Source organism: Salvelinus sp. IW2-2015, linkage group LG14, assembly GCF_002910315.2.
Source record: "Salvelinus sp. IW2-2015 linkage group LG14, ASM291031v2, whole genome shotgun sequence".
Classification (NCBI taxonomy): domain Eukaryota; kingdom Metazoa; phylum Chordata; class Actinopteri; order Salmoniformes; family Salmonidae; genus Salvelinus; species Salvelinus sp. IW2-2015.
The window spans coordinates 16,436,331-16,508,419 of NC_036854.1; the positions used below are offsets into that span (position 1 = coordinate 16,436,331).

Consider the following 72,089-nt stretch of genomic DNA (forward strand, 5'->3'; position numbering starts at 1 on the left):
TTAACTTGGACCAGCTTTGATGCTTGTTCTCTGCACCCTGTCATGTGACTAGCCCTTTAATTAGTGCAGACAGCCTCCCTTCTCCTGATTGATGTAAGTCCTGGTTTGAGTTTAGAACTGCCTCCAGACACCTCTAGTGTGTGTACCTCTCTGAGGTTCTGCTCTGGCATTTTGTTTTCATATAAACGTGTCAATTACCCTGGGAGGATTTCAGCAGCCATTGATGTGGGTAGATAGATAGATGCAAGCTAAAGTGACATTTGTACAGCTGAAAGCACTTGTAGCTCAGTAATTGGATCTTTTTACACTTTACTGTCGGTTACTTGGCTCCATCGACTATTTGTTTGGAGGTTGAACGAAGACGCTGGCTATTGTGTGTCTCTCTCTCTCTCTCTCTCTCTCTTCAGCTAAACTAGGACAGCAGCAGCAGCTTGCGTGAGCCACCGCTCCTCAAAGAAAACATGACAAAGCCAATAAAATAGATTGAGACGTTCAGTCTCTTGCCTGAGATCTGTAATTATACTGATGTGTTTCTATGATGAGTTGTAACACTGTGACACACACAACCAGACCTCATCATCAGCTCCACCTCATTTAGCCCCCTCTGGCCTTAGGCATTCTGCTGCTATGATTCAGTCAATCACCCAGCAGCCCAAAAAATGTAACTCCTCCATCTCACCGCTCCCTCCCTCCCTCCCTCCCTCCCTCCCTCCCTCAGCCATTGGTGACCTCACTCAGCCATGGGTGACATAGAGACAAACAATTTGCAGATCAGTTCCACAGGAGAGAAAACCCTAATTCCAGGATAGTAATTCCAAAAAGTAAAGGGTAGCATTGGCCTTTAAGAACCTGCTTCTCCCCTGTGGATTACTACTCAGGCAGCACCCTGTGACAGCCATTAACGACATACTTCAAATTATGGAGGCCAGAACCCAGTCAGCCACTCTGAGACTTTTAACATACCTGAGGGGCTTAGTGTACCAGAAAATGGTATAATTGTTATGCCTGTCTCAAAGTGACTGTTTGGGGGAAAGCATTTGTGCAGTCGCTCACTCTGCAATATTAGAGATCTTATTAGTGACCCAGCAACACCTCCCCCTGTAAAGCTAACTGATCCAGAAACCCACTCTCTCTCTCTCCCACGTGCCGCACTTGAAAACCTTCATGAATACATTATGCAGGAACATTTTAATATCCGCTTCTTTCACTCAGCCGGTTGGTTCTGAGTAAGTCTACAGTGGCGGAAGCAGTGTCAGAGGCAGAAGAAAATGGCAGCTCGTTCTAGAAGCTTCTTTCTTTCTGCTCCTCTGCTTGGCTTGTGAACCAAACCAAAGGCTATAAACTACTCGTCTTTTAATTACCAAACTACTAAAGTCACGCTTGAGTGTCTTACACCCATACTATTGATTGAGTATACAAGATGACTTACCGTATACCATCTTAAAAGCCACAGCTACTTGACAGCATTTAAATCCAATACAAGGGGCCCGATTGCTGCGTCTATTCTTCAACAGGCTCTGCACAACAGACAGGAAATCTTCTGACAACAGGGCCATTTTGAAATCAAATGTTTTTGGTCACGTGCCGAATACAACAGGTGTAGACTCTGCGGTGGAATGCTAAACTTACGAGCCCATTCCCAGCAGTGCAGAGTTAAAAAGTAAGCCACATATATGATGAATAAAAAAAGTAAAGAGCAACACAATAAACACGACAAATACAAGAAATAACGAGGCCATATACAAGGAGTGTCAGTACCGAGTCAATGTGCAGGGGTATGAGGTCGTTGAGGTAACGGGGGTAATAAAATATGTACAAGTTGGCAGGGGTGAAAGTGACTAGGCAAAATCAGGACATAATAAACTGAGTAGCAGCAGCTTATGTAAAGTGTGTCTATGTGTGAGTGTGGCGTCAACATGCATGTGTTTGTGTGTGTTTTGTGTGTGTGAGCGTATGTAGTGTGTGCGTGTGTGTGTGTGTGTGTGTGTGTGTGTGTGTGTTAGCGGGTCAGTGTAGTATGCGTGAGTGTGTGGGTTGAGTCTAGTGAGAGTGCATAGAGCCAGCGCAAGAGAGTCAGTGCAAAACAATTAAGATAAATAAAGAAGTAATACAGTGGTCAATGTAAATAGTCTGAGTAGCCATTTGATTAACTGTTCAGCAGTCTTATGGCTCGGGGGTAGAAGTTGTTCAGGAGCCTTTTGGTCACAGACTTGGCACTCCGGTACTGTTTGCCGTGCTGTAGCAAAGACAACAGTCTATGACTTGGGTGGCTGGAGTTTTTGACCATTTTTAGGGCCTTCTTTTGACACCGCCTGGTATAAAGGTCCTGGATGGCAGGGAGTTCTGCACAAGTGACGTACTGGCCGTATACACTACCCTCCGTAGCCCCTTGCGGTCGGCTGCCGAGCATCTGCCATACCAAGTCAAGTTGCTATCAAGGGTGCAGCTGTAGAACCTTTTGAGGATCTGAGAGCCCATGCTAAACTGTTCAGCCTCCTGAAGGGGAAAAGGCATTGTTGTGCGCTGTTCACGACTGTGTTGGTGTGTTCGTACCATGATAGGTTCTTGATGTGGACACCGAGGAACTTGAAGGTCTCGACCCACAATACTACAGCACCGTTGATGTGAACGGGGATATATTTTGCCCTCCTTTTCTTGTAGTCCATGATCATCTCCTTTGTCTTGCCCACGTTGAGGTTGTTGTACTGGCACCACACTGCCAGGTCTCTGACCTCCTCCCTATAGGCCAGTTCTATGACCTCCTCCCTATAAACCAGGTTTTTGACCTGTCTCCTCGTCATCGTGTCTTCAGCAAACTTAATGATGGTGTTGGAGTCGTGCGCGGCCATGCAGTCATGGGTGAACAGGGAGTACAGGAGGAGACAGAGCACAAAACCCTTAGGGGCCCCAATGTTGAGGGTCAGCATGGCATATGTGTTGATGCCTACCCTCACCACCAGCGGGCGGCCTGTCAGGAAGTCCAGGATCCGGTTGCAGAGGGAGGTGTTCAGTCCCAGGGTCCTTAGCTTAGTGATGAGCTTGGAGGGCACTATGGTGTTGAACGCTGAGCTGTTGTCAGTGAGCAGCATTCTTACGTAGGTGTTCCTTTTGTCCAGGAGGGAAAGGGCAGTGTGGAGTGCAATAGAGATTGCATCATCTATGGATCTGTTGGGGCGATATGCTAATTGGAGTGGGTCCAGGGTTTCTGGGATGATGGTGTAGATGTGAGCCATGACCAGCCTTTCAAAGCATTTCATGGCTACAGATGTGAGTGCTACGGTGTGTTAGTCATTTAGACAGGTTACCTTGGTGTTCTTAGGTACAGGGACAATGCCACTTAATATAATGTTTACATACCCCACATTACTCATCTCATATGTATATACTGTACTCTATACCATCTACTGCATCTTGCCTATGCCGTTCTGTACCGTCACTCATTCATATATTTTTATGTACATATTCTTCATCCCGTTACACTTGCGTGTATAAGGTAGTTGTTGTGAAATTGTTAGGTTAGATTACTCGTTGGTTATTACTCCATTGTCGGAACTAGAAGCACAAGCATTTCGCTACACTCRCATTAACATCTGCTAACCATGTGTATGTGACAAATACAATTTGATTTGATTTGCTTGAAATCTGCCCTCCACAATCACCCGACCTCAACCCAATTGAGATGGTTTGGGATGAGTTGGACTGCAGAGTGAAGGAAAAGCAGCCAACAAGTGCACAGCATATGTGGGAACTCCTTCAAGACTGTTGGAAAAGCATTCCAGGTGAAGCTGGCTGACAGAATGCCAAGAGTGTGCAAAGCTGTCATCAAGGCAAAGGGTGGCGACTTTGAAGAATCTCAAATATATTTWGATTTGTTTAACACTTTTTTGGTACCTACATGATTYCATATGTGTTATTTCATAGTTTTGATGTCTTCACTATTATTCTACAATGTAGAATTTAAAAAATAAAGAAAAACCCTTGAATGAGTAGGTRTGTCCAAACTTTTGACTGGTACTGTACGTACGGTCACTGTGGGGACAACGTCTTCGATGCACTTATTAATGAAGTCGGTGACTGTTTCGCTAGTTTAGCATCCGCTTCATTGGACCACTTCCATATTGAGTGCGTCACTGGTTCTTCCTGTTTGAGTTTTTGCTTGTAAGGAGGAATCAGGAGGATAGAGTTATGGTCCGATTTGTCAAATGGAGAGCTTTGTATGTGTCTCTGTGTGTGGAGTAAAGGTGATCTWTAGTTTTTATCCCTTTAGTTGCACAGGTGGTAGAAATGTGGTTAAACCGATTTCAGTTTTCCTGCATTAAAGTCACCGGCCACTAGGAGCGCCACCTCTGGATGAGCATTTTCTTGTTTGCTTACGGCCATATACAGCTCGTGGAGTGCGGTCTTACTGCCAGCATGGGTTTGTGGTGGTAAATAGACAGCTACGAAACATACAGATGAAAACTCTCTTGGTAAATAGTATGGTCTACAGCTTATCATGAGGTATCCATACTCAGGTGAGCAAAACCTTGAGACTTAGAGATCTGTTGTTAATAAAGAGACAAACACCACCACCCTTGGTCTTTCCAGACTCTGCGGTTCTGTCCAGCCGATGCATAAAACCAACTTGATTTATATTATCCATGTCCTTGTTCGGGTCCGGGTTAATCCGGGTTAATCAATATGTCATTCGCCTCATCCTCCTCCTAATCGAGGTTAGTGATAGCTGTTCTGATGTCCAATAGCTATTTTCAGTCATAGGAAAACGATGGCGGAAACCGGTGGAGGATGCTGAGGGGAGGACGGCTCATAATAATGGCTGGAACGGAGCGAATGGAATGACATCAAACCATGTGTTTGATATATTTGATACCATTCCACCTACTCCGCTCCAGCCGTTACCACGAGCCCATCCTCCCCAATTAAGTTGCCACCAACCTCCTGTGGCGGAATCATTATGCACCAAAAACGTTAAGCTCAGCATAAAAAAATACACAAAGTAGCAATTGGTCAGGAGCCCGTAAAACGGCCGCCATTCTTTTTCCAACACCATAAACACCTACAAACAACATAGACCCACATTGGCTTATGATATAAATATTAGACTACGGAAACGGGTGCGATATCACACAGACAGGAACCACCTCAGACCTGTATTACACAGAGTAAGTTGTTTTTCGTCTGTCCAGCGTCCTCTAGATTTCATCCTGCAGAGACCATAATTTTGATATTTATGACCCACTTTGTTAAGGCACTCAACTTTAATAGACTGGGAGCTTTTTTTAGACATCTTTTCCAGAAGTCTATGAAAACATCAAGATCGGCGACAGAATGGTCCCAGGGTTGACGCTAACGAGCTATGACATAATTCTGATGACTTCCCATTTGACATTGTGACKCCCATAAGAGAGAAAAACTCCCTGGTATTAATTGTTGGCGGCGCCCAGGAGAGAGAGGGACGTTGAAGCAGTGGGCCAGGGGAAGTAGAACTGGTGTGTGTGTGTGTGTGTGTGTGTGTATGTGTGCGTGCGTGCGTGCGTGTGTGTGTGTGTTTGTGTGTGTGTAGGTAGTGGTTGAACTCCCTCATTGTTACACCTAGGTTCCCAAAGCTATATAGCTTGATTGGCTGTGAGGCAGTGTAGTGCTGCCTGGGCTGAAACCAGCCGGGGCCTAGTAGCCTAGTAGTGAAAGGTATTCAAATCACTCAGTAGGCTGCACACTGGGAGCAGACATGAAAATGAATAGCGAGGGAAAATTCCCTTTTTGTGTTCAGCGCAGTCAGTAAAGGCTCAGTGAGTTCGAAAATAAAAACCTCAGACAATGATAGGCTCGGCCTTTGATGAATGTGAGTGGAACTATCGGAATTGGCGTGACAAGGTTCTGGCTAGTGGGCCTCCACCCGTGAGTGTCCTCCGCCCGCCCTCTCTCCTGCCTGCCCGCCAAGACGAGCCACACACGGAAATGTGCTTCCCCATCTGCCGCTCACAGCTTTGTCGCCTCCATTTAGAGCCGGGGAGGGAGACAGAGAGAGCGACCACTGCCGATGTAAATCGTTCAGCCAGTTAAGTAACGCTTTCATTTTTTGAGGGCTTCAGCTTTCATGTGGATGACATCGCTGAGTGGAGTTCTTTGTAACTGAGAAATGCCCAAGCTCTGCTCTGCACCTTCAGCTAAACGAGGCCTGTCTCCTATCACTGCCATCACTTGGCAATCTCATTCTCTTTTCAAACCAGACATTACGAACAGATAATAAGGATCTATAAATTGTAGCTAAAGCTATAATGTCATATTATTCATCGGTAGGTTACACTTCATTGATCATCTCTATAGTTTATCTGATTCTAATTCAGTGTGAGTGCTATGTATAAATGAGGATGTGTGAAAATACCCATGTATAAGTACACTTCATGGGGTGTGCTTCAAATTAGAGTTAGAAACAGCTTGAGGACAGACCACTACCTGCATAATGACAATGCTGGAATATAGGACACCTTTGCAAGGGAGGTCACGGGGGCATCTGTTTCAAAGCAATTAGCAAATACTGATTTGGGGAGGCTGGCTCTTTCATGTTCCATTGGAGAACTGACAGTTCCACAACTGAGGGGCCAATGATGAATACATATCTAACACTTCAGTACTGATAGCTAGACGGGGCCTTCAAAATGACATTTCCACATCATTATTTTCCCGCTCAAAGACCTTTTTAGGAAACCTAGTCTCCCTATCGTATATTAATTTGTATTCTCCTGGATCAGTGAGATATCAAATCCAATTGTCTTGGCTTCAGAACTTTTCTGAAAGTGTCACCGTCTATCATGTACTGTATGATACTACTGTTTTTAAATATCATGTGACAATGATATACTATATCTTTTTAAAAAATCGAAGAAAAGCTTTCGGACCGGAATTTGAATCACCAATGAATCATTTCACGATCGCCCAATTTTATGTCTGCAAAGAAATTAGATTGAATGCGTTTCAGTAGGTCTCCTGTGTGTCACCCTCCATAACAACATGAGTAGAGCCTTGTGCCGAGCTGTGAAGCTGTGTGTGTGACTCGTAGCAGAGGGTCAGCGGGGAAAAAATTGCTTCAGACCCCTTTAATGTTCATGCTACACTGACGTGCACACATTATGCGCCATGCACATCATTCCCCCTCCATCGCGTGCTGACAGGGAGTCCGTTCGTTCGTTCGACCCTGCCCCTCGATGGCCGGCYCATGCTGTGTGAACACTGTCCTAATCTCTAAATAGCATTCGGTTGTGTAACAGATGCATAAATCACTGGTTAACTTTGTTACATAATTGTTTAGCCAGCAGGGACCCCACTTATTGAAAATCCACTCCGCTGCTCTGTGTCAGTGGCCAAATTAGGGAACAGGGCTAACCGGGCTGGCAGCCTATCATCAGCCTCTCTGAGACACACCCCGATTCCTCCAAGAGAACAGGAAAGTTGAGGTTTTGTTTTCAAGSCCGGGGGCCAAAAGAATTCTGTCTTCATTAGGACATTTCCCTGCCTATAATAGTCAACTGGGTTAATGTACTATAATGATGGCACAGACAATAATACATGTCTGATCCCAGAAAAAGAAAAAGACACTGTAACATATGGAGTAAACAAAGGTTTGTGTACTACAGTACAAACCTCAACACTACACCGAGACCATGCATTCACCCCTGAAGTCAAATTTGGCCTCTTTACATGCAATAACTTCATCATAAAATGTGCACTTCAACTACGCATTTCTGTCAAATCCTCTGCTGCTCACATTGAGGAGTATACGAGAGCTCAATTTAATGCAATACATTTTACTAGCTGCCAAATGAGGGCTTTTGTTGACTTCCGTTGGCAATCAAAATTTCACTGACTATAAACAGAAGGCCTGGATGTGAGAGGAGAAGAATGTAAACGGCGCTAAACGCAAACGTGTTTCACGGCGGTCGTCAGAAATAAATGACAAGGTCAAAAACAGAGTGAGAGCTCTGCGGCTTTGTAAATAAATCTTGGTTTTGTTTGAGTCCATCTGAACTCACTTAATTAGATTAAATCCCAGTCGGAGAACAGAACAGAACAGCCTTCCTGGAAGATGTACAGTGCCACATCCCGGATCCCGGCTCCTAATTGCAGCATTTCCCCGAGATCAACGGAATTCACCGCCCAATAATGAAGTCATAAAAATATGTCATGCCCATGCTCCTCCAAATCCCTTTTTTCTTGGGAGTCGTATTCTAATGATGATATCTAAGTCCTGCTCAGCACACTGAATGTCACAGGGAATCGTCTGTGAAACAACAGATGCGGCCCAGATGAGAAATGAAAGTAGCGGGACAGGCGGTAATGTACTAACGTAGACGCTTGGTTCTGCTTATCGCCCGCCTCAATGACCTTTCTACTGCAGGCAGCTGCCGGGCATSTCTTTTCAAATATACTAACAGGCCTAAGCAGAGATATGCGTTTGCATACACAGTGGCTTCATTATTTATCTTAATAAAACAAAGGCTCTGGCGTGAAAAGGCGCAGAGGCAGATTACAGCAGTGGCGCACACGGACAAACGTTCCTAAGAGTAGTGACTGTGGATATTTACAGGATCYGCTGCTAACCAGCCACAAGGCCCTCCACCTCCTGCTTGCTTCTATCAAAGGTCAAAGCACAGCCCCAGGCCCCCGGCGCATGCATCTAAATCCTTGATTGGATATCCAAGCCATACAGGGATTGAAACGCAAGATAATTCATAAAATGCAGTGTGCTGGTGACTGATGGGGCCCTGCTTGGGTCAGAATCCAGGCATGGCTATTATATAGGGGTTTGGAGCATTATGGGTACTTATCTATGCCTTCCCACAGAGGCAGCTCTGCCTGCCTTAAACTGCCTTAACCCCACATACTCATTTCCTTATCAGCTGCGAATAAATCTTGTGTTTGGCAATGCCAAATATTAACATTTCAAATTAGACCTCCACACAACCGTTTCGCAGGAATGGGGGGAAAATGTGATCACCGAGGGTTGGCATCATAAACATCCATTCTAGAAATACCTCTGTCATCACCTAGATGATCATATTAATCAGAGTTCTTATGCCCTTAATCACAGTCTTGGACAGCATCCATCGCAGGGAAATCATATCCAGAGCCCCTCCAGCCAAGTCTGTAATTTTGCACTGAGCACTGGTTGGACGCATTGTGCTGATTGCCAACAGATCCAGGCCAAGCCGACAGGCCTCTCCCTGTCTGCCTCTACCTATTTGAAAACACTGAGTCAGGCCCATACCTGTGGATTCCATGCCAAAGGCAGACTATCTCTTCCCCCAGTGTGGAAAATAACCCTGCCTACTTGAAACAATTTGGACAGATGCGGGGGTGCAGTATGTTGGGAAAGAAAGACATCATCATCACCCCTGGTACTGCTGTGGCCAGCGTGCCAGAGTCTGTCAAAAGATAAAGCAGGAGCAGCACAATCATCAAGGCTGTTTTTTCAAACACCACGTATTTGCGGTGAAAGTGTATTTTGTTCTGTTTGGCAAGCAGACAGGAAATGATCAGTGGAAAGAGGGACACATCTGTGTGAGTGGGGACATGGTACCAAAATTGGCATCACGGAATCACAACAGTGAGATGAGAGGCGAGCTGTGTTCTATTCAACAAACACTTGAATGTCGACTAAACAAAAGAAACAGAAAAACAGCTCAGATTATTAGCCCCCCCCCCCCCCCCAAAACAACTACAAATATTTTAGCCAACCCCAGTAGTTTTCACCACAGCTCTGACACCCTCCGATTACTGCCAGCTCTTGATTCAGGTGAACTGTGTTTCCAAAGCCACAGGTCACGCTCTCAGAGGGGAGGTATGCTGCCTCACAGCTCTCTCATGTCGGCCCGTAAATCCCCCCCGCAAATCCAATAAATGCCTCAGCCACAACCCCGCCTAGCAACACCTCATTCTACCTCCTATTTCGCCACGCGATCAATGAAACCTCCGTCGCTACTGCCGCAAACCACAACCCCGGCTTGCGCTGAGGTGATAATGACCGTACATGGAAGTCGGAGGAATAGACCAAGTGGGCGTAGGACGGAGCATAACTCATTCCGCCCGTGACAGGCGAGCGTGCCTGTCCATGTAAAAAACAACATCAGCTTCAGCTGTGCCCCATCCGGGAAACGAAGAGAGAAGAGAAGTGCATTACTGGAGTTAGTGTGCCTAGCGATGAGGGACAGAGCTGGCACGCCCACCCAACTCCAAGCAGCCAGTAATGACGGGGAAGGCCCACATACTAGCAGCAGCGGCCGAGATGACTAAACCCTGCCTCAGACACCCAGACAAACCTAGCCCTCAGCCTGCCCTCCACTGAGCCATATAGACAGCTCAGACATAGATTGCGCAAAACAGTCTGCTTAGTCACGGTATAGTTTTGGAGGTCGGCTTTTTCAGTCTGTCATCGACGGTGAGCTGCACTATCATTCATCTGTCTGATGTGAAGCAAGCTTGATGTCTTCTTTATGTTCAGACAAAAACAAAATGACAGGGCATGACGAAAAACAGACACAGGSACACACACATACATTGACAGGGTGTGGCCCCCTTAGCTCACTTTACACTTCAACATCATGCTTCAAACATAGTTCTTTCAGAGAATACAGTAGAAATACACAGTATTGACGGTTCATCCATCTACAGTATGTAGATGYGTTGATGATTTTAAATGTGACGGTCCAACCAGCCATATCTAGCTATTACTTCTGTCATATTAGCTAAACGGAAACACAAACTGATTGTGATTCATGTCTGCTTAAAATACACAGAGAAACCCAATGACTGTGTCTATGGGGCTTTCCCATATAACATCGCAAAACATTACAACTCCTGCCTTTCGAGAGTCAGTTTGCCACATCTCCCAGTGCAACTTGTAACAATCTGTTTTGATCACAACTGTAACCATGATTAATAATACAGTGTCAGGTAAAAGCTGTTTTTTGACATGCTAAAACTTACGTTGTTTCCACCCCAAAGTTGGGAATTAGTTGAACAGCATCAGAAAGGGCCGCCTTCCCTCCCCCTGGGATTTCAAATGGCTGTGATGTGCTACCTGCTAAAACAATAACCTCACTCAGGTTGCTTAGCCGAACCCAGAGCTGACTAGAGCGGATCTCTCTCTCTCTCTCTCTGCCCTACAAAGACCAGTCAGACAGTGTCCTTTGTCCCTCCTCCGCCCTACACAGTCAGCTTCCAGGACATGTGATTGGCCACAATTCGCTGGGCACAAATCGGCTTCAGTTTGCCGTGAGAAGCGCAACACCACAGTAACACCCAGCAGATAACCAGGTTAGCTCCATTTCCCTAGAAAGCAGCCCCTTAATCCTCTTCAACACCGGGCTGTGTGGGATCAGAATAACAATCAAAACGAGAGTTTTGAAGGTAGCCGTCCCACCTCTCAGCTGGTGGGATATTGGCTAAGCTGTACTGTCCACAACAGTATGACCCTTAACCCAGGAAATAGAGCCACAGGAGGTTCTGTCTGCTGATGTAGAAGGATGTGGTCTGTTTGCTGTTGTTTTGTATTCAGTATCTGAACTGCCTGTGGTTAAACTAATTCCCCCAGACCGCAGCTCTCAGGAAAATAACGGATCTCTCAACACAATAGCTGAAATGATTCTACTGCTACACAAGCCAGGGAAATAATTAATGGGGTATTATAAATGTAGTATTTTTTGGTATTCTAACAATACTAGTAAGTGCATGTGTGAGTGTGTGAATCTGTTCTCATATTTTGACATAGTGCCGGAGCCCAGGGTCCCTATCATAATGAGTTACATTGGCATCATTATTTCATGGTAATTATCCCTCAGAACGTTATTCAGTCACCTGATGAGAGGATATATTTGGTTACTAACTCTTGGACTTTGTAATGACTCTTTCTTCTCCCCTCAATCTCTGGCATAAAGCAATATATCGACACTATCCGTGTGGTAGCCTATGGCACTTTGAATAGAATACAAGGAAGTCTCTAGTATTGAATGACAAACGCTATAAAAGCTACAATTCAAAATTTTACTCAAGGTTGAGAAACGTTTTTGTAGTGGACAGAGCAGCTATATTTATGGAGTCGGATTTTAAAGTAAGCACAGAAAAGCAGGACAACTTTTTTGTAAATGTTCCATTAGCTGCATAGTGTTTTCTGATTTGGGGACCAAAGCGAGACATTTTAATGGCTTTATGATGAAGTTATTGATAGTTGCTTCAAATGACACACCCAAGGAATGGTCCAATAAAACTCAGCAGATGAATCCGTTTCTCTGGTTGTATGAAAGGAGGAACAGGGCCAGAGGAAAGTATTGAAATGTAAGAGGGGAATAGAAAGGCTGGCAAAGGTCTTTGAAGTCTGATTAAAGTTTGGAGCTTGGCTAGATACAAAAAAAAAACAATCTTACTCCAAATTTTCTCTCGGGAATTGTATTTTATTTCTCTCAAAGAGAAGGCAGGTGCAGTATGAACACAAGTTTCTTTCATGGGGGTGGGGGGGGGGGGGACATTCCCTAATCTAGTACAAATGAAATCGCACTCTGGTCAAATAAAATTCTCAGTCCTCCAACTGGAACTAATCAGTAGTCAATGCCTTGAATCACAATCTCATTGTGTTGCTTCTTAGGGCGTTTCCACACATAATTCGGAGCTATAGTTCAAATCAGAGTTTGATTATTTGCTACATTGTATTGTTGGTTGGTTTCACATTGCCACAGTTTAAACAAACTAAACTGCCTAGACAAAACKTTGTGTCCATGCAAGTCCATTTGTTTATTGGAGAAAAATGCTCASGTTAAATCCATCTATTATCGTCATGTAGCATCACTTACGTGTCCTAATCGTCATATTACTTTCGCTTTGGTCTTCCAACAACACAAGGGAGGAAAACAGCGCAATAGACGCTCTAACTGCGTCACGCAGTCAACACGGTATATTCAGTTGCCTTGTATAGCTGTATAGCCCTGGTTTCCTCTAATCTGCAAATGGATGTTTCAGAGATATCAAGTTATGATAAGGTGTGCATTTTATCAAACGCTCGCAGTCAAACAACAAATAATACTGTTCGAATCGAGTTATTTTCCGTGTGTTTGGTCCGCACCAAGGTAGGAATGGAAAAGGACCCGAGACCATCTTTTTTTAGCGAACCCCAGTGCGTTGTTTGATGCGCTCCTGATTCTGGACAGAGTGTTCGCACCAGTCCAAACGAACCGAACTAAGGGGGCAAACGCATTCGTATCCATATCCCACGCACTCTCCATTTTGCTTCGATGTGGATTTAGGACAGGCGATGAGGGGTAAGGGGGTGTTTGTAATGCAGATAGATATTCTACACCGAGTAGGACCACCAGCAATGCAGAAAGCACAAACAAACCACTTTTACACAGATAGTAGATTTTTTCCTAACAATGGGCCCAAGGGATAACAAAATTATCTGAAATTGGACTAAGGCGACTAAATGCTGTGCATATAGGGGGAGTTAGTGACCGAGGATCCCTCAATTGAGAGATCAAGTAAACCTTGTTGATGAAGATGAGCCAGGTGTCACTTCTATCAGCCATTGTGTATTACAGGGAAGGATTTGCCATTACAGTAATTGGTCATTTCTGTGCGTTGTGAGACAGTAAGGAATAGGCTTAGGCCTAAGTGGGAGGGCTGGACAATCGTTTGCTTTCAGGCCGTTGAGCTTGTCTCGAACCCCGTTCCCAATTACCCCCACAGCACAGTGACAGACAGAGGCTTTCACCTCTCTTTGTGTCACACCGTATGTTTTTCTTTAGCAAATCCAAATCCACTTTGTCACCAGTTAATTGGAGGATGTTGTCGTGTTATTATGTAAATATCAGGAATGTTCACACAATTTAACATGAGCTACCTTTCAGTTATCTGGAGGTAACAAACGAACACAACTACCAGTCTGGGAGATCAGCCTCCTCTCACCTGCAAGCAGCAAGCTTAGTAAAGCCATCGTGGAGCAGTATACCTTTACAGTATCAGCCCATGTGCCAGTTACCTGTAATGTCGTATCCACAGTGAAACAAGAAGGTCTTGCCAAAGTGTATTAGTCTAGCCACTATGCGACAGTATTTATTTTTTGGCCACGGCTACTCAGTGGTGCGACAGCGAGGCAATTTAAGAGGAATTCAACACATTTCATTATGTCGGTCTCTGAGGACATCAGCTCCTCCAAGTTTCATTTAAATTGAATTTTTCCTCCGAGAATACTTTTCAGAAAACAATCCCAAAAAACACAATCCTGGCTCTCTTCAAAGAAAAAGATATTGATAACTCCAGTAAGAAATATGGTCATTTTATATGCATGAGGAACTGTGTGACCTAGAAAGCACTTTTTTTTTGCCTAAGCTTTAGGCACATCCACACAATCACAACAAACAACAAACACAAAGAATATCCAAAAGACTGAATCTGGTCATGCAAGAATAATGCATCCCCAACACAGACTATTGTCTAATGTACTACCTGAAGAAATATCCTGAGACACCATAGAGGGTAATTAAGGCATTTATCAAGCAGTGTTAAGTTGTGAAACCATGTTTATGGCAYCTGAGTATAAAATTATTACATTTCACTGATGCTCAAGGTTAACTAGGCAATTAAATTCCCTACTACATGACTCCCTAGTTAATATAGGACACCGAAGGAACCCTTCGTAAAAGGCTTTCTCTAGATCGTCTTACAGAACTGTCGAAGGATTTCGTTTAAGACAACCAAAGATGACCACAGAGATGACTCCACTCTCTCCTCTGGGCATGAATACTGAGGAAAGGAGGCAGGGAGGAACGTTGGTTTCAAAGCCCACAGAAGGTCACTTCTCGACAGTTAGTCTCTCCAGCCCAGATGTGTCCCATCTGCTCCACAACCAGTAACCAACTCTGCGAACTCTGCGGACGCTATAATCTTTTTACTGTTGTTTTTATATCAAATCATCCAAAGCAGCCTAGCAGATGGCTGTCATATATTCCCCGTGCTTTGATAAAAGACAATGTGTTGTTGGTACGGAGCTGCTGGTGTAGCTACATTGGGGAGGTGAGGGGCTCAGTTAGCACAGCTGAGGAGACTAGCAGCTAGTGAGATGAAACCGAGTCATAGTCGCTGTAAGGCTTTTGAGGCGACAGCTTTGGGGTCAAGAGGTCGACCATAATTACCAGCGGGCCTTTTCCGAGGTGGCAACCGCTGTTTGAAGGTTTTCTGGATTTTTGTTCTTTTAAATTTTTCCTCCCGTTCTGAGCCAAAGTATTCTTCTGACTCAAACTCATTATTATTTCCAAGTGTGATGATCTGAATAAAGGGGAAAGGGTGAAGCATGGGGTTGAAGACATAATTAGTTCCTCTCACTGCAGGAGACAGTATGCTGATGAGACAATGAAAGAGTGAAACAACAGACCTGTCAATCTGCCTCTATTCTTTTCGTGAGTAATGCTCACAGACACAGAGAAAAATCTCTCTCTCTCACTGCTATCAAACTACATTGTTGTGTTATGCAACATGCAAGTTCTGCCAAATCCCTTCCCATAAGACAATCTGTGGTTCTCCCGAAGCCGAACAGAAAAGAAGAAGAAAAGCAAGTAGGTAGCTGTTTGCTTGTTGCAGACATGTGGCAGCTCCTGTTCTGCCGCACAGAGTTGTTTGAATAGAACGGTTCCGTCTGTATAAAAGTCATGGTGACAAGTTGAAATAGACTGCAAATGGATATCAAATGTCCTTTAACCTCAGGCTGACCGAGCTGTTTTCCAGTGTGTGTCAGACTAGCAGACAGAGTTAAACCTGTCACCTTGAGTTAAACTGTCTGGGTCGTATGAAAGGTATCCCCCTAGTCTACACCCACAGCAGAGCTGGGAAAATGCCCTCTGTAAACGGAACAAACCATCAAGGTCTTGAGATTGGGGAATGGCTTCGTGGGAGTGTGTCTTTTTTTCTCTCAAGTCTATGGGGATTTGGCAACTGTCAGGCACCTATGACATGCATCACTATTTAGGTTTTATTACCAAACTCCTTTAAGTTCTTCGGCAGGAAATGAAACACTTGAATGCCTATTCTGCAAAGTGCTGGAGCCCTTTCCAGCCAGGGTATCTAGCATGGACGAGCATGTGTTCCATATAAACACAGTGCCTGGGAGTCACAGGTGCATGCTGGGTTTGTGTGTGTATGTGTGTGCGTGTGTGTGCGTGTCAGAGAAAGAGAGAGAGTATATGAGTGTTTACTGGGGCCTCCCAGTCACCCCCATGGGCATTAAAGGGAGTAGAGCATCTGCATAGCATCACAAGCCAGCCCCAGCTTGCTCTACAAATACAAACTTCTATTATTTGATCCATTTGTCGCCATTAATGTGTACTGTATGTATACTTGTATATTGTATATATACTGTATGTATACTTGTATGTATATTTGTATTTATTAGGGATCCCCATTAGCTCTTGCCAAGGGAGCAGCTACACTTCCTGGGGTCCAAACACATCAAGACAGTTACATTACACATAAAACAAAACATAAAACAGTACATCATATAACATCGCTAAACCAACACATATCCACAACAGAAAATGCACAATACCACCATAAAATAAAACCACAATGTACGTGTGTGTAGCGTGTGTGTGCGAATGCCTGTGTTGCTACCTGTGTGTGTGTCTCTTCACAGTCCCCGCTGTTCCATAAGGTGTATTTTGATCTGTTTTTAAAGATCTGATTCTACTGCTTGCATCAGTTACCTGATGTGGAATAGAGTTCCATGTAGTCATGGCTCTATGTAGTACTGTTAGCCTCCCATAGTATGTCGTGAAGAGACCTCTGGTGGCATGAAGAGACCTCTGGTGGCATGTCTTGTGGGGTATGTCTTGTGGGGTATGCATGGGTGTCCGAGCTGTGTGCTAGTAGTTTAAACAGACACCTCGGTGCATTCAGCTTGTCAACACTTCTTACATCTTGAAGGCACCGGAGGTAATTATGCACAAGAGTTGCATACTAATGCTGAATACATTCTCAACAACTCAAGAGATATACAAAAAGTGTGACGTCATTGAAAAGAAAGGGTTATGCATTGCAAAATCCATTCCTCTGCATACGAATGAAGGCATTGTCTCTGAACCTGTGTTATGAGTAATTTTATCGGTGCTAAATACATTTCCATTATTTTCCATTCGCGTTTCATTGTTCGCAGGTCATGCTATTATTTATCCCAGCCCTCATCCGCTATTTCCACCCAGYCATGGACTGCTTCATTTAGGAGCTGTCAGTCAATGAAACTCGTTAATAATAAGAGCAATCAAATTTTAAATTAACTATATTAGAGTTCCATTTTTGTGCTAAATGATATTTCTCAAGTAGACATTTACTTTGTAAGGGCATTCATTTCACTGAGCTCATAATCTGTACTACATGGAATTTTCCTATATGCCAGTATCTTCTATATGCCAGTGGACTTAAACTAATGAGCCATAGAGGAACATTTGAGATTCCTTGTCCTAGACATAAAAACTGAAAATTTGAATTGTTGGAACAGTTGAAAACTAGCTAGCTGGCTTAATCTGGCATATTTACAGAAATGTTGATTGATGTGCATTGTCCCTGTCAGAGGGTGTAAATGTTCTGGGACAGTGAAAAGTTCATTTGCTGTTGCTAAGGTAAACAATAGGTAGCCTGGGAAAAACTTTGTAGCCTCAAACTTGTTTGCAGTTTCACAGGCTTCTAAATAATGAAACTGGTTGCAATCCTGAATTCTGTGGGAAACACCGGCTAGAAGATAAAACTGAATAAGAATCAGCGCCGTAGCCTTTTAACTTTGACAAGATTCCCAGCTGGGCAAAACAACACCATAATCACAAAAGAATTGCAGTTCCCGGCAGTGTTTTCAATCCAGATATCAAGTAACATTCTTTTCTACGCATCACTGCAAACGCAACACGCTTAGACACACACACAAACACAAAGAAAGTATAGAATGAGAGATTGATAGATATTGCTTTCATCAACATTATCCTAGCTACGAACGGGTAAGGAACAAAAAGTAATTTTTTCAAATGCTATTTAGTGGACGGTAACAAATGTGTTTTTCACAGCTCCTCAACACAGTCTGCCTGTAACCGTGTCTGTAAATGTGTCCTTTCCGAGGCAGAGAGAGAGAGAGAGAGAGAAACGGGGCTGTAATTCTGACAGAGTGCATGGAACGCTTAAACTCGGTGTGTTCTCAGAGAAAGGCCCTTCTGCCACTGGGATGTCCACTGGTGGTGATAGGCACCAAGTCAAGGGGAAAGAGGGAACACTGTGGGGCTACTGTGAGAGAGAGCTCAGTCATGCACGCCAGATTCAGAGGGATTTAGGTAGCTCGTCTGCCAGCAATAAAAGACTGAAACAGGATACTTGGGGAGATTAATTACCTAGATAGGCCACGATAATGCCATTTAAATAGGAAAGTAATTAAAGTGCACCTTCCATGAAAATTATTCATTGCTGACGGATTGGGTGACAGGCAAATCAGGAGGCATTTACAGAAAGCTACAGGTTAAGTGCCGGAGCGCTTGTGCTTCGGGGAGACCACCGCTGTTTTATTGCAGCTGTTGAATCGGACTGCTTTGCCCAGCTCTCATCAAATTACTGCATGTGGAAGGACAGAGAAAAAAGAGGGGGGGGGCTCCCAGGTAACATAAAACCACTGACAAATGCAACAAAGGAGGATCCGCTTAACTTTAAAATGACACCGGCCACGATGGCGGTGGTCAGTGGGGAATCCTCCGAATCAATCCACTCTGTCTAAAGCCACCATGACAGATTAGGACATTAAAAAGAATCAATCAATGGGCCTTTGTTTCCATAAGTGTTACTCTCACCAATACATTGAGAAATATCAATTTCTGCAGTGAAAAAGTGTAGACAAAGTGACCATATACAGTATATTACCGTTCGAGAACCACAGAGTATCAGCTTGCATGGTTGCCTGTTTAAACACTTCTCACTCCCAACATTTACCTAACTAATTTCACTGTGTTAAAGGGGCAATCAGCAGTTGCTACATCCYTTTTTGGACTTGTATTTAATGATATGTACCCATTGATTCTTGAAGAATATAACTTRTAAATGCCTCACGATCAACTGTCRTACCTCATCAGAACCCCAGATAAAAGCTTGTTTTACTCCAATGTTTGTAAACAAAGAACATGTAAACAAACACTATATAGCCTCAAAAACATTTAAAACTATCATTTCGATATCATGGATGGTCAATCCTTGCATCTATAGCTCGGKCAATTAATTTTTGAGAGTGATTACATTTCTCCAGCCCCTTCCCTCAGCTTCGTTAATGTTTCTCCTGCTGATTGCCGCTTTGAGGGAGATGAATCATCCAATGATAGCACTAATACTTGTTGCGGTAGACCTTCATACAAATGACTGACATCAAACAATAAAGTAGTCCTGACAATACCAGCAGCCCAACAACTTGTGTTGAAAGGGGGATATTTGCTTCTCACGCAAGGCTAGAGCATAGAGGCTTTTCAGATCAAAGTGAAATGCTTAGCTGACACTCATGCGTGCCACAATGCATTTTCTCACTGAGTAAAATGGTGGCAAAGGGAATAGTCTGTTGTTCCCTTTGAATGTTTAAATAGGTTTGCACTTGAGGACACTCTGATCTCATTTGAAGTAAATATGAAGTTACACAACAATAGTCCTGAAGGAGATGATCTAAAAATAAACCAGGAAAGCAACATTGTTTTATCTGAATCCATTCATCTGCAAAAATGTATAATTTTTTWWAAAAGGCTATCAACGTGCGACCTGTTACAGTTCCACCGTGAAGGAGGATGAAATGAAGAATAAAAGACGACCCCAATCTTCGTCGAGGTGTAAATAAAACATATCGCTAAGTTATATCCCAATCCCACGCTGACTCATACTAGAGGGCTCGGAACACAAATAGCGACAGTAGAAGTTTCTATCGGTATGTAACCTGTTCGCTGCTCCTGGCTAATATGAGCTGTCAGCATTAAAATCAATTTCCACAGTTTCCCCCGTTCCCTCTTCAAAGGTGCAATGTGCAGAAATCGCTTCGCCATTTCCTGGTTGCTAAAATTCTAACAGTTTGCCTATTTTCTGTTCATATGACAAAACAAGCAATGTATAGTGTAGAGCAGTGTTTCCCAAACTCGGTCCTGGGGACCCCAAGGGGTGCAGGTTTTGTTTTTTTGGACCTAGCACTACACAATTGATTAAAATAATAAACTCATCGTTAAGCTTTGATTATTTGAATCAGCTGTGTAGTGCTATAGCAAAAAACAAAACGTGCACCCCATTGGATCCCCAGGACTGAGTTTGAGAAACACTGGTGTAGAGAATCATTATACCATATAAACCGCTGTGAAATATCTTTTCAATAACCAAAAATATAGCATTTTCAGCTGTTTGAAGCTGTTATACAAAACCGAAAGTTAAATACTCAAAAACTAAACTTGACAACGGGAAGCATAGAAATAGCGCACATAGAACAGATCTACCGCTTCTTAGACTTCAATTAGATTCATCTATAACTCACATTTCTATGTGAATTTGGTTGGTCGCCAAAAAAGTTACATATTGCAGCTGTAATAGATTGTTTACGCCACTTTATGCTCACACCTTAACAGCATCATCCACTGGTCTGTGGCTGAGTGTCCCGTCACACATAGTGCTCCTATAGCCATTCCCCTTAACCAATTCCAATCATATTTCTACCGTGGTTCTCCACAGGGAATTTTCGGGTTGAGATGTGCACACACACTCTCTTGAATAAATACGAATGGTTATTCCATCAGCAGTTCTCACTCACAGGCTTCTGAAAGAACAAAAGTCCTTCTCTACAAGTGTAGCGGCATGAAAGCATCCGGAGTATGGAGGATCTTCGAGGGCAGCTCTCTAGAGTTATCAAGCGACAATAGTGCCCTGATTGAAATGCACTCTCCGTCTAGCTAGCCTAACGTTTTCCGGAAAAACTCCACCTCATCAAGATGTGATGACAAATTCATATTAATTCACCTGCGTAGGAGGACGTGGTGAGGATGCGAGGGGGAGAGTCGAAGACAAAACAAGATGATGAACTTGCATGCGCCGCATCTCCAACAGTAGTTATTTAAACACACTTATAGACAGAGCTGGGAGGTAATTTGGTTTCCCTGGGAACAATAAGCACCCGGCACCTTGTGCAGATCATCAACTCATCCACGGCTGCAGACTGCCTCACAGCCTTACTCCTCACACGTCCTTTGGTATAATTAGGGGAGGTGTGAATTCCTAATCAGATAAATCACCATCTGCATTTTCGCAGTCGCCCTGCTCCTCTACTTCTCTCCTCCTCTCCCCTCTGTTCCGCTCCTCCTCTCCTCTTCACAAGTTGATTATCCTTCAGCAGGAGAGAGAGGCACTACCTGCTAGATGGTCTCTACTCTCCTCTCTTCAAGGCTTGTTCAGGACCACGGCTCACTCTCTCGCTACCTCCAACCCGAGGAAAGGTTCATCAATTCTGGATGGTGAGGCGTAAAAGGGTTTATTATTGCCGTCATTCATTAACAATGTGGCCCGACTGTACATGCTTGCTCGGGAAGGGGGCCATTGTTTTAGGAAGCGCCGACGTTCCAATTAAAAAGCGCTGGAGCGTTCCCTAATGGCCCGGGCACAGCATCCGGACACGATGAAGACCCAGTGGCCAGTGCTGAAAAGCGCCGCAGGACAGGGTTAACGTCTAGGCTGCAACCTGTGCAGCAACACTGATTCTGCTTGCTCTCTCACATGAGGATCTCACTAACAATATGTGTTGGCACATCATCAAACTGAAGCCAAGCAGTCTGCTACATCCCCAATTGTTGAAATGTGTCAGTGTATCTAGGCTATAGGGTAACAAAACATCTATAAACACATTTAATTACACTAAATAGTAGTGAACATCTCAAACTATGTAATTCTTGCTTCAAATAGTAGCCTAATGCTAGCTTTAAGACGTAAACATAATTTCTTCCTCATCAAATGCTTCCCTCTATTTCCCACTATTTCTGATGGCTAAATATACCCCAGGGTTAACAGAGTAATTGTCTGTTGTCAACATGCCACGTGTAATTATAAGAGGCTCTGAGGGAGCCATGTGTTAATTGTTTCCCCCCCATCTTTTCCTGCAGGTCTCCCTCCTTGCAGTGTCCTTGTGTCCTTGGCAAGGCAACCCCTAGAACCATCCAGCGTGTGTCTCTGTCACGAACCGTGTCACGGAACATACATCATTCCCTACAGTTTAACCCACATTCATTCTGCTGCCTGGCCACAGTTATCCATTCTGTTTCTCTCTCTCCTCTCTCCCCATTTGACAGTGTTAGAATGGGGGTTGTTGCGATATTTCTTATTCTATTTTGTCTATTTGATATATATATATTTCTCAGTACATGCAAACAAATAACACAGTACAGTATTCTAAACGAGTGCACTCAAAAATGTCTGAAATAAAACAGGTACTGTATGCAGATTCATCTTCCTGGGAGAGCATCGCAGGACATGGCTGCATGTTCAGGATTGCCCCAATTCGTTCGAGGAAAAAAACTCGAAAGAGTTGCAGCTCTTCTGCATTCATGTATATGGCTGGGTTGGGGTGAAGTTAAGTCTAAAAAGACAACAGCCCAAGTCTAATTTAAGGTCATCTGACAGGTGGTTCAAAGTCAAACTTAAACATATACCACAAGAGACTCGGCGTGCGCCACACAAGTCCCAGAATTCTCGTAGCGACTGGTTAGCAACGTGGTTATGATGATAATATTCCCCAAACACTCTTTACAAGCTACAATGGCTGTACAACCCTCTTTTAATGGCCCTAGTTAGTATTCCCTTTTGACTCCAACTGAGCTTCATGGATGCTTGAGCATGAAAGACAAATCTTGTTTGGTGGATCCATAGAAATAATGAATTAAAAAAAGGTGTAGTGCTGCCTTCAGTTGGGAGTGTGTCACCAAGAAAATACAGCATTTTAATTATGCTAGGTTCCCAGGGGAGTTAGCGACACGCACTGTTTCCTATGCTACAACTCGCAGCAAGCCTTGCTATGCTACTAATGTTTTCCACCATAGCTCTGACACACATATTAAATTAATCTGGGTAATATGCCAACTGTAAATGCTGTGTATCAGCCTATGATCATTAATGCCAATGAGGTATGATTAAGGTTCTCAGTTGAACGGCAGACCTCAGCGCAAAATAGCCATTTGTTTGTATGTAAAATATGCCGAAAGTTTGCATAGTGCATGGCCTAAGTGCAAACGTTTACCATTATTCTGTATCCTAAAAGGGCCATATCTGCCTCGCTTATCCTGAACATCTAGGAGACCGTGAAGTGCTGCATATGAAAATGTGTGTTTCTTTGTAACTTAATCATGAAGGCAATTCTAGATCACACCAGCGGAATATGAAAGTGCAAGGAATTTAGCAATAGTTATTAATTAAAGTGTACAGGGAAGGGTGGATGTTAGGATGTAGGACCTTGTTCTGGATTCGAGCCAAACCGCAGAATTGATTTGATCTCTATGAGCCAATCAGACTCCTTACTTGCTTGACTGGTGGCGATGCTGACTGCGGCGAACAGCCTCTGGGTGCGGCTGAGGTCAGATACCCCGTTGACTGCCTCGACCTCGAAGGTGTAGTTGGCGTGGGCCAGCAGGTCCACCACGCTCACGTAGGTGTCCACTAATCCCGCCTGTTGGGGGGAGTATCCCACGTTACCCCCGCACGGCACGCACTCCTCGGGCTCCCAGCTGCAGCGACGGCACATAATCCTATAGGTGACGTCGTTGCGGCCGCCCGTGTCGGCCGGCGGGCTCCACTCCAGGCTGACCGTGGTCTGGTTGATGTTGTAGACCAGGTTCTGTGGCGCCGAGGGAGGTCCTGTCAGGGCGGGAGGCAGACAAAGAGGGAGAGGAGGGAAGGAAGGAAGGAGGAAGAGGAGGGAGAGTTAAATAACAGAGTGCCAGGGAGGGAAAGTGACAGCAGACTGGGTGTGTGCACTGACTGGATATGCGGTTCACTGTTCTGCTCTGTTCTCTCAGACTGACTGGCACGGGACATGCCAGCTCTGACCCTTTGAGCCACACTGACACACACTTATAATAGAGCTCAAATCTAAAAAGAAAAACTAGTGCAGGTAGGTAGAGAGGAAGTCAAACACCAGCAAAGCCAAGGTCAGTGAGGAGTAGGCTGCGAAACTGAGACAACTCATGGGGACTATTATAATGCATAATGACTGCATTCCTACCACTCTGATTTGATGCGGTACATGCTAAATATGAATGTGAACGTGTTAAGTATCGGTCATTTGTCATGTCAATTGTGTGATAGTATTGCCTTTCGAGTGTGATTTGCACTGTTAAAGAACAGGTAGCTGTTTAAAGGAGTGAATGGTTCATGCAAGGTGAAGGTAGGTCCTTTTTGGATACCCGTTCTGTTCATCAATAACCATGCATTCACAAGTCACGAATTGTCGTTAACATTCAAACATGGAATATATCAGAAATGTAACATTGGCAGGAATATCCAGTTGAAATGATTGAGATGTCATTCCATTGTAGAACTATTTATCCTGAACAGGGGATCAGAGGGAAGCAGATACGAGGCATTATTAGCTCTCCCTCAGTCCTCCCCAATATACAATTATCCCAGTGTGAGACAAAGGGTTTCCTTTCCAATGAATCGCAGAGACAAGACACTTAAAGTTGATGTTTTTGAAAAATAGCCACCGGAATCTACAAGTGAGATTACATCTGAGTTATCGCCCCACAAAAGCCTCTATATAGAATATCACTGGAAGCACACTAACCACGAGTTCAATAAATTATCCATACTTCACTAGAACATAAACCATTGTCATCTGAACAATAGCAAAGAATTACACTCTTCTCTGAAAAACAATGATTTACAAATTGCTGCTTTTATCACTCAAATTCAAGCCCTCGTTTTTATGACCCAGATGTTTATATACTGTAGGCCTGCAATTAAGTGATCGTTTTATGTCCCTTTTAATGCACTATAGATTATGACTTGTATTCTTTGTTCATGGGCGTTTTCAAAAGTATCTTTAATTTTCTCGGTGAAATACTAAACGACTCCATTTTCATCCAAATCCAAAGAGCTTCTCATCACATTTATTTAGATAAAAGTCTTTACAAATTGGTAATACTTATGCATAGAGCGAAAACTATAAACGTCTGAGTCATTATTTATTTTATTTATTTAACCTTTATTTAACTAGGCAAGTCAGTTAAGAACAAATTCTTATTTTACAATGTCGGTCTACCCCGGCCAAACCCTCCCCTAACCCGGATGATGCTGGGCCAATTGTGCACCGCCCTATGGGACTCCGGATCACACCAGTTGTGAAAGAGCCCAGGATCGAACAAGGGTCTGTAGTGAAGCCTCTAGCACTGAGATGCAGTGCCTTAGTGCCACTCAGGAGCCCAATATTGCAAATTGGGTTATTTTCCTAATTCCTCCCATTAAGAAGAATGAGGCAGGCATAACAGAGCCATCCATATTCACGGCTACAGAGGGAAATGATGAGACGGAGCCAGTGATACTCTGGGCTCTGGAGATGAAAGAGACACATGTGGCAGCTGAAGAGGAGAGGCGGCACGACTCTCTAGCTAGAGCCAAGGCACGACTTCAGCACTGTCACCTACACTGGACCTGGGCTCATAAAGGACTAGTTCACTATTTTACAACTTGATGTTAGACAGTTCCTCACCCTGGAAGTAGTCTATGGGCCAGGAGTAATGTAATCCAGGGTTCAGTCTTCTTTAAACAGCCATTACAAATTTCTGCTAACCTTAGCCACCACAAGCTAACAATCAATGGAAGCGACGGGGGCATGTGTTACTTAAAGGTGATTTGGCAACAACAACAAAAATGTACATGCTCACATGCCACCATCACTCCCACTCGTTATTAGCTTGTGGTGGCTAAAGTTAGTAGTGGCTGTTTAAAGAGAACAGAACCATGGATTACAGTTTCTCCTGGCCCATAGCCTACTTCCAGGGTGAGGAACCAGCTAACATCAAGTTGTAAAATAGTGAACTAGTTCTTTAATCCTCTTCAAATCAAATCAAATCAAATGTTATTTGTCACATACACATGGTTAGCAGATGTTAATGCGAGTGTAGCGAAATGCTTGTGCTCTAGTTCCGACAATGCAGTAATAACCAACAAGTAATCTAACCTAACAATTCACAACTACTACCTTATACACACACACAAGTGTAAAGGATAAAGAATATGTACATAAAGATATATGAATGAGTGGTGGTACAGACGGCATAGGCAAGATGCAGTAGATGGTATAGAGTACGGTATATACATATGAGATGAGTACTGTAGGGTATGTAAACATAAAGTGGCATAGTTTAAAGTGGCTAGTGGTACATGTATTACATAAAGATGGCAAGATGCAGTAGATGATATAGAGTACAGTATATACATATGAGATGGGTAATGTAGGGTATGTAAACATTATATTAAGTGGCATTGTTTAAAGTGGCTAGTGGTACATTTTTACATAATTTCCATCAATTCCCATTTTTAAAGTGGCTGGAGTTGAGTCAGTATGTTGGCAGCGGCCGCTAAATGTAGTGGTGCTGTTTAACAGTCTGATGGCCTTAAAATAGAAGCTGTTTTTCAGTCTCTCGGTCCTGCTTTGATGCACCTGTACTGACCTCGCCTTCTGGATGATAGCGGGGTGAACAGGCAGTGGCTTGGGTGGTTGTTGTCCTTGATGATCTTTATGGCCTTCCTGTGACATCGGTGGTGTAGGTGTCCTGGAGGGCAGGTATTGCCCCCGGTGATGCGTTCTGCAGACCTCACTACCCTCTGGAGAGCCTTACGGTTGTGGCGGAGCAGTTGCGTACCAGGCGGTGATACGCCCGACAGGATGCTCTCGATTGTGCATCTGTAGAAGTTTGTGAGTGCTTTTGGTGACAAGCCGAATTTCTTCAGCCTCCTGAGGTTGAAGAGGCGCTGCTGCGCTCTTTCACAACGCTGTCTGTGTGGTGGACCAATTCAGTTTGTCCGTGATGTGTACACCGAGGAACTTAAAACTTTCCACCTTCTCCACTACTGACCCGTCGATGTGGATAGGGGGGCTCCATCTGCTGTTTCCTGAAGTCCACAATCATCTCCTTTGTTTTGTTGACGTTGAGTGTGAGGTTATTTTCCTGACACCACACTCCGAGGGCCCTCACCTCCTCCCTGTAGGCCGTCTCGTCGTTGTTGGTAATCAAGCCTACCACTGTAGTGTCATCCGCAAACTTGATGATTGAGTTGGAGGCGTGCATGGCCACGCAGTCGTGGGTGAACAGGGAGTACAGGAGAGGGCTCAGAACGCACCCTTGTGGCCCCAGTGTTGAGGATCAGCGGGGGGAGATGTTGTTACCTACCCTCACCACCTGGGGCGGCCCGTCAGGAAGTCCAGGACCCAGTTGCACAGGGCGGGGTCGAGACCCAGGGTCTCGAGCTTGATGACGAGTTTGGAGGGTACTATGGTGTTAAATGCTGAGCTGTAATCGATGAACAGCATTCTCACATGGGTATTCCTCTTGTCCAGATGGGTTGGGCAGGTGGCAGTGTGGTTGCGATTGCGTCGTCTGTGGACCTATTGGGTCGGTAAGCAAATTGGAGTGGGTCTAGGGTGTCCGGTAGGGTGGAGGTGATATGGTCCTTGACTAGTCTCTCAAAGCACTTCATGATGACGGAAGTGAGTGCTACGGGGCGGTAGTCGTTTAGTCTAGTTACCTTAGCTTTCTTGGAAAAGGAACAATGGTGGCCCTCTTGAAGCATGTGGGAACAGCAGACTGGGATAAGGATTGATTGAATATGTCCGTAAACACACCAGCCAGCTGGTCTGCGCATGCTCTGAGGACGCGGCTGGGAATGCCGTCTGGGCCTGCAGCCTTGCGAGGGTTAACACGTTTAAATGTTTTACTCACCTCGGCTGCAGTGAAGGAGAGCCCGCAGGTTTTGGTAGGGCCGTGTCAGTGGCACTGTTTGTCCTCAAAGCGGGCAAAAAAGTTGTTTAGCCTGTCTGGGGCAAGACATCCCGGTCCGCGACGGGGCTGGTTTTTCTTTTTGTAATCCGTGATTGACTGTAGACCCTGCCACATACCTCTTGTGTCTGAGCTGTTGAATTGCGACTCGATTTTGTCTCTGTACTGGGACTTAGCCTGTTTGATTGCCTTGCGGAGAGAATAGCTACACTGTTTGTATTCGGTCATGCTTCCGGTCACCTTGCCCTGGTTAAAAGCAGTGGTTCGCGCTTTCAGTTTCACGCGAATGCTGCCGTCAATCACGGTTTCTGGTTTGGGAATGTTTTAATCGTTGCTGTGGGTACGACATCGTCATAGCACTTCCTAATGAACTCGCTCACCGAATCAGCATATTCGTCAATATTGTTGTTGGACGCAATGCGGAACATATTCCAATCCGCGTGATCGAAGCAGTCTTGAAGCGTGGATTCAGATTGGTCGGACCAGCGTTGAACAGACCTGAGCGCGGGAGCTTGTGTTTTTAGTTTCTGTTTGTAGGCTGGAATCAACAAAATGGAGTCGTGGTCAGCTTTTCCGAAAGGGGGGGGGGGAGGGCCTTATATGCGTCGCGGAAATTAGTATAACAATGATCTAGGGTTTTCCAGCCCTGGTAGCACATCGATATGCTGATAGAATTTAGGGAGTTTGTTTTTAGATTAGCCTTGTTAAAATCCCCAGCTACAATGAATGCAGCCTCAGGGTGTGTGGTTTCCAGTTTACAAAGAGTCAATAAAGTTCGTTCAGGGCCATCGATGTGTCTGCTTGGGGGGGAATATATACGGCTGTGATTATGATCGAAGAGAATTCCCTTGGTAGATAATGCGGTCGAATTTGATGTGAGGAGTTCTAGATCAGGTGAACAGAATGACTTGAGTTCCTGTGTGTGTTATGATGATCACACCACGTCTCGTTAATCATAAGGCATACCCCCCGCCCTCTTTCTTACCAGAAAGATGTTTGTTTCTGTCGGCGCGATGCATGAAGAAACCAGCTGGCTGCACCGACTCCGTTAGCGTCTCTTGAGTTAGCCATGTTTCCGTGAAGCAGAGCACGTTGCAATCCCTGATTGTCTCTCTGGAATGCTACCCGTGCTCGGATTTCATCAACCTTATTGTCAAGAGACTGGACATTGGCGAGTAGTATGCTAGGGAGTGGAGCGCGATGTGCCCGTCTCCGAAGCCTGACCGGAGACCGCCTCGTTTTCCCTTTTACGGCGTCGCACAGGGTCGCCGGCTGGGATGAATCCATTGTATTGGGTGGAAGGCAAAACACTGGATCCGTATCGGGAAAGTCATATTCCTGTAGGAACGATGATGAAGTTGCACGTAATCCGTATATTCAGTAGTTCCTCCCGACTGTATGTAATGAAACCTAAGATTACCTGGGGTACCGATGTAAGAAATAACACATAAAAAAACAAAATACTGCATATTTTCCAAGGAACRCGAAGCGAGGCGGCCATCTCTTTTTCGGCGCCGGAAGTATTCAGGGACAAAGAGCGAGAGTCACACACATACACACACGTGCACGCACAAACACACACATGCACACACACACACTCATCTCTCAGGCATTTGTTTGTACTGCATTACCATGGTCACGGTTACCAAAAGACAATAGCTTGTTTTATTTACTCAGCTACTCTCATTGAGTCTCAGGTGACAAAGGTCAGGGCAATGATTTCAGAGATAACAGCTGGAGGAGGATATTGAATTAGAATGAATTTGAGTGGCCTGTGTTTTGTTCTTGTTTTGCGGACATGGAATACAGTGAGTGCAAGCTTCCCTTCGCTGTCCTAGACTAGACATAGTGCTTCCTGTTCCCTGGGTTGGCTTTGTTCCCCCGCCACCACACAGTTCTCTCTGTAAGGTGAGGTGACACTGTCCTCCCCGTCTTACCTGCAGCTAGGAGAGGCGACATCCTGAGCCTCTGCCGTCTGTCTGCTGATCCTCGTAGCTCAAGGGCTTGCCGCCCTCGCTCCCTCTCTCTCTATCTTTCTCTTTTTCCGTCTCTCACTCCTCTCCTCTCTCTGTCTTATCTCTTTACGTTTTCCCCTCTCACCCCCTCCTCCCGGTGAAGTTTCATTTCACGGATTAGCCTTCCATAGCCCTCACAGTCTGAGACGTCTCAATCACATGCTAGCTTCTTCCTTCCAACGCCGCATTGTGTGTGTGTGCGTGTGTGTGTRTGGGTGGGTGGGTGAATGTGTCCTGTCACCTCCTTCTTATAGCGTAATACAGCTGATTCTCCAGACACTGGGTGAACCTGTGATATTGCTGATGAATAACCGCCTCTAACAGCACATTCACTCGTCAACCAAATCGAATGGACCTTTTTAACTGAATGATATTGCATAAACCAAGATGGCTGACTCTTTTTGGATAATAGCAATAGTTACTAGATAATTAGGTCATCTTGCTGAGCCTGTCTCTCTGTGTAGAGCTGAGAGACCTGAGTTAGTCAGGGGGCTTAGGAGAAAAGACTAATGTCCTGATCTGCTGTGAGAGAGAGCAGAGCTAAAAGAGAGAGGTGCTCTTGGCCGCCTCAGCCCTCCACTGCCCTATTAGGGGGCTACACACTAATTGGAGGGATGGAGGGAAAGAGGGGAGGCTGGGGGTGAATGGTATTCAAATCAGCCTAGCACTCATCCTTCATCTGCAAACATGTGTCGTGACCTTTGACCTGGGTGGTTTAAAACCTGGCTGAGTGAAGCCATGTGGAAGAGAGGGAGGCCGTGATAGGAGGAAGAAAGGAGGAAAGGGACTCCTACGTTCCACTGGCCCTCATCCGTCCCCTAGCAACTACAGGCTCCAATCAGGATGGAATCTCTCTCTCTCTCTCTCTCTCCCTCGCTCTCCCTCTCTCTCCCTCTCCCTCTCCGTGAGATGTCAACTTGTTGAGGTTGCAAATTTGAGTGGGACGACGGGGGCGAGATGGGGGAGAGGGGAGGAAGGGGGAGATGGCTGCTCACAACTGCCCTTTTCAGACCCTGCTAGCGCCAGCACTGCTCACAGCTGTCACATGATTGATGCCCACTCCCCAACCTGTCAGCAGCTTCAAGGCTTTGCTCCGCTTCTGGAAAAATGCTCCCAGCCTTCCTGCAGTGCCATCCCCATACATTTCTCATTATCTCCTGGCTTTGCATAAGAATGGAGTGAGCAAATATTGGAAAAACAATATCATACAATGTGTTTTCCCTTCTCTCTCAACACGCAATATTTGCAACAATGATAACGGAAAATATATTGTCCGACGGACCTTTCAAAACTAGTGTCTTCATTTCCGTTTTTGCCTGTTGCAGTGAATTACCTCTCCCAATATATCCACGTTTCATCTTTATCTTCCTCTTCGTCCAATCTTAGTCTCATAAAGACATTCCTAATCCATGTGCTGCAGAGATCTGTCTCTCTGTTTGTACAGAGCCTAAGATAAGGGAGGTTTACAAGCGCCCATTTAAAAATCTGTCAATCAAGCTGTTTGCTCAAGAAATGTAAATTCACTTTCAATTACTATTGAATTCTACCCCAGACCAGACCAGACCCCACAAAGGCTGGCCCACGTCGGGGAAAATGTAGGGAAAATGGCGCAGCACACCTTCTACAAAAATATTTGCATTCAAACTAGGGATTTTGTGGCTAATTAAGGTAAGCAGGTAATTCTGTTAATAGATTATGCATGTATGAACGACATATTGAAACATCCAGCTCAAAGCGGGAGGGTTAAAAAGAAATGTAGTCGTCAAAGTTCCAGAGCACGTCTTTATGTAGATAAACAGTGGAATCTATTAAAAAGACAACTTGGCCATTGCCATTTCACATGTCTGTTTCCACCAAAGTGATTCTTCACAGCAGAACAGGCAGAGGGCATCGGGAAATAACAAAATAATATAAAAAACGTCTTCATGGTCAATTGCGTAGCAGTAAAGTTATTGTTTTCATCTTCCGACAGTAAACCCACAAGACGGGCTTGGTGGAGAGAAAGAAATGGATCAGTCTTTCATAAAAATCATCTGAGTGGTTACCGTGGAAATGTGGGCTTTTTGTTTACTACCGCTTTCTGATTGGAGAAGGTAGGGGGTGGGAAGGGGGAGGGGTAGGTAGAGTCGGTCCTGTCCTTGTTTCAAGTCAAGGACTGAATTAAGACTGGCCAGAACAAATAAGGACAGAGAGAGAGAGATGCTGGGATAAATCAGACTTACAGAGGGAGTCCACTTTTCCACCTCTCCTTATTAGCCCAGTCCTTGCACCACCCTGCCCGCTCTACTGTTCCTTTAAATTAGGACTAATTTCATTGTCCCTGTGTCCTCCCTCCCTCCCCCCCTCTCCATCTCTGTGGAGTCAGTCATTGGTTTGAGGTGGTGGTGGTGCGGAGGGGGGGGGGGGGGGGGGGGGTAGCCCTGTAAAATCCCCCCATGAATCTACCTGTTTGGGAGCAACAGATGTGGATTTGGGAGCAAATGAGCCCCACCCTCTAAAATGAATCCCCTGGCCTGTGTAAACAGTCATCAATGCCTGGCACATAATTGCAACATTGGCCAGGACAAATGGAGATACAGGGTGCTGCCAGGGCTACTGCTGCTGACTGTAATTGCAATCTTTTAGACGGGAAATGGCAAATTGCTCCTCTGATCATTAACTACCAGCCGGGAGGGGGTGGGGGGGTACAGAAAAAAAACACACTCAGGCCCATGAACATAATTATAAAGACATATTGGGAAGCAGAGGCAGGGGACTGGTATGGGCTCTGGAGTAGATTAGATGGTGAACAGATCTGGGCTTTTCACAATCCTCCAGATTGAACATTCTCAGTGTGGCCAGTGGGGGTCTGGAAGAGAGACTTGCATGTGCACGTGCAAGCATGTGTTCATGAGTGCATAAATGCAGACTCTAAGACAGGTCCTTCCTGTATTTACCTAGCAACGCTCCAGTACTTACTTGTGCAGGCCACAGAGGGTGGGTCTGAGTGCGCCCGGTAGTAGCCGTCCTCACAGTCGCAGCGCCACGAGCCCTCCCGATCATTGTAGCTGTGTGCTGGGCAGCGCGAACACTGCAGGTCCTGGGACGAGGACTTGTAGAACCCACGGCCACATGCTATAATTAGAGGAAGAAGGGAAGGGAAGGGGGGGGGGTTAGTTCACATTTGAATTCCCAGAAAAGAGAAAGGGCATGATGGAACAGAGCATTACACTTTTGTTCACATCACAGAACAGCTGGTGTTCGGATCAACCTGCCCCTCTGGCTTCATCAACCAGCTTAACAAACCCCACTTAAAAACGCATCCCAAATATCACCATGTCAAAGCCTGCACTGAATGAGGAAAAATGACTGCTTATTAACCTGAGAGGGAAAATAGGGCTATTTTTGTTTTGTTTTTTTATCCCCTGGTCAGTAAATAAATACGTGTTTTGTTTATCAAAGCCCAGTCTGAGCGGGTGTGTTGTCCTAGTCAGGCATACAGTGCTAAGTGAGGTGTGACTAGAGAAAACAGACCAGGTTGTAGAAACCATGAATGGATTATTTGTATGCCAGGGATAAGAGACAGTGTATGAATTATTCCCTACTGGTCACATGGCTGTTTGTGTGATGGGTAGAGCCCTGTTTTTTGGTTGATCRTGTCACATGACCTGGATTTGAAACTTTAAGCCTTTTCCAGAAATGAGAATTACGCCACAAAAGGAAAGCGTTTGTCTGAGGATGGCGCTGGACCATCTGACATGAAAAGAAAAGAAGAAAGTTTGATGAAAGTAAAGTTTCAAATCCAGGTCACGCGACATGATCAACCAAACAACGGGCCCTAGCGATGAGTTAACTCAGCCACTTGTGAGTTATTAGGGATCATTGTTTCATGCAACAAGCCAAACACTAAATCTGGAGGGGGAAAAAACAGGGACAGTAACTGACAAAATCCAGCAATAATGCAACAACAAAAAAAACAGAACAATTCCTGTATAACAAATGAAACGATTCATACAGAGGGCTTTGTGAATCACATGCATGATCCAAATTCACTTTTAAGCATGAGTGAATAGGGAAATGTCTATTTTGGGTTTGGCTTTTTTAGTCTCAACACTTCAAGACAAGTAAGCCACAGTGACCCGCTGTTAGTGGAAAATCCAACGCTAAGCCTTATGGAGAAGAAAAAACTCAATCTAGGCCACATGATTTCTGTTCCAATCTGCAAAGGAATCTATATGCCTGTAAATAGCTCTGCATACAAACTATCAAATTATACAAAACATTTATTTTACATGAGCCGCTGGGGAAATGGGCAAAGGTTTTTTATACCGAGGTCCCCCGTTTCACATCTCCGTTACACTCTTTTTTCAGAGGTTCAAAATCATTGGCCGTACTTCTGTGACAGGTCTAAAATAGAGAGGATAAAGGAACCTGGTTTCCCCTCATTCTAACACCTCCACAGCGCAAGGAGGAGACCGAGGGACGGGGTATCCCCATTTCAGCAACATGAAAGCCCTGTCACTCTCTATTTATCTCACCGCACCAGCCTCGTGAAACAAGACCTTTTTCGGAGAGGGGAAAAAATAGATGATTTTATCTCTAATACTTCCTTACCTGAGAACGGCAGTAATTGAAAACAGGGTTTTAAAGCTGTGAGAGAGGTGCCTTGTGATGGGAGCTGTGTGCTGCCTACCGAAACATATTAATCACACACATTCTCATGTACCAATCCACCATAACGTTAGACATTAAGTGCAAACAATGTACCTACACATAATCCCACACCTAATGCACCACACAATTCTCTGATAAGACTACGTAAATATTCACATATGTTAGCTTGTGCCTGTGATAACACAGAGCAGTCCATTTGCAGAATGTTCAAGATTGGTCAGCGGTGCTGTTTGAAAGGCTGCTCTCTCTCCTCTCCCACCACGCATGGCTGTTTAAACACTCTGATAAGCCAGCGTGTCTGTTTGCCTTTGGGTTTGGGTAGTGGTGCTCCGCTGGGTGGCCAGCAGTGTTGAGGGGAGGCCCAGCTCTCTCCCATTGCTACTGCCACTCTGCCTGCCTGGCTCTCAGGCATCCAGACTGAGTCTCCAAATTAGTGCTATCTCAGCCACTGGAACAACAGGGCTTTCAAAAGTAAACAGTACTCCAAGTTAAAGTTCCCATGCAAAAATATYGTTTATTTCCCATTTCTTTTTTTTCTTCATGATGGCCCCTGTGTTTTTCAATGTGTCTGACTGGCTGTTTACAGAAGCAACGAGGCGGCAAAGTAGGGCATCAAATCAAACAGCTGTGTGACATGGGTAACCATTTTTCTGGGCTCGCCTTGGCTCTCCCTCTCCCGTGCTCTCTCACAGCGCACTGAGTGACAAGGGCAAACACAGCCATCCCAGAGCCTGCATTCCTGTCCAAGCAGCACAGACGCTCTTGGCCAGTTCCTGGTCCTGGTATCATCAGCTGAAAACACACTCTTTAACAGAGATGTTGAAGCATTAGATGAAAGCGGGTGATAGTGAGTGATTTTTCCCCTTGTMTTTCCTTTGCAGCAACGTATTTCTTCAGAGGGGGAAAGAAAACTCAGCTGTATAATTACCCTGGGTTCACTCTCTAGTGCTTGTCATTAATATCAGGGCAAACCGTGCGCGCCTCTCGTATAGTACTTGAGAACTTCGCTAACAAAGTGTTACACTGACAGTGAAACACATTAGAACACTGTACGCGTCTCCCGACTCACGATAATCCGTAGCACACCCTAGATTGATCACATTCAACAGACAAACGTATAATTACACGCATGTGAGGGGGGGGAAAGTACATAGTGACAACTTAAAAAGGCCCTTCAACACCACTCAGATGAAGGCTAATAGGCTGTGCTTGTTGACACAGGCGAGGGGGAGAAAAACACAGAAAACACCAGCCTCATTTACACTACACTGCGAATATAGCCAGTCCTTAGAGAACAGGGCTGAGGTTGAGCAGAGAGAGCGAGGGAGGGAGGGCGGAAGAAAATACAAATCTGACATTCCACCCCGCTCCTTAGCGAGGAGTAACAGAGCCAGCATCTGTAATTTTCCTTCCAGTGGTCAAACGCTCTCATTCAGCGATGGGGGAAAACAGTGTGCAGTCAGCGTTTTTATGCACCGAACTGATAGAACAGAAAAGGCCTCAGTTAGGAATGACTATGCCCCGACTCACTCTATCTCTTCTGAGGACGTTTAAATCACTCTCCACATTGTGTGGGACAACGAGAGGATAAAACAAGAAGCCGTTATCTGGAACAGACACACACTAAGAGACGAAATTCTCAATATTTATTTTTCCTCCCGAGTCTGGCTTCTTAACATTTTTGAATTGCATCCAGACAGCGGCTCTCACTGTTTGGCGATTAAATGACAATCTGGATAAAGGACACGGAGAYGGAAAAAAGGGAAGAGGATGGATGAGATTCCTGCGTTGACATTTTGTGACAGGCTGACATATCGCTTCCTGTGGCCTTACCAGATGATAATTATTCCTAATGTCCCGGCGCAATGGCACTTGAACTGTATTTCCTGCGTTTAATCTTCCACTTAGATTGACAGTTTGCATTTCATTTCGACTTCTAGCTAGCGTTACCATTACGGAAAAGCAAAGGTTTTACCTTTGTTTTAGAGAGTCGGTGAAATATGTAAACAACCCTCTTCCACTTCCCAATTAACCCTCACAACTAATCAGGTTCTCCTTATCAACTATTGAGGACAGAGGGGTCTTCAGGGTCTTAACAGGCTAGAAGTAATATAGAGTTTCACCACATCTGTCTCATTGTACTATGGTAGGGCTTCAGAGGGACAGGCGTAGCCCCTAGCAGTAGTACCAGTAATCCTGCCTCGGTTGAGAGTGGGGGGAATGATGGTGGTGGTGGTGGTGAGTGTTGTGCTCCAGCTCTCCTGGCCAACATTGCGATGAGATGGACTAGTGTGTGCCAGTCTGTCTCCATGGCCTGCCGTGATGACCCCTGTCAGAGCCGGGCCTCCCCCTGGCCACCCTCCCATCTAGCTTGATTATGCGTTAAATCCGCATGCGTGTCCCATCTAGCTTGATTATGTGTTAAATCCGCATGCGTGTCCCATCTAGCTTGATTATGTGTTAAATCCGCCTGCGTGTCTTTCAGGATGGATGTGGAAAGAATGCAAGAGTCGGCCGGCCGGCAAGCGGAGAGGAGCGGAGGCTAAAGAGACCTGGCGAGAGAGAGAGCAGCGTGGAGAGATGGCACGCCATTAGAGTGATAAAGGAGGCTGGGGGAGAGAACTGCAGTCGACAGGACCAACAGGCAGGCCAGGCTCTGCTCTCTGATGAATGCCAGGTGGAGCGGGTCAAACGCGATAAAGGAAACAGTTTATTTTCTTATTTCAAAACGCCATTGCCTTTCCTTAAACAGTCTCCGTCGCCGCCGCCGCCGCTACGATAGGGAAATGTCCTTATAAATATCAACTATAAACACGCCCGGCGAAGGATGGKATTCTAGTCTACGCTGCTTTTTATTAATCCATTTCCTCCGGGTGTCTTTCTCTCCTTCCTTGTTTTGCTTGTTCTGACCTCGGTGGTCAGTCGTCTGGCTAGACAGCATAAACACATCTACCTCCTATTCTCTCTGCTAGACATTGTTTCATCAACTCCATTATACTGCAAACTCAATGTTAATATTACCAGGGACATTCTTTCCCAGCCATTTAAAAAAAAAAGCCCTGTTTCTAAATGTTCACAGAGCCATTTCAGAATCATTGCTTTAGATCCGTGTTTGGGTTTTATTTCTAAAGCACAATTAAGCAATAAGGCACGTGGGGGTGTTGTATATGGCCAATAAACCATAGCTAAGGGCTGTTCTTCGGCGCRATGCAACCCCGAGGTTGTGGCTATTATAAACTGGTTACCAACATAATTAAATGTTTTGTCAAACCCGTAGTATACGGTCTGACATACCATGGCTGTCAGTCAATCAGCATTCAGGACTCGAACAACCCAGTATATAATATACAATTATGACCGTGACACTGTGTTGTAGCTGGAAAGGGATGCCAATAGCTCTGGAGAAGCTGATTTCTTATGCATTACTAAACATTGGCTACGGGGTGTATACTGTGTGGCTCAGATGTAACTCGTGTGCTTGCCTCAGTAAATAGTATGTGTGCACATCCATCAAGCTCTGTTTACTGACATGTTATGTACGCTACACTCTCTTTTATATGCTAATGAAATTTTGTTTCCGCCTAGCAACAGGTGTTTTTACACTTTTCCACCTCTATGAGGAACACAMTATTCAGGTAGCCTACTGCACTTTCTATTAAATCTCCCTTTTTTTTATCTATAAAGAAAGAAAAGAAAGAGAAACTAAGCTGAACAACTGGGCTTTTTCCCTGAGACATGTTAATCTTTCACCTTTGAAAGGCGAGGCGCCTAACCAGCTCCTGGAAACAGTGGCACAACACACACAGAAGTGGAGGGAGACAGAACTGGAACCCTCTTCGCAGGGGACGCAAATTTAGTTTGAATGTCTAACCCCTTCCAAACAAGCTACTTTCAAACACCTACACCTCCTGTGGGCTTTAGATGGGGGGGGGGGGGGGGGAGAGAGAGAGGGAACAAGGCTACTACAGTGAGCGAAAAATGACAAAATGTTCAGATTAAGAGTCTTAGCTAGAAAGAACCAGATTAAATGGTTAAAACACCTAAAAACTATCATATTGTCGATAATTCTTCCCACATAGGCCCACCACGCACAGCTGGATTGGCTGGCTTGGCACATCCAGACAACTGCTCCATTCATCGGTGCTAACTGTGCTTAGGGGGAGATAAGTAGCTTTACCATGAGAAACAAAGAGAAGATTAGCATTCCCTTACACTGTGTTAGAGGGCGCACTCCCTGAGGAAGTGTCTGGTTAGATGTACCGAGCTAAGATCAAAACTAGCCTACCGATTTTTTTTTTTTAAATCTACTCTGTTCTGGCTAACCAAACATTCCATATAATTTAAGTCTTAAAGTATTTGGGTTGTAGAATTAGAAATATACACATCATTGGGAATGAAATCTAACAGGGAAATATGGTTTCAATTTCACAGCAAAATGGAACTGATTTAAATGATTTAGGCCGCTGATTTAGGCCCAGTGCAATAAAAAATATATATATATCATGGGTTTTATATATATTTCCACACTATGGAATAATACTGTGAAATTGTGAAAATTCTGATAATGCACTTTTAAAGTAAGAGCTGTTTGAAAAGGCCGCCTGAAATTTCAGCCTGTTTTGGTGGGATGGAGTTTTGGCCTTCCATGGTGACATCACCATGCAGTACATTAGACCAATAAGTAAGAGAGTTCTAAACCTCTCTGCCAATAACAGCTAGTTTTCAGTTTTCCCCTCCCCACTCAGACCACTCCCAGACAGTCCTAGCTAAATTCTTGCTTGAGAAATTGCTCTTTGCTAAGAAGCTATTTTTGTTTCTTTTTGATGCTTTTAATTGAAAACAATCACTGCAAGGTGCTTAATTGTTACCCAGAAATGATTTGATATTRAGATAAAAAACTACTGCATTGGACCTTTAAGTAAAATAGCAGGGCAATCCAATTACTACTGAATTCATTATATCTCTGACAGTCCCATTTGTGTTGGCTCCAATTTGTCGTCCGTAGTACCAAAGGAAGTATCTTTAGCCTCACTTGTAATTGTTCATGTGTTAAACCTAAAGCCAAGACATCTATGTTAAAAATGAAGTCTTAGAAGAGAACATATTGTATCRGGTGTGGTGATAATCATGCCAGTACATCCGATTCAAAAATCAATATGTACCGTAGTTTTGGTAAATGTCGCAGCAGTTACAAAAGTCACATGATAAGTGTGAAGAAAACATAACATCATTTACTTAGAACCAGTTCATAACTAGTTTCCAAACTTTTCAAAAGACATCTGCTCCTAATGCATTACAGCCTGTGCTGCTGCATGTTGTCAGAAATACAAATAAGCAACAATAAACTCCAGCACCTGTTTCCTCCCTCAGCTTTCATATTGATTTACTGCATGGATCTGCAGATGGAAAATGAAGGATGTTATCACATTAAATCAATTATATTACAGAATTTATAGCTCTGGTCCCGCCTGAGCAGAAACTGAACATTGCGTCCGTACAAAACTACAGCCTCTTCCAGAGAAAGAGAGAGGTCTTCACTTCTTTAATTCATCATGCAGGGTAAAGGCTTTCCAAATGACTTTCCAGTGACATGGAAAATGTCCCTGCCTAATCGTCTTATATTTAGTTCATTTAACTCGCATGGCGACGGGAGAGAAAAGTCTTAAGGGCAGCTAGGCCGGGCAGCTACATTTTAATGGAGGATGTGGTCAGCTCTGAGAGGACTTCTGCTGAAAGACTTCTAAGGAAAGGAGAAGAGACTGTGCTGCTCTGGAGATAAAAGCAGTGGGCCAAAGGTTTACCCAACCCAAAGCCCCCTGCAGCCACAACGAATCAGCACTCAAAATGTCCCCAGTCAGCAACTAAGCATTATGTCCAGATTGTGCCAATGCCCCCCACTCTCCCCACTCCCTTCCACCCCACCCACCCCACTCCAATCCCCATGGTCCCACTACTGTGACAGAAAGGACTGAAACACAGGGACAATGTCAAACCAGCCGCTAGTTTCCCCACCGCGGTCCAGCCCCCTTGGCCTCCAGTGACACAAAGGTGTCCGTTTGCCCTCAGATGGCCGTGCTGCCGTGGACGCTGCTCCAGAGACAGCCAGAGCCCCTCAGGAGGCCAAGAGAACCATCAATCAAGATTTGACAACCAACCACACTAAATCTAAACCCAGTTCCTGTCCTGACAACCAACCACACTAAATATATACCCAGTTCCTGTCCTGACAACCAACCACACCAAATATATACCCCAGTTCCTGTTCCTGACAACCAACCACACCAAATATATACCCAGTCCTGTCCTGAACAACCAACCACACAAATATATACCCAGTTCCTGTCCTGACAACCAACCACACTAAATATATACCCAGTTCCTGTCCTGAACAACCAACCACACCAAATATATACCCAGTTCCTGTCCTGACAACCAACCACACTAAATATATACCCAGTTCCTGTCCTGACAACCAACCACACTAAATATATACCCAGTTCCTGTCCGTGGTCGCTCCAGTTCAAACAAATGCTAATCACAAGTTTATGGATTATAATTATCATGATAATTATATGATAAACAAACTTGCTTTTTTTGCATCTGAACAAGCAGTATCACTGAGATGCTTTGCTTACGTGAGCAGATAAAATTATTTGGAGTGGGGAAAAACAGACGGCTTGAGTCAAAGGAACATGATCTGTTTTATAATTTTTTTATAACTTGCTTAAATGTTTTATTTGGTAATAACCTAGTACAGAAACACACTCATTGCCTGCCTCACAAAGTAGCTTGTATTCCTCTGTGCAGTGCTTTTGCTCTTTGTAACCCCTAGTTATGAGAAAAGGGCAGTTTCTTCTGCTTCTCATTAGTATAAAGTAGCATAGTTCCTTCCTCTGAGAAATGTAAAGAGCACAAAATGGTTTAAATTGTGAATTTGGAGAGCTATTGAATTGTACATTTGGACAGTTAACAGGGTATTCATTTTAATGTTGGATCCAATGTCTCTCCCTTTTAAATATATACTACCACTTCCGAATGAGAAATAAAATAATACAAAATAAAACTTTTCCCTGGATATCAAGTCTCCTAGCTGCACAATGCTGCCAGGCCTGACATTCTGCAGGAACGGCCACATGTCAAATTAAATACAAATGCCTCGTTTTCCTAACAAAAAGGTTTTACTGGGCTCACTCTTTTCCATTCATTTTGGTTTGGTAAATATTTGTTTCAAAGTCATATGCAAAACTAGAATAGCCGATATGCATCGATTCACATGATTATAGGCCTTAATCTAACATTAATGCATATTGAGTTAGGGCAATATCAAACAAAAAGAAAACTCTATTATCTTTCATGTTTGCTCCTACTGTTTGTTATTCTTGCAGATATTAAATCTATAGATAAAAGTGGATATAATGAGGGTATAAAATCCACACCTAAAAGTACCCGGTATAAGTCTCCCCGCAGACAACACGTTGTTGCTCGCTTGCTGCCTGGTCATCGGTAAAAGGTTTTTCTTTCACCTCGCTTGATAAGCTGCCGGAACTAACTCATGTACATATGAATATAAATCAGATAGTAAAACATAAACCACTTAAAACTTGTCGGGACACACCAACGTGTCCAGAAGACACCAATAGATTACATTTATTTAACCCCTTCGCTGAATAACTGTTAATCAAATGGGGCAAAATCAAATATATTATCCCTCTAGTAAGCACTCTTTGAGTCATGCTGGTTCAAAATGGAGGCTAACCAACTGAAACACATTAATCATCTATAGATGTGTCACTAAATAAGACCTGTCAGGCCAAATTAGAGACCCAAGTTGAATTTCATCAATAGACAGAATCCTAGTAAACGTTCTCTGTTTTGAAGCAAACAAAGACAACGAGGAGAGATATGTGGGTAGACATTGTTGACCCTAAAATGGAGACCTTTGCTATTTTGTGTCAGATTGTGTTATTTCCAATGTGACACCGGGGTCTCTCATTGGCTGTGCATAAGGTCAGGGAATATTAACTTCCTTTACACATGGCTACAAACAAGGACGGGCTGGACAATGGAGGCCTGCCTCTTGCGCTTAGTAACGTGAGCGCCCTGGATGACAGGACACTGCCAAGATGGAAGATGGATGATCGCAGCAGATGACCCTTGGTCATCAAAAGAGTCACCTCTCCGGCTCCCTCTCTCTCTGCACAACAATAGCCCCTTCCCCGTGCCTCAGCAGTCCTCATCTCCACTTGCACTAACAGGTTCAGACACCTCCATCGATCCCCAGTTCCATACCTCTTGAGATTGCGGGCTTTACTTCTCTTTGGCTATCTAAACTGTGGCACAGATGTCTTTTTTTGTAATTGCTCAGCCGCTGACTCTTGGGAGGCATGCGATCGGACAGGCGAACACGATGTCAGAAGACAACGTCTTGCCATTTAGTGGTACTGTCCCTGTGGGTGAAAGTGATATGTGACTGGGCCCGGGGTCTTAGCACCTAGCCGTGTGTCAGGGAGGGCCTTGTCTGTTGTCAGCGAGGCTCTCTCCTCTGGGAGCTCTGCAGACTGGTGGCTCTGCACTTCAATCTTCCTTTAAGAGGAAAATCAATAACTTATTACATAAGCTCACACTTTTTCCCACTTACACCCAGAGCAGGCAGAGGGGGGACTTAAAAATGTGCTTGGAAGTGCTCTGTAGCATGAAAGCCTAGTGTTTTTCCCCCCCAGTGACTTGTACAAAACAGGCACATGSTCTATTACACAGTAACTATACATTTGGGGTGTGTAAATAGGTGAGGGTGTTTACAATCTACGTGTCGCTCCAGCTATTAACAAAACAAGCATTACAATCTCCATCAAAATGAACAATAATATCCCAAGCTTGGTAAACATGTATAAGCCTACATACTATTTAGATTAATCCGCTGAAAATACAAAACAAATTCATTTTCAGATTCGATGTAAGCTGTCGACCATGTTTGTGTTCAAAAGCAATAGATACAATGGCACATCTGTGCCTATATCACGGTGCTACCTGCCAGGTCAAACAAAAAAAAACAGGAACAACCCTGAAGCTGTGGAAGAATGCAGCTATTTACAGGAAGTTAGCCAACACTGGCGGTGACAAGACTAGCCACCATCTATCACCAAATTATTTCAATCTTGAGTGATTTAAATCCAGTTGCGTCTCCTGGTGATTCCGTGTGTACCGTTATTTGCATAATTAAGCTTGGTAGCGGTTACAAAGGACGGCCATTTGGAGCATTAAATTCACACCTTATCAATCAGGAGGAGTGTCAAGATGCATGAGGTCCCCTGACTCCTGGCTTCCTTTGAAATGCTAAGTAGTTGCCTGGGCCTGGAGCTGGGCTGGGGCCTCTCTCCCCTCCAGACAGACACACCTTGGCTTCTGTGGTCAACCCCAACACAGCTAGGTCCTTCCCTTAGGGGCCTCGGCCCATCAATCAGCCCCAGACTAACTCCTGTCCGACTTCCTGACACCCCAAGATGGATGGCATCAGTGTACGCAGGATGCTATATCCTTTCATTAATTCTCTTGTTAGCATGTAGCGATAGCGCTGGGATACGGTTGTGTTTTCATCTGTTTACTTGAGGTACCAGGCCTTTCACACTGGAGAAATAGTTGAGCAGGTCAATAGTTAATCAGTTTTCAGGATAGGCTGCTAAAAAGGGCAACTCCGACACATTTAACATTTGGGTTGCTATAATGAAGTATTTAGCAATCTCCTACACAGTTTTAGTGTATATCATAATTTCATGTATATTGATTCTTTAGTGATGAGGAGGATCCCTGAGATGACGAATAAAATCTGTAGTTTTTTGATCATAGTGGAACTCGCTGCTCTATGTTGCTCTGGTTGTCTAATAACATCTGGAAATATTTCAAACAGACGCTCAAAAACCTAATGACATTTACAGCCAGCTTTCTCCAATATAGTTCTGTTGTTCAGGGCTCAAAGTCCCATGATTCCATTCTGCAAAACCACTCCCACCATCACCGATGAAGTTGCGTGGACATATATTTTTATGGTTACTGCTATCCGGGATCCTTGAGACGTCACTACCCTGAACCCTAACCTTAACCCCTATCCTTACCCTAACCTTAACCCTTAACTTAACCATTTTAAATGTCAACTTCAATGGGGTAGGCACGTCCCAAGGATCACTAATTGCAAGGAACATATTTTCGTAGCGAATGACTTGTTAACTTTTTTTATTAGTTCCAATAGGTCTTCAGTGTTGTTGGATGGTTGCTTGGACAGTTCAGTTATATTTGGCTTCTTTTTTTTTTTTAAACACTTTATTTCAGATGCAGCAGGGTTAGCTATGTAGCTAGCTAGCTTTGCGTAATATTAGCACCAAAGATACAGGCTTCAAGCATCAGAGACTAGGATTCCGTAGTGATGTGCCTGTACATTTCATAACACGCCTGCATGTTTTTTGACTGTTGTTTAAGACAGTCACTAAGATTAAACTTGGCTCTAATTGTTGCAAACACTATTATTTCTGATACAGCAGTCAGGCTAGCTAACTATCAGATACAGTAACTTAGTGTAATGCAATTGATTGGTGACAATTTTAACATTTAACATTTAAGTCATTTAGCAGACGCTCTTATCCAGAGCGACTTACAAATTGGAAAGTTCATAYATATTCATCCTGGTCCCCCCGTGGGGAATGAACCCACAACCCTGGCRTTGCAAGCGCCATGCTCTACCAACTGAGCCACACGGGACCAATGACATGAACATATATTCAGCATGATATTCATGCAAACATTATAATATATTTACAACCCAAAAGTAAAGTGAAATGGACTTATAACTTATGACATAAGCTTCATCTGAGCTTGCTAGCCAACTAAACTAACTGAAGATTGGGCAGAGCATTGCATCTTGGGAGGTGAAATGCACTCTGGGAATTGTAGTATACTGTATATGAGGGCAATGCCGGTGATAAAAAAAAATACAAAAACAAGGAATTGTGCAGTATGACTAACAAACATGATAGAAAATGTATATAAAATCTCACAGTTGTGCATTTATACTAACATCATAATAACTGGTTATAAAGTGGTGGAATTGTCCTTTAACAACATAATTATGTGATTATGTGTTAAAATTGGACAACATACAGGTCAATAGTTATTCAGCTCTCAGGAGTTGGTTGCTTAGGAACAATTATGTGATGTGTTAAAATTGGAAAACATACATTCCAGGGGTTCGAGAACAACTCAGGAAAAAAACACAAGGGCCCTCTCTTTCTCAAAATGACTCAGTAGCTCCATTTCAGTGAGTGGGCCGCCGCTGAACAGAACCCGAAAATGAATGCCCACTATTTTAACACCACACACTTCTATGCAAATAAACCCTGCRCACGCTGCAGGACACTTCAAATGGGCCTTTTTCAAAACCCACAACACCGAATCTCCTAACACTGGGAGAGAGAGAAAGCCAGGCATTTATAGTGCCGCAGATTGCCACACAAAGAGTTAAACAGAGACAGAGACAGGGAGGGAGAGGACTGAAAGACATGCAGCCCTTCTCCAGTGACGGTGATGAATGAGTGGATCACAACGCGTTTTGGAGGAGGCCGCTGCATCCACAGAGGGGGGCTGCTAGTCCTCGAATGACATGACTGACAGCTCAACTCACTTGCTCCTCCTTCAACCTTCTCCTCGATATATCACAGACGGCCATTTTATAGTTGGGGGATACTGTAGATATTGACAATGGGACAGTGAGGGAATGTATGAGGGAATGTGTATCTATGATCTATATAGCAAGGCGCAGTATACCGATCCGGAAGCTTAAAGAGAGGCCTGGGTAAAGACTGTATGAAATCCAACGCAAGTACTTAAGCTGTACTGTTGTAGGGCAATGGCCTGCATGACAAGCTAGTCGTGCTTACAAAGGACAAAAACATCTTCCATTCTAGGCCCCATTGCAGTGGTGTTCAACCGATGGAAAACTTTAGTATTTTCCCCTTTGATTTGCTCCAGAGGAAACCCCTGAATGGGCAGTTTAATATCACCACATATCTGAGAAGCTGCTGATGCTGCAGTATGATGTTCATTTTATTTAGATTAACTACCCCATAATACAATAGCCAACCATGCCCCAATCGAAATAAATCTCTTGTAAAGTTAAGGGCAATTTTTGTTTTTTGTTGGATCAGTTCATTGCCTGGAATGGGCAACAGTTCAGTTCAAACAGGCCATGTGCACAATGCTTTACAAGCATAAGCAGGCATTTTTTAGACAAAGCTTTTATACTATATGTTACATTGTTTGCTCCTTTGGAAGTGAATCAGAAGATGGCCCAAATTGCTTTTTAATGCAGCTTTTGTCCCTGGGGCAGAATTGCACAGCTACTTACCAAAATAACATAAACAACACCAGAAAAAAAGACTCCTGGGTGTTGAACGAGCTCAACCACATTTGAGGGAGCATAACTCAAGAGGCAATTTTTGTTTCTGATAATATCACCTAAGTACACTTCGCAGGGTAGAGGGTAGATGCCGAACACGCTGGTGAAGGACCATGTTTGGCAGTAGTGGCCTGAAAGTGGCTAGCCTACTTGGACTTCTAATTTGTGCTGAGACACATTCTCTTTAATTATTACTTGTCAGTACCCCTCATAAGCTGATTTGATGGGCGGGGGGGGGGGGGGGGGGGGGGGTTTAGCTGACAAGACAGGGCGCTTAAGCTACGTGACCTAAGTAGTTCTCCTTTAATCCAACCTGATATTTATCTTACAAGTTAGGTGGCCACTGAAAATAATCCTTTGTGCAATTATAGTGACATAAAGCATTTTAATGCTAATTGCAGAGGCTTGGTGCTAGGACCAAACAACACAGCCAAGCTTGACTGTAATTGCGTTTCCTGTTAGGGCCCTTCATAAATATCCTGAGGCCTACATGCCACAGTATGGCGGCTATTTGTTTCCCTTTCTGTCAGGGTCATTTGGATTGGGCAGAGGGATACTGAAATATTGGATGGACTTCCTTCAGACCTGTGTATTCTGCAAGTGATTGCCTTGGCCAGTAGCCATCCATAGAGGTAAGTGCTCTTGCAGAGGAGTATTGAGCTAAACTGAAGTGCAAGTTATCATTTAATCCCAGTGTCAACAGAACCACGGATATAAATTAAGAGCCCGCTAATCAAACAATTAACATGGATTCCAATTATAACACTGAGGATTTCTGGGCCTCCATACTTTATCCATCATTATTATTGCCTTCAAATCAGCTGCTTTAATTTTATTTGCCACCACAACTATTCAATGTGGCCTAACTTGTAATTTGCATGCTTTGCATAATTAAAAACTAAAATGCTCAACAGATTTTTTCTGGTGTTTAGGCATGGCATGGGTGATTCTGTGCGATAATGATTCAAAGGGAAAAAACTATTCTGAACATGTACATTTGAACGAGGCACATTTTCTGCTTACCAATAAGTTTAATATTTCCCTAATTAAAACAATGTTTGGAGTTCAGTAATATTTCTCTATATTGCAAACTGACGTTTTTTCAGAGGATGGAAAAAGTTATGCCACTAATGAAAACTGAGTATGGATAGAATATATACAGCGAGGTTACTAAACTGTAACTGTACTCACGTTCACATGCATCGCCCTTCTGATGAAATCCCGCTTTGCATATACATTTCCCTATAGGCACCAGCCATTCCCCCTCTGCGCTGCAGTGCATCTTGGGAGAGTTGTCGGCCTCCTCCTCGGCGTCACTGACACACATGCCCTCGACCTCGACCAGAGAGGAGAACTCTGACCCCGTCACTGTGTCTGGGAAAGTGGCCAGGTTCTCAATGATGGACCAGCACTTCTTGTAATAAACTTTGACAGAGACCAGAGCGATGCATGCCCCTACATCCTGGAAGGCCAGGTAAAACCCTCGTCTGGACAGCGGCCCAATGATGCGCACTTCTGTATTCAGCTTCATCTTCCTCTCTCCCAGGTCCCCCTGGGTGAAGCTCTCGTCTGCTGCGATTGTGTCGATTTTCACATACTGGTTCTCTCGTATATTCCTGCCGACCTCCGAATCGGTTTCCTGATAATACAAGTTGAATGTCTCCTTGCACGTGCCCACCACACCGGGTAGACTGTTACAATCCCTCAAAGTGAACTTCAGTTCCACAAAAATCCTTTGGGCATCGCCCTTCTCTATCCAGCTAGTCCGAAGCCAGTTGTTCTGATTGGGCTCCATGACCTGACAAACCTGGTATGTGCGAATGGGGGTGTAGTTTTCATCCAACCCGCTGATCTCTTCCCACTAAAAAAAGAACAGAGCACAAGTTTGGTAAATATATATTGATTGGCTCTCATCAGCGATATATTTTTGCAACGAAATCAAAACCCAACGATGTAAATGACGGACGGTTTTTATGTCCTACTGTGGTATTGTTTCAACGCAGTGTCTTTGTGTGTAATACATAGTAATGAAGTAGTGTAAAAGCTGCACAAATGAATAATAAAGGTGCATACAGGTGGTGCAGCAAAATGTTATTCCAAGTACATAGGGAAAGAAAAGACCTGTTATTGGAGCACTTTCTGAAAAATGTGTCATCCATTATGCTTTTAATCTATTTGGAAATGAGTTTGCAACTATTATACATAACCCATAAACGTATATCACTGTTATTCTGAAATCAGGCCCAAAGAAATATTAGGAAATAATAACAGAAACTAACAGAGTAAATACAGTGCCTTCAGAAAGTATTCATACCCCTTGACATATTCCACATTTTGTTGTGTTACAAAATAAATCTACACACAATTCCCATAATGACAAAGTAAAAACATGTTTTTAGAAATGTTTACAAATTTATTGAAAATGAAATACAGAAATAACTAATTTACATAAGTATTCACAGTCACATACATGTTAGAATCACCTTTGGCAGAGATTACAGCTGTAGGTCTTTCTGGGTAAGTCTCTAAGAGCTTTCCACACCTGGATTGTACAATATAATTTTTTTTATTATTCAAGCTCTGTCAAGTTGGTTGTTGATCACTGCTAGACAGCCATTTTAAAGTCTTGCCATATATTTTCAAGCTGATTCAAGTCAACGTCATCTTGGTAAGCAACTCCAGTGTATATTTGGCCTTGGGTTTTAGGATGTTGTCCCAATGAAAGCTGAATTTTGTCTCCCAGTGTCTCTAGGATTTTGCATGTGCTTAGTTCTATTCCATTTATTTTTATCCTAAAAAAACTCAGTAGTCTTTGCCGATGACAAGCATACCCATAACATGATGAAGCCCCCACATGCTTGAAAATATGAATAGTGGTACTCAGGGATGTGTTGCGTTGGATTTGCCCCAAACAGAAATATTTCTATTCAGGACAAACATTTAATTTCTTTGCCACATTTTTTGTAGTTTTACTTTAGTGCCTTTTTGCAAAAAAATATGCATGTTTCCTTCCTCTCCGGCAACTGAGTTAGGAAGGGCACCTGTATCTTTGTAGTGACTTGGTGTATTGATACACCATCCAAAGCGTAATTAATAACTTCACCAAGCTCAATATGCTCGACTGAGGGACCTTACAGATAATTGTAAGTCTTGGGTACAGAGATAATGTAGTCATTCACAAATCATGTTAAACACTTTTATTGAGTGAGTCCAAGCAACTTATTATGTGACTTATTAAGCAATATTTTTACTCATGAACTTATTTAGGCTTGCCATAACAAAGGGGTTGAATACTTATTGACTGAAGACATTTCAGCTTTCAGTTTGTAATTAATTTGTAAAAATGTCTAAAAACATCACTTTATGAGGTATTTTGTGTAGGCCAGTGGCACAAAATCTCAATTGAATCAATTTCAAATTCAGGCTATAAGACAACATCATGTGGAAAAAGTCAAGAGGTGTGAATACTTTCTGAAGGCACTGTGAGTATACCTGATAAGCATAAAAACAAATAATGGCTCAATTGAGATTACTTCCATACCTGACTTTCCAATCACATTACTTGATTTTGTATTTCTTTTTTAAAGGTTTTAATTTATGAAAATGTAAAAATATTTAGGGGGAAGCTATTATGGAATGTTGACTTGAGGCCTAGCCTACATCAAAAACAAAATGAATATCTCTTCACTTAAATGCCACCCATCCAATAGATTTTCAGGACTGCTACTACTGACATCAATTAACATAAACAAACATCCCACCCAAATGGTCTTTGTCGAACTCAGTCCGACACTGTGGACATTTTTTAAAAGCTTGCCTCTGGATAGCGTGGCTGTCAATTACCGAGAGGCACATATGCATGGTAATGAGTCAGCCAGATATAATTATACTGGACCGTGTTGAAATTTCCCATTCCAATTAGCCCTAGATTTTCCTCGTTAGTAGGCCTACAAAGCCCATTCCCGACACCAATAAAAAAAATCTGACTACGAGTTATGAGATAGTATGTCCTAACTATTAGATAGTAAGTCATTATTATGAGATATATAAATCATAATTCTGAGATATGTAAGTCATAATTCTGAGATATGTAAATCATAATTATGAGATATGTAAGTCATAATTATGAGATAGTAAGTCTGGATTTTAAAGGGGCAATCTGGGATTCAAACAAAAACAAAAACAAAACTCATTCCCTGCCAATTTTTTGGGTAAACAGCTGAGGAATGGTGCAGGAGAAATGAAACCACTCTCAAACATAGACGCAAGGACTCTCACATATGGAAGCAAGGACTGACCATCCATGATAGTATAACCATGTTTTGAAGCTGTACCATTTTTGTTTACAATTACATTGTTTACAAACAATGGAGTAAAATAAGCATATATTTGGGGTTCTGATGGGGTAAGAACGTTGCTCATGCATTTCTAAGTTACATTCCTCAATAATAAATGGCTATACAGTATATTAATAATTTAAAAGTAAAAAAAATTGATGTACCAATCCCAGATTGCCTCTTTAATTGAGGCACCAACTCACATAAAAAAAACGTTTTAAGACATTAATATGGAACAATATCACCACAAACTCTGTCTCTCTCTCACACACACACACACACACACACAACGTGTGATTGACTTTAGGACATACGTAAGGTTGTCCTTGAAAGTTGCGGAGGTCCTGATGCAAAGTGCACATTGGATTCATGTAATACAGATCGCCTAAATGCATATCATTATAATGATTTACATATCTCACAATTATGACATACTATCTCATAATGACTTGCTATCTCATAATTATGACTTACTATCTCATAATAATAACATACTATCTCATAATAATGACTTACTTTCTCATGACTCGTAGTCAGATGTATTTATTATTTGTGGTGGGAAAGGACTTCCACATGGAGCATGATAACGGTGAAAATAATAGGGTTGATTTAAGTATTTTATGTTAATGTTCTCAGAAGTGTGTAGGCTAGTTAGTGTCCGTCCCACTTACCCCACTAGGAGGATAGGATATCCACTCCAGCTCTGTCTGCTGCGCCTTGGAATCCAACAGAATCACTAGCGACAGGAAATAAAATGGTAGAGCAGGCGATTAAATCTCTGAATGTTTTCACTGTCTGTTCGCTGAATATTACTAATAATCTATAAAAGTCTACTTTGCGGCTAGATGAGTAGACGTATGACCCACTTTCTGCAGCCAGATATTAAAATGAACAATTACAGGCTGAGCAGACGGGCATTGATGGCGATACCTTTCACCTAAATGACACTGCATGAGAATACTGCTATATATTCAAGACATTGCAGCACCAAACACTGGATAAACACATTTTCCTTCCTATAAAGACTTTGGACAACTTGTAACGTTATCTTCATTTATCTGAAAAGTAAGTGTTGTGTGTGACAACTTTGTGTTCCATGTAGCCTGCAAACCACATAACATGAGGTAAAATAGCAACATTTTTCAAATCGATCTGTGTGTCTTTTAAGTATGCATGCATGCTGGTGCAATAAGGTTAGACGAGAACACCTGCCTCTATACGTAAATCTAGCACATTAAAAAGCAACGCATGAGTCCTTGCTGTGCCCGGGCGACAGGCGTACTAACAACAAGAAAATTATCCCAGAACAGTTCAGATGTAGTCAACCAACGGCGACATGAATTTGGTGTAAAGTGTCACTTGTAAAATATATCGGGTATAGGCATTCAATAGATTATTAGCGGGTAGTCACGGCCGAACCATTCACCGAATACAGCCTGAGAGCGCACTGCCGATTTGTCTCCCTAGAACGCAGGGCCGTGAGAGAGTATGTTTGATAACGGCGTTATTATATGCTTAAATATCTGTTAAATATATTGATCAGACATACGACCATATATATAGCCCTATATGCTTTTATTTTTTATTTTTTCTACAATTTACACAGCCACTTTCAAACTTCAGACGGACACTTCAGTAGACTATGTCAGAATCAATACAGTGTGTTTACGAACACAATAATCCCGGTTTAAGTGAAGGTCAACGGCTTGGTGCCATTTTAATCTTATTTCTCTCCTTCCAATTGTATTTATTTATTAATACGCGTATTTCTTTAGCAAGATGAACATAACAGTCTTTGGTTTATTTCAACAGTTCATAGTGATCTTCCTTTCTTTCGCTCTGTGTATGTGATATAGATAGACTTTCCTTGCGCGCTCTGAGCATGCCAGTTTGTAGAAAAACTGATTTATTTAAGGTATTTCAAACATGAACTCCTGTAATGACAAGGAGGTTTACTGTGTACCATATTTATGGTGTCTAATGCGGTAGTAATTAGCCTATCCAACGATCATAGGAGTTAAGTCCTAGTCATAATGTATGTATGATCTGACACTGAGTGGCATGACAGTCTTCCTAAATGTAGACTTGTAGCCTTGAAAACTAAAATGTAACCATCGTCCGTACGGAGCCTTTTTTTGATTGGGTGCCATGCGTAAAAGCCTGCTAAAATAGCCTACAACGGACCGTTTGTCACACAAACGCTGTGTGAATGCGCACAGAGACTGCGATCTACTGCGTAACAACACTGTAAGGCACTGAACTAATGGCATGACATATTGCATTTTACAGATTTCACTAATTCAGGAATGATCGTTCGTGCGCAAGCAACAGAATGTCAGGATGTGCGCTGTCTTTGGATATCACTTCGCGCCATTGCCGATCAGTTTTCGGGATGTAGCCTGGATGATGAGATGGTATCAAACTTTATTACATACCTTCTTTCGCATTCTGTGCTTTTCCAGTGTCCATAAAACAACATAAATGAATGCAAAATGTAATCCACAAACACGGAATCGACGTGGAACCCATGTTGTAAATGGAAGTTAGCTAGACAGTATTCGCTTTTCCACCGTGGCGTGTGCTTCCCATTGACGACGCTAAACCCCCTGCTACTTTAGGTTAATGTACAAGAAACTGCCGTCTCTCACTCAAATAGCATCAGCAGCTGCTGGGCGGGGACTGTAACACAACCGATGTCACTAAACTAAACTGATAGAGGAATTATCCACTCACAGCTCGTAGAAAAAGATCATGTGCAAGCTTTGTGACCAATACATTCTTTGCAGATTCTGTTCTTAGACATAAGGCATAAAGTATGATTTTAGGAAATGTTACAGTCTAGTCCTCTTTGGCCAAGTTGGACCTCTTTTGGGTAATATGATGGTAAAAAGCTTTTATTTCTGTACAAGACAACACATATTTTTATCAGCATACATTTCCTTAGCCTAGACCAAAAATATCAATAGTTCTATTTGACCCCGTCTCTCTCTCGCTCGCTCGCTCTCTCTCTCTCCCTCAATTCAATTTCAATATAAGGGCTTTATTGGCATGGGAAACATATGTTAACATTGCCAAAGCAAGTGAAGTAGATAATAAACAAAAGTGAAATAAACAATCAAAAGTAACAGTAAACATTACACTCACAGACGTTCCAAAAGAATAAAGACATTTCAAATGTAATATTATGTCTTGTAACGTAGTGCAAATAGTTAAAGTATAAAAGGGAAAATAAATAAACATAAATATGGGTTGTATTTACAATGCTGTTTGTTCTTCACTGGTTGCCCTTTTCTTGTGGCAACAGGTCACAAATCGTGCTGCTGTGATAGCACACGGTGGTATTTCACCCAGTATATATTGGAGTTTATCAAAATTGGGTTTGTTTTCGAATTCTTTGTGGGTCTGTGTAATCTGAGGGAAATCTTTCTCTCTCTTTGTCTCTCATCTCTCGAAGTAAGGGTTTGAGGATGAGGGTTGGAAAAGGTAACATACTCAATGGTGGAAAAAGTACACAATTATCATACCTTAATAGAAAATGACTCAAGTAAAAGTGAAAGTCACCCAGTAAAGTACTATTTGAGTAAAATGATAAAAGCATTTGGTTTTAAATATACTTAAGTATAAAAAGTACATGTAATTGCTCAAATATACTTAAGTATCGAAAGTAAAAGTATAAATCATTTCAAATTCCATTAAGCAAACCAGACGTCGCCAAAAAAAAAAAAAGAAGTACGGATAGCCAGGGGCACGCTCCAACACTAAGACATCTTTTACAAACGAAGCATGTGTTTAGTGAGTCCGCCAGATCAGAGGCAGTAGATGACCAGCGATGTTCTCTTGATAAGTGAGTGAATTAGACCATTTTCCTGTCATGCTAACCATTTAAAGTGCAACAAGTACTTTTGGGTGCCAGGGAAAATGTATTGAGTAAAAAGTACATCATTTTCTTTAGGAATGTAGTGAAGTAAAAGTAAAAATKGTCAAAAATATAAATAGTCAAGTAAATTACAGATACCCTAATAAACAACGTAAGTAGCACTTTCAAGTATTTGTACTTACATACTTTACACCACTCTATATCAAAGCATGTGGTGCATTAACTTGAAATAACAACATATATACACTAAACTTAAGGGGCATCTGGGCAAATAATGTTGTGTTCATAACTTGTTACCATTGTTTACCATGTTACCGCTTGATTCTGTGCTGTAATGTATTGAATTGAAATTAATGTATTTGGGGTAACAGACATATACAATAAAATGTACAATGTGGACCCAGAGGATATCACTTTGAAATTATTCATTAAAACGCTTGTTTCCAAAGTGGTCCTCGATCGTAAAAACAATAGCACATACAATGCAGTATGGAGTAACATGCTAGTAAGGAGCCTCCATTTTAAACTCCACAGCACCATGTATTTTTGTATTTGCTGAGAAGAGTGAGTAGAGACAGTGAGACACAGTTGTGTGCATCATCTTCAGAAGGTCACCTTAAAGATAGGAGGAGTCCCACCGAGTCTGGTCATTGGGAGGAGGAGAGTTTGACTCATTATGTTGTGTGTTGTGTTTCTGCATGAAAGACTGCTACCATACAGATTGAACTAACTGCATCCTGGGGTTCTAAGTAGCGCTCTACATCAAGATAAACACAAAACACAATTAAAAAGTGTAAAGTTCATCTCCAGTCGCTCAGATGACTTGGCAAATCACTGATAAATTGCAGCATAAAAGAGAAACTCATTAGCCCTTTACATATACAGCATGTGTTTCAGGTCACTAATTAATCTCCATTTACCTCATACCAAGTTAAAAACTGCTATAATTATGACTCACAAATATTGATTAATAAACGATGTACATCATGAATGGATGGTAGGAGACAAGGACTAACTTCAAGGTTTATTTACATCAATTTTTTGTTTGGCCTGTTTATTATGCAAATTACTGTTAATCCTCTTTACCCTTGATACATGTTCCACCATGGCATTATTCTGTATGCCGCATAATTAGAGAATTAAAATGTATTAAAGTTAACTTCATTACACAGCATTTTGTATTATTTATAGCTTAACTTAACAATATAAATTGTGCCTTTCATTTTTTGATTCGAAGAAGAAGAAAAAAATTAAGGAAATATTAGGAGAAAATATCATGTTCAGGGGGCCATCGTTTCAGACCTGTTGCTTGTGTTGTTTTACTGCACCACTGACTGTCAAAGGTAGATAGTACTCTGCCACTTGGATTTGTATCAAAGACATTTGAATATTCACGGTTATTGGTAATTCACTCTCCATCTTTTGCTTGATTCCCATGTGACAAACTAAGGCATTACAAGGCTTCCTCTTCCATTTCTCTAGACTGAATCACCGGATAATAGATCCATGAGGATATATACAAAGAGTAAGCAATCCATACATGGTTGCACATTTTCATTGTACAATAGTTATATGTAAGGCGCGATGCAGTCTTTTTTTATGATATTATTAACATTTGGGCATTGCTACATCATAGAAGATCTATATTCTGTATCACGCCAAGGAATCGTCAAGCTAGGTTAGATCTCAGGTCATTATAAGCTTCTGAGATGAATTAGCTATATTTGCTTTTAGTATCTGTTGCTTGCTGTTACCATGGCACTCTCTAATTGGGTTCTTGTTATTATACCATGCTGTGGTCAGGTGGAAGTGACACTCTGGACAAGGGAATAAGACTTTATTAGTCGTGTGTTCAGTGTTTTCTAGTAAAGCTATCAACAGCAACTAGACTAWCCTTTGGTCTGGGGTGTGGATTGGTTATTACACAGGAACCCATATAACCCATACAACATGGGACAGATGAAATCTTAGGTTTTCCAAAAGGTTTCATATTTAAATTATAGTGGGTGAGAGTTGCACTTGAAGCTAATTCAGATTGAAACGGCTGTCCAACTGCCCATCATATGGGGAAACAATGATGAGGGAGTGTCCGGAGGGAGAGATGCAGCTGTTGCTGCAAAACCCAAGTGTTATTGCAAGCTGTGAACTGACAGACACTTACCGCACCCATTCAGTCTGTTTGAAGACCCCCCTAGTTGTCGAGATATCAATGGAAATGAATGTGAAATCATTAGGCAAGTGAACGTAGCTAGACCCACTCCCCAAAACCAAAATAAATAATAGAGCCTGAGAAAAAATGACCACCTGTGACCAATAATTCACAAGAGTAACTACAGGTTTAATGACACAGACACAATAGTTTATTATACCGTATTAAACATTCATTACTTTTCTGGTTCCCTTCCAGTGAAAGCCAAACCTCCACCAACCAGACTGTCCTCATCAGCAGGAAGTGACACGCCACTTCTTTTAAAGCTTCTTTCCCTGCAGGACTGAATGATGTGGTTCTCACCCAGAGCAACCTGAAGACTGCTGAGATGTAAAGAGGGCGAAGGACTATGTCTGTATACAGCTCTGTCTTGTTCCCATGTACCTCTGGCTGTGTTAGTAAGTAGTGGGAAACACCTTCACAGCAGCATGCTACAGGCTGATCCTGGCATCCTGCATGGCTGGGAGGGGGCAGTCGGAACGTCTGTGAGGCCCTGGAGGAACACACCACCCAGAGGTTTAATAGCGACAATGAGGAAAAAGCCATGAGGCCCTGTCAAATGGTGGTTGGATTGGTCTAGCAGGTAATTCAGTTCTTTTTATAGTTCCCTAATATGGAATTGTGGTCCCATAGGAAATCTCAAGTGTTGAAAATTCACTGGGGCTGTGGGGCAGCTCACACCCATTTGCACCTGACACCGGTTTGTTGATATAATCACATTCCTGTCGGAGTCTGTCTCTGTTAAAAAAAAAWGCAAAGCACTGAAGAAACAGTAATCATGCCACCCAATTTCCCCAGTGTTAAAACAGATAGAAGCCTCATATTCATGCCTTGGGTCACAATTAAGTTAATATGAAAAGTTAGATTTTTTAAAATAGGGAAGTATGCTGGAAATCCTTAATATGCAGTGATCCAATTAAACAGTTCAAATAGAGCGATATGCAAACGTATCTTTATTAAGCATGTTCCTATCTGGCATATATGTCTATTCCGAGATAACAGGAAGGATATAGCAGGAAGGTTCCATTCGAGGCATATGTTTAAAAGAGAGAACATAGACTGTGTTCTAGGCTACTTGTATAGGCCATTGGACCCACCAGTACGATGATCTGTCAGTGTATAAAGGCAGGCTGCTTAGTGTGACTAATTGTAATAGCAACATAAAAAAACTATTTTTTATCTTTAATTTAATTACATGAAGAGCATAAGTCAGAATGGAAAATTACAGACACAACCGAAGACTAATGGAGCCTCAAACAACACAACAGTGTCACCAGAGGACGAAAAAACATGCATTGACCGATGTGCTCAGATTAAAGTTTAGCAGCAACAACACTTGTCCATTCAATTCGAGCATGTTATTTAATCGCGAGTGGAAATAAATTCAAACTCTTGAACACTATCTGTACTGTGTTTGCAAAAGCACTGCCTTTACGCACCGATTTCAAATGAATCTGACATTTTACCAACTGCAAATGGGGATAGAGCCAGTTGGTTTTCTGAAAATGTATACTCTGCTTCCCATCAACATTTATAATTCAAGTTTCAGTAGTTTTGAGGGGAGCCCTTGAGTTCTGCTTGTGTCCTGTGAGTTCTGCCTCTGCGTGTCGGTTCCTTAGAGGTCTTCCTTACCAATGACTGGGTCAGTGCCTGCACCATGGGTCTTTGGGCTAGCCCAGACATGGAGGGATTCTTCTAGTGACAGCTGAAGACATCCAGACATCAATATGTATGGAAATCATGTGGTTGGTACGTTCCTCCTTCATGTTTCAGGAGAAGCAATTTGATTGGCTCAGCCAGGATCATTAATGTCTCCCTGTGTATTTTGGCATTGTGAAAAAGACCCGCCTACACAGCCTCAGATGTTTACTTTACACGGCTGCCACTTTGTAGCTGGAAAAATTAGGAACAATAAGGTTCCTTTGAGCCAAGAATAAATTCTCAAATCAACTGTTTGCATAAACTGTAGAAGGAAGGGTGGGGCATTGTTGTGATCAATGATTGAGTCGTTTTTAAGTGTGAGAACATTGTGGTGTAGCAATGATATACATTGCAATTTGTCTCCCTATACCTGACAATAAATGTGATCTTTACATCCTCTGAAACACAGATGAAAGCATAAGGTGAGAACTGATAAGGTTAGAACTGGATCAGATCATAAGGCCGCTATATCTTCTTATGATATAGTAAACCCTGAGGAGTTTAAAAGTTAAGACTGAAAGGATGTAAAAGGATGAGGAGTCACAATGTCACTAAGAACCTATAATCCTCCAATTACTGTCCGTGTTGCATGCAGATCACTGTTCCACGAACTGTACGCGTGTACACTATTCTTCTCTAATAAGTCATGCAAACATAGCGTCTATGTATGTATTGTGTAATATAAAGTGTTACCATACATGTATTAATAACCTGCTGAAGTACTTAAGCACAGGGTATGTGCTGCAAGGTTTATGTGGTGGAGACAAAGTCACAACTGAACTCATCATTTAAAGTTATCATTATTCAGCTGTTCTTGCAATGATAAATCTAATTTTACCGACAAAAATAGGTACGGATTACTGGGCTCAAATAAAGGGACGCCTCCCAAATGGCACCCTATTTCCTAGATAGTGCACTACTTTTGACTAGGCCCCAAAGCCTCTCTCTTTCAGGTATTGCAGCTCTGTCAGACTGTTACTGTACGTGTCACCAAGATCCAAATGTGGTAACAGTATAGCATTACTCAACTGTCTCTTATAAATCAACTACCTCAGAGAGAAAAAAACAGCCAGGGAGTTGGTAAGGATTTCCATAGCGTGAAATAGTAGTCGGTGGCCCCTGTGAATCTGAAGGATGCCCAGCAGAAAGGTGTTTTATTTCACTGTTTCTCCAGCTGCCTGCTCCAAAATGCTGACGGCATCCACTTTGGTGATGGTTGGCTTGCGTCTCCCTGGCCTGTTCAGTCAGTCAGCCAGGCCAAAGGGGGCCCACAGCCCAGACAGAAGCCAAGCTCGGCTAGCTGCTGTCTGGCAGCCATGGCTCCTGAGAAATATTACCGGTCCTGTCCTCCAATTATGGTTTAATCAGTTCCCTGCACAACATATTGACCAATTCTAATTCCTTTAGGCCTTTTTCTTTTGGATATTGCAACAGTATCCTCTTGTGCCATTGTCTCACTCTTTGGGGAATGTTATTAGATGGCAAGGCTATTTTTGGCTAATTTTCTTAGGGGCTTAGTCTGCAACAAACTTGCACAAACCGCAAACTTGTCAGAAATAAGRGATTGTGGAACTTGCTCAGTGCAAAAATAGTGTATTGACAGGAAAACCATAGGGGTTCAGCATAAACAACAAAAGAATGATTAAATAATCAACAACAAATTAATTTAAAACTTTAGTCCTACCAGAACCTCTGGTTGGGTCTGAGTCTTGAATGGAAATCCAAGTCCAAGTCCAAATAACTATTTGTAATCCAATGGAAAACCCCTAAAAAATACCAAAAAAACGAATCCCAACAAAATCCCGGATATTATAGTTTTTCCGGTCGGCACAACTATAGCATGGGATTGGTTGAAGCTCAATGTTAAATTCAAATATCCCTACCATTATATTTAAGCCAATATGACTTGTCGAGGAAAATTCGCAAATCAACTCGATTGTAGGTACACAAAACTCTCCTCGCCTTTCATCATGATCAAAGAACCACTATACCTGATTTTTGACAGTGTCATTAGCATTAGCATCGCCAGACAATTTTTTGCCCAAACCTTGCTCAAATTCTAGACGTTGGATTAAAACGAGGCTGCAGCATCCATAAATTGACCAATAGACTTAGATACATTTGGACTGAATACGTTTGTAGGTGCAACACATTTCTGCCCAATAAAAAAACAACGATATGCTACCTTTTTGTAGCATGTATGACAATGCTAACATCTTTTCTGCCGAATCTCAGTGTTCTAAAACTGGGTTGAGCAACTTGGTTGCTGTGCAACAGTAGCAGCTAGCTAGTAGAAGGCTAGCAGCTGTAGCTAGCCAGCTAACACCAGTTGGATGAGAAGCAAAAGAAAGGTATATTCTGCTATGGAAGGTTTTTCATAGTCATCGGTGTAAACTGTTGAGCTGTGGACAATTGCGTGTAATCAGAACACAAACAAATAAGCAAGTGAATGTCCTTGACTGCTATTATATCTGACCAGTTAGGTGCATAAAACTTTGGGAAAACTGCCATGCTGCTAACTCCTGTCAGTACAATTTTCTTGATGTCATTAGAATCCAAATTTGCGCTGACTTTTCAATGTGCTCCCGGAAACCTGAAGTCGCCATCCGCAAGTAAAAAATAGCAGGGGTGCAGGTTGCACACGAAGCATCCAGGTAAAACAACAACAGCATCCTAATGATCAGTGCTTGCTTGCGCAACCTACGCGCAGTCAAAAGAAAACGCCATGCTTGCTAACTTGGTTGGCTATGTGATAAAATGAAACTGTTTTCAACACGTCAACTCTTTTACACAATAAATAAACATTCAATCAGTACTGGGTGAATTAAAAATATATATAACTGGAATGAACACGTGCTGACATCACCAGACTGTACATTTAAATAGTGTCAAGTTGACAGGGGTTTGTAGTGTAATGGTTAGTGTCACTGCCCTGGGATTTGGTTCTGGATTTGCCTACCAGAGGAGATATTTTGACCATTCTCTTTCGTGTATAGTTTATGACACCCACTTCCTTTCGTGACACACACACCGGCACCCACACATATGCACGGTGTATGCTTATTTTAATTTATTAGGTGCCTATTAAAAGAGCCATTGGGTTTGTTAGGCATCATTGAGGTGGCAAGGGACAGGGAGTGTGACGTGTACTAGTAATAGTGCATGAGGAGAGAACGGTGGAGAGACCAACTCTCAAACTATCAAGGAAGACTTCATTGCCCTCATCCGTCAGATACACGCCATCCCTACAGTACATCCTAGAGACAGTTGATTACCCCCCTCTACCGACATGCAGGGAAAGCCCCAGTCTGCTTAATGGCCAGGATAGATGCCATTTATAAAAGTGTGAATGTGTACTCTATGACTGGAGTTGGACAGCTGTGTACAGCATTACGAAGAACATTTGTAGCTAAAGGATTTAGAGCACCTATCCCACGTCATATTTGTAAATATGTATTCCTAAGTGTTTTGTACTTGTTTAATGACTTTGTATTTTACAGGTGTTTCTTAGCAGTTTGTCATTTGTCACAGTGTTTGAATCAGGAGTTACCAAAATTGCTATTGACGAGCCACAAGGTTATGCATGTTTTTCTGTTCAAGCCCAGTGCTACCACACCTGATTCTACTACTCAGCTGTTCATCAAGACCTCAGCTGTTCATCAAGACCTTGAATAGTAGAATCAGGTGTGGCAGAAATGGGCTTGAACAATAAAGCCTGCATAACCCTATATATGTTTAAGTGCAATTGTGGCCATTCCTGAATTGTATGACTATATATTATATTTTGTAATAACTCACCATTGTTTACAGGTAAAGAAGTACTAGGCTTTTCTTCAGTAAACTTTATAGTACATTTCATGTTAATAGTTTATAGTTGTATTTTGATTATTTGTGTATTTTCCAGGAGCTTTCTCGATTGTCTTGTTAAAAGTGATCATGGAATTTTTTTCCAGGTTATTACATATTGGCTTAAATGGGTTTCTGTTTTTTCGCATCCCTCCGGTAAATCAGCTGTTAATATTAAATAAATAATAATAACTACATTATTTCTGTTGCAATTTGTCATTATTGTGTACTCTTACTTTACTTTTATTGCTGTATTATAATTTCTTTTTTTCACCTTTATTTAACCAGGTAGGCTAGTTGAGAACAAGTTCTCATTTGCAACTGCAACCTGGCCAAGATAAAGCATAGCAATTCGACACATACAACAACACAGAGTTACACATGGAATAAACGAAACATACAGTCAATAATACAGTAGAAAAAAAGAAAACAAAAAAGTCTATATACAGTGAGTGCAAATGAGGTAAGATAAGAGAGTTAAGGCAATAAATAGGCCATGGAGGTGAAGTAATTACAATATAGCAATTAAACACTGGAATGGTAGATGTGCAGAAGATGAATGTGCAAGTAGAGATACTGGGGTGCAAAGGAGCAAGATAAATAAATAAATACAGTTTTCACGATCGTTATAATGAGTGGACCAAGATTCAGCGTGGTATGGTTCCATCCTCTTTGTTTGGAATTGAAACTCAAAGAAAACATGTAGTGCTCGAAGGCAACTATACATAGACAAGATCCCACAAGGCACAAAGGGGAAATGGCTGCCTAAATATGATCCCCAATCAGAGACAACGATAAACAGCTGCCTCTGATTGGGAACCATACCAGGCCAACATAGAAATATAATTACCTAGATGGCCCACCCTAATCACACCCCGACCTAACCAACATAGAGAATAAAAAGCTCTCTATGGTCAGGGCGTGACAACAGTATGGGGATGAGGTAGATAGATGGGCTGTTTACAGATGGGCTATATACAGGTGCAGTGATCTGTGAGCTGCTCTGACAGCTGGTGCTTAAAGCTAGTGAGGGAGATATGAGTCTCCAGCTTCAGTGGTTTTTGCAGTTTGTTCCAGTTATTGGCAGCAGAGAACTGGAAGGAAAGGCGACCAAAGGAGGAATTGGCTTTGTGGGTGACCAGTGCGATATACCTGCTGGAGCGCGTGCTACGAGTGGGTGCTGCTATGGTGACCAGTGAGCTGAGATAATGCGGGGCTTTACCTAGCAGAGACTTGTAGATAACCTGTAGCCAGTGGGTTTGGCGACGAGTATGAAGCGAGGGCCAACCAACGAGAGCGTACAGGTCGCAGTGGTGGGTAGTGTATGGGGCTTTGGCGTCAAAACAGATGACACTGTGATAGACTGCATCCAGTTTGTTGAGTAGAGTGTTGGAGGCTATTTTATAGATGCCATTGCCGAAGTCGAGGATCGGTAGGATGGTCAGTTTTACGAGGGTGTGTTTGGCAGCATGAGTGAAGGATGCTTTGTTGCGATGTAGGAAGCCGATTCTAGATTTAATTTTGGATTGGAGATGCTTAATGTGAGTGTGGAAGGAGAGTTTACAGTCTAACCAGACACCTAGGTATTTGTAGATGTCCACGTATTCTAAGTCAGAGCCGTCCAGAGTAGTGATGCTGGACGGGCGGGCAGGTGCGGACAGTGATCGATTGATTAGCTTGCATTTAGTTTTACTTGCATTTAAGAGAAGTTGGAGGCCACGGAATGAGAGATGTATGGCATTGAAGCTCGTGTTGTATTATTATAATGTTGTATAATAATGTTGTATAATCACCTAAAACCACAAAAAAGAAACAAAAAGAAACAAAGTTTTAAGTGAAAAATAGGTATTGGTCTGAAGCCGAAAAATAAAGGAAATTCTAATGATCACCACAATGGGTACTTCACCCATGCTCTACCAAGGATTTCCAGCACAAAGATTTGACCTACTACAGTAGCTATGTTGGTCTATTGTACTTCCAAAAATGTGTAGGCAGATTGCTTAGGATACTAACCTTCTCAAAAAGCCCAATTCATAGTCTTCAGAGGGACAATGGATTTTACAGTATCCTGCTATTCAAATAAAGAATATACATATATACAGTATATACTATACAGTTGAAGTCGGAAGTTTACATACACTTAGGTTSGAGTCATTAAAACTAGTTTTTCAACCACTCCACAAATTTCTTGTAAACAAACTATAGTTTTGGCAAGACGGTTAGGACATCTACTTTGTGCATGACRCAAGTAATTTTACCAACAATTGTTTACAGACAGTTTATTTCACTTATAATTCACTGTATCACAATTCCAGTGGGTCAGATGTTCACATTCAATAAGTTGACTGTGCCTTTAAACAGCTTGGAAAATTCCGTAAAATGATTTCATGGCTTTAGAAGCTTCTGATAGGCTAATTGACATCATTTGAGTCAATTGGAGGTGTACCTGTGGATGTATTTCAAGGCCTACCTTCAAGGCCTGCCTCTTTGCTTGACATCATGGGAAAATCAAAAGAATCAGCCAAGACCTCCACAAGTCTGGTTCATCCTTGGGAGCAATTTCCAAACGCCTGAAGGTACCACATTCATCTGTACAAACAATAGTGCGCGAGTATAAACAACATGGGACCACACAGCCGTCATACTGCTCAGGAAGGAGATGCGTTCCGTCTCCTAGAGATGAACGTACTTTGGTGTGAAAAGTACATCAATCCCAGAACAACAGCAAAGGACCTTGTGAAGATGCTGGAGGAAACAGGTGCAAAAGTATCTATATCCACAGTAAAACGAGTCCTATATTGACATAACCTGAAAGGCCGCTCAGCAAAGAAGAAACCACTGCTCCAAAACCGAAACAAACTACGGTTTGCGACTGCACATGGGGACAAAGATCGTACTTTTTGGAGAAATGTCTTGTGGTCTGATGAAACAAAAATAGAATTGTTTGGCCATAATGACCATCGTTATGTTTGGAGGAAAAAGGGGGAGGCTTGCAAGCCGAAGAACACCATCCCAACCGTGAAGCACAGTGTTGGCAGCATCATGTTGTGGGGGTGCTTTGCTGCATGAGGGACTGGTGCACTTCACAAAATGGATGGCATCATGAGGTAGGAAAATGATGTGGATATATTGAAACAACATCTCAAGACATCAGTCAGGAAGTTAAAGCTTGGTCGCAAATGGGTCTTCCAAATGGACARTGACCCCAAGTATACTTCCAAAGTTGTGGCAAAATGGCTTAAGGACCACAAAGTCAAGGTATTGGAGTGGCCATCACAAAGCCCTGACCTCAATCCAATAGAAAATTTGTGGTCAGAACTGAAAAAGCGTGTGCGAGCAAGGGGGCCTACAATTCTGACTCAGTTACACCAGCTCTGTCAGGAGGAATGGGCCAAAATTCACCCAACTTATTGTGGGAAGCTTGTGGATGGCTACACAAAACGTTTGACCCAAGTTAAACAATTTGAAGGCAATGCTACCAAATATTAATTGAGTGTCTGTAAACTTCTGACCCACTGGGAATGTGATGAAAGAAATAAAAGCTGAAGTAAGTCATTCTCTCTACTATTATTCTGACATTTCACATTCTTCAAATAAAGTGGTGATCCTAACTGATCTAAGACAGGTATTTTTACGAGGATTAAATGTCAGGAATTGTGAAAAACTGAGTTTAAATGTATTTGGCTAAGGTGTATGTAAACTTCTGACTTCAACTGTATATGTACTATAACAGTACCAGTTAAATGTTTGGACACACCTACTCATTCCATGGTTTGTATTTATTTTCACTGTTTTCTGCATTGTAGAATAATAGTGAAGACATCAAAACTATGAAATAAGACATATGGTCTCAAGTAGTAACCAAAAAAGTGTTAAACAATAATATATTTCATATTTGAGATTCTTCAAAGTAGCCATCCTTTGCCTTGATGACAGCTTTGCACACTCTTGGTATTCTCTCAACCGCTTCATGAGGTCAAAAGTTATTTATTTCCTTCTTAATGTGTTTGAGACAATCACTTGTGTTGTGAAAAGGTAGGGTGGTATACAGAAGATAGCCCTATTTGGTAAAAGACCAAGTCCATATTATGGCACAAACAGTTCAAATAAGCAAAGAGAAACGACAGTCCATCATTACTTTAAGACATGAAGGTCAGTCAATACGGAACATTTCAGGAACTTTGAAAGTTTCTTCAAGTGCAGTCGTAAAAACCATCAAGCTCTATGATGAAACTGGCTCTCATGAGGACCGCCACAGGAAAGCAAGACCCAAAGTTACCTCTGCTGCAGAGGATATGTTCATTAGAGTTAACTGTACCTCAGAAATTGCAGCCAAATAAATGCTTCACAGAGATCAAGTAACAGACAAATCTCAACATCAACTGTTCAGAGGAGACTATGTGAATCAGGCCTTTATGGTTGAATTACTGCAAAGAGACCACTACCAAAGGACACCAGTAAGAAAAAGAGATTTGCTTCGGCCAAGAAACCCGAGCAATGGACATTCGACCAGTGGAAATCTGTTCTTTGGTCTGATGAGTCCAAATTTGAGATGTTTGGTTCCAACCACCATGTCCTTGTGAGACGCGGTGTGGGTGAACGGATGATCTCCGCATGTGTAGTTCCCACCGTGAAGCATGGAGGAGGAGGTGTTATGGTGTGGGGGTGCTTTGCTGGTGACACAGTCTGTGATTTATTTAGAATCCAAGGCACACTTAACCAGCATGGCTACCAAAGCATTCTGTAGCGATACGCCATCCCATCTGGTTTGGGCTTAGTGGGACTATCATTTGTTTTTCTACAGGACAATGACCCAACACACCTCCAGGCTGTGTAAGGGCTATTTGACCAAGAAGGAGAGTGATGGAGTGCTGCATCAGATGACCTGGCCTCTACAATCCCCCAACCTCAAACAACTTGATATGGTGTGGGATGAGTTGGCCCGCAGAGGGAAGGAAAGCAGCCAACAAGTGCTCAGCATATGTGGGAACTCCTTCAAGACTGTTGGAAAAGCATTCCAGGTGAAGCTGGTTTAGAGAATGAAAAGAGAGAATGGTTGAGAGAATGTGCAAAGCTGTCATCAAGGCAAAGGGTGGCTATTTGAGAATCTGAAATATAAAACATATTTTGATTTGTTTAACACKTTTTCGGWTACTACATGATTCCATACGTGATATTTCATAGTTTTGATGTCTTCACTGTTATTCTAATAGTAAAAATAAAGAAAAGGCCTTGAATGAGTCCGTGTTCTAAAACTTTTGACCGGAAGTGTGTGTATATATATATATATATATATATATATATATATAATAATACAGGGGAAGAACAGTATTGATACACTGCGATTTTGCAGGTTTTCCTACTTACACAAGCATGTAGAGGTCTGTAATTTGATCATAGGTACACTTCAACTGTGAGAGACGGACTAAAACAAAAATCCAGAAAATCACATGTAGATTTTAAGTAATTAATGCATTTTATTGCATGACATAAGTATTGGATACATCAAAAGCAGAACTTAATATTTGGTAAGAAACCTTTGTTTGCAATTACAGAGATCATACGTTTCCTGTAGTTCTTGACGAGGTTTGCACCACACTGCAGCAGGGATTTTGGCCCACTCCTATACAGACCTTCTCCAGATCTTTCAGGTCGGGGCTGTCGCTGGGCAATACGGACTTTCAGCTCCCTCCAAGATTTTCTATTGGGTCTAGATCTGGAGACTGGCTAGGCCACTCCAGGACCTTGAGATGCTTCTTACGGAGCACTCCTTAGTTGCCCTGGCTGTGTGTTTCGGGTCGTTGTCATGCTGGAAGACCCAGCTACGACCCATCTTCAATGCTCTTACTGAGGGAAGGAGGTTGTTGGCAAAGATCTCGCGATACATGGCCCATCCATTCCTCCTCAATACGGTGCAGTCGTCCTGTCCCTTTGCAGAAAAGCTATCCCAAAGAATGATGTTTCCACCTCCATGCTTCACGTTGGGATGGTGTCTTGGGTTGTACTCATCCTTCTTCTTCTTCCAAACACGGCGAGTGGAGTTTAGACCAAAAAGCTCTATTTTGTCTCATCAGACCACATGACCTTCTCCCATTCCTCCTCTGGATCATCCAGAGTGGTCATTGGCAAACTACAGACGGCCTGGACATGCGCTGGCTTTGAGCAGGGGGACCTTGTGTACACTGCAGGATTTTAATCATGCCGGCGTAGTGTGTTACTAATGGTTTCTTTTAGACTGTGTGCCCAGCTCTCTTCAGGTCATTGACCAGGTCCTGCCGGGTAGTTCTGGGCTGATCCCTCACCTTCCTCATGATCATTGATGCCCCACGAGGTGAGATCTTGCATGGGCCCAGACCGAGGGTGATTGACCGCATCTGACTTCTTCCATTTTCTAACATTGCCAACAGTTTGCCTTCTCCCTCCAATCGCTTGCCTATTGTCCTGTAGCCCATCCCAGCCTTGTGCAGGTCTACAATTTATCCTGATGTCCTTACACAGCTCTCTGGTCTTGGCCATTGTGGAGAGGTTGGAGTCTGTTTGATTAGTGTGTGGACAGGTGTCTTTTGTACAGGTAACGAGTTCAAACAGGTGCAGTTAATACAGGTAATGAGTGAGAGAACGGAGGGCTTCTTAAAGAAAACTAACAGGTCTGTGAGAGACGGAATTCTTACTGGTTGTAGGTGATCAAATACTTATGTCATGCAATAAAATGCAAATTAATTAGTTAAAATCATACAATGTGATTTTCAGGATTTTTGTTTTAGATTCCGTCTCTCACAGTTGAAGTGTACCTATGATAAAATACAGACCTCTACATGCTTTGTAAGTAGGAAAACCTGCAAAATCGGCAGTGTTCAAATACTTGTTCTCCCCCTGTATATAGTGGGGCAAAAAAGTATTTAGTCAGCCACCAATTGTGAAAGTTCTCCCACTTAAAAAGATGGAGAGGCCTGTAATTTTCATCATAGGTACACCTTCAACTATGACAGACAAAATGAGAAAAAAATACTCAGAAAATCACATTCTAGGATTTTTTATGAATTTTATTTGCAAATTATGGTGGAAAATAAGTATTTGGTCACCTACAAACAAGGAAGATTTCTGGCTCTCACAGACCTGTAACTTCTTCTTTAAGAGGCTCCTCTGTCTCTCACCATTACCTGTATTAATGGCCCCTGTTTGAACTGTTTATCAGTATAAAAGACACCTGTCCACAACCTCAAACAGTCACACTCCAAACTCCACTATGGCCAAGACCAAAGAGCTGTCAAAGGAACCAGAAACAAAATTGTAGACCTGCACCAGGCTGGAAGACTGAATCTGCAATAGGTAAGCAGCTTGGTTTGAAGAAATCAACTGTGGGAGCAATTATTAGGAAATGGAAGACATACAAGACCACTGATTAATCTCCCTCGATCTGGGGCCCACGCAAGATCTCACCGTGGGTCAAAATGATACACGAACGGGTGACCAAAATCCCAGAAACACGGGGGACCTAGTGAATGACCTGCAGAGAGCGGGACCAAAGTAACAAAGCCTACCATCAGTAACACCTACGCCGCAGGGACTCAAATCCTGCAGTGCCAGATGTGTCCCCTCTGCTTAAGCCAGTACATGTCCAGCCAGGCCCGTCTGAAGTTTGCTGAAAGAGCATTTGGATGATCCAGAAGAAGATTGGGAGATGTCATATGGTCAGATGAAACCAAAATATAACTTTTTGGTAAAAACTCAACTCGTCGTGTTGGAGGACAAAGAATGCTGAGTTGCATCCAAAAACACCATACCTACTGTGAAGCATGGGGGTGGAAACATCATGCTTTGGGGCTGTTTTTCTGCAAAGGACAGGACGACTGATCGTGTAAAGGAAAGAATGAATGGGGCCATGTATCGTGAGATTTTGAGTGAAAACCTCCTTCCATCAGCAAGGGCATTGAAGATGAAACGTGGCTGGGTCTTTCAGCATGATAATGATCCCAAACACACCGCCCGGCAACGAAGGAGTGGCTTGTAAGAAGCATTTCAAGGTCCTGGAGTGCCTAGCCAGTCTCGAGATCTCAACCCCATAGAAAATCTTGGAGGGGTTGAAAGTCCGTGTTGCCCAGCACAGCCCCAAAACATCACTGCTCTAGAGGAGATCTGCATGTAGGAATGGCCAAATACCAGCAACAGTGTGTGAAAACCTTGTGAAGACTTACAGAAAACGTTTGACCTCGTCATTGCCAAGAAAGGGTATATAACAAAATATGATAAACTTTTGTTATTGACCAAATACTTATTTTCCACCATAAATTGCAAATAAATTCATTAAAAATCTCTACATGTGATTTTCTGGATTTTTTTTTTCCTATTTGTCTGTCATAGTTGAAGTGCCCTATGATGAAAAGGCCTCTCTCATCTTCTTTAAGTGGGAGAACTTGCACAATTGGTGGCTGACTAAATACTTTTTTGCCCCACTGTATATATCTCATTAGGCTGTATGTATTGTTAGATATAGGCCTATTGTAAATGTGTATTATTGTAACATTGTCATCTTTATTGCAAAGATAAATACAAATGCACACAACGTTAAGCTACATATTCATTTGACAGAGGTAATGAACTGCCCATTGATCAGCACAGCAATTGATAAAACAGGACCGTGTTTGAAAAACAAGTGGTTCTGAGCTTATGTCAATCACAGGTAAGCTTACGGTTACAGAAATTATGAATGAAGGCGTGCACGCTCTGCAGACCTCTATATCTACATGAGTGACTGTGCCAACACACCACCGCCTGTTGTTATGTTGGGTACCTACTGACCAAAAATTATGTTATGAAATATAGTACAATAGACCAACATAGCTACTTTAGTAGGTCAAAGCGTTGTGCTGGAAAACCTTGGTAGAGCATGGGTGAAGTACGCATTGTGATGCTCATGTGAAGTTCTTTCTTGTTTGGCTTCAGACCAATAATAAAGT

General features: G+C 42.7%; 1 protein-coding gene across 1 annotated transcript; it reads right to left on the reverse strand.

Annotated features, from left to right (window-relative positions):
• Positions 1-23,494: 23,494 nt before the first annotated feature.
• Positions 23,495-54,126, reverse strand: LOC111972944 (ephrin type-A receptor 7-like). The gene is made up of 5 exons (XM_024000053.2): positions 53,935-54,126; positions 52,171-52,235; positions 48,354-49,023; positions 33,026-33,181; positions 23,495-23,910 (listed from the first exon to the last, which is right to left on the reverse strand). Exons 1-5 carry the CDS (start codon positions 54,026-54,028, stop codon positions 23,495-23,497), a joined length of 1,401 nt encoding a protein of 466 aa, XP_023855821.1. The 5' UTR covers positions 54,029-54,126.
• Between the last annotated feature and the right edge of the window lie 17,963 nt (positions 54,127-72,089).

Bases quoted from the DNA above. Each gene is read 5' to 3' on its own strand.
- LOC111972944 (XM_024000053.2), bottom strand. From the start codon at position 54,028: ATGGGTTCCACGTCGATTCCGTGTTTGTGGATTACATTTTGCATTCAT. The intron at 52,236-53,934 runs GTATGTAATAAA...TCCTGTCGCTAG, and splicing joins AGCACAGAATGCGAAAGAAG to TGATTCTGTTGGATTCCAAG. The intron at 49,024-52,170 runs GTAAGTGGGACG...TTCTTTTTTTAG, and splicing joins TATCCTATCCTCCTAGTGGG to TGGGAAGAGATCAGCGGGTT.